Source organism: Nicotiana tomentosiformis, chromosome 1 (genome assembly GCF_000390325.3).
Source record: "Nicotiana tomentosiformis chromosome 1, ASM39032v3, whole genome shotgun sequence".
Classification (NCBI taxonomy): Eukaryota; Viridiplantae; Streptophyta; class Magnoliopsida; order Solanales; family Solanaceae; genus Nicotiana; species Nicotiana tomentosiformis.
The window spans coordinates 51,541,623-51,600,955 of record NC_090812.1 but is presented as its reverse complement, the minus strand read 5'-3'; the positions used below and the strand labels follow the sequence as shown (position 1 = coordinate 51,600,955).

At 36.1% G+C, this 59,333-nt stretch overlaps 6 protein-coding genes across 12 annotated transcripts; all 6 read left to right on the top strand.

The window, feature by feature from the left end:
• The first annotated feature begins 9,110 nt into the window (after positions 1-9,110).
• On the top strand, positions 9,111-13,106 carry LOC104103446 ((+)-neomenthol dehydrogenase-like). 2 transcript variants are annotated; one of them, XM_070182650.1, is made up of 6 exons: positions 9,111-9,268; positions 9,353-9,605; positions 9,693-9,764; positions 10,453-10,632; positions 11,515-11,897; positions 13,005-13,106. In XM_070182650.1, exons 1-5 carry the CDS (start codon positions 9,237-9,239, stop codon positions 11,893-11,895), a joined length of 918 nt encoding a protein of 305 aa, XP_070038751.1. In that variant the 5' UTR covers positions 9,111-9,236; the 3' UTR covers positions 11,896-11,897; positions 13,005-13,106. The 2 variants fall into 2 exon arrangements, with proteins under 2 accessions (XP_070038751.1, XP_070038748.1); XM_070182647.1 differs by lacking the exon at positions 13,005-13,106 and having other exon boundaries at positions 11,515-12,007.
• Positions 13,107-14,377: 1,271 nt separating this feature from the next.
• On the top strand, positions 14,378-26,904 carry LOC104097951 ((+)-neomenthol dehydrogenase-like). Of its 2 annotated transcripts, none has more exons than XR_011410566.1 (3): positions 14,378-14,463; positions 14,613-14,802; positions 15,649-15,741. XR_011410566.1 is itself a non-coding variant. In XM_070182658.1 (3 exons), exons 1-3 carry the CDS (start codon positions 14,419-14,421, stop codon positions 26,720-26,722), a joined length of 294 nt encoding a protein of 97 aa, XP_070038759.1. In that variant the 5' UTR covers positions 14,378-14,418; the 3' UTR covers positions 26,723-26,904. The 2 variants fall into 2 exon arrangements, 1 of the variants encoding a protein (XP_070038759.1); XM_070182658.1 differs by lacking the exon at positions 15,649-15,741 and adding an exon at positions 26,664-26,904.
• Positions 22,199-23,478, top strand: LOC138907255 (NAC domain-containing protein 53-like). Its single transcript, XM_070197818.1, has one exon. It carries the CDS (start codon positions 22,425-22,427, stop codon positions 23,427-23,429), a length of 1,005 nt encoding a protein of 334 aa, XP_070053919.1. The 5' UTR covers positions 22,199-22,424; the 3' UTR covers positions 23,430-23,478.
• A 1,096-nt stretch (positions 26,905-28,000) lies between the features above and the next one.
• On the top strand, positions 28,001-32,413 carry LOC138896937 (phosphomannomutase-like). 3 transcript variants are annotated; one of them, XM_070182628.1, is made up of 12 exons: positions 28,001-28,217; positions 28,390-28,475; positions 28,906-28,950; positions 29,053-29,119; positions 30,377-30,453; positions 31,034-31,069; positions 31,243-31,298; positions 31,366-31,465; positions 31,616-31,711; positions 31,806-31,895; positions 32,003-32,054; positions 32,173-32,413. In XM_070182628.1, exons 2-12 carry the CDS (start codon positions 28,407-28,409, stop codon positions 32,241-32,243), a joined length of 759 nt encoding a protein of 252 aa, XP_070038729.1. In that variant the 5' UTR covers positions 28,001-28,217; positions 28,390-28,406; the 3' UTR covers positions 32,244-32,413. The 3 variants fall into 3 exon arrangements, with proteins under 3 accessions (XP_070038729.1, XP_070038731.1, XP_070038735.1); XM_070182630.1 differs by having other exon boundaries at positions 28,076-28,217; positions 28,364-28,475; XM_070182634.1 differs by having other exon boundaries at positions 28,097-28,217; positions 28,367-28,475.
• Positions 32,414-34,734: 2,321 nt separating this feature from the next.
• On the top strand, positions 34,735-42,993 carry LOC138891364 (putative threonine aspartase). 3 transcript variants are annotated; one of them, XM_070182646.1, is made up of 11 exons: positions 34,735-34,965; positions 35,055-35,105; positions 36,593-36,713; positions 36,883-36,967; positions 37,633-37,714; positions 38,386-38,530; positions 39,674-39,840; positions 40,971-41,134; positions 41,275-41,398; positions 41,577-41,608; positions 42,590-42,993. In XM_070182646.1, the coding sequence occupies exons 1-11, from the start codon at positions 34,768-34,770 to the stop codon at positions 42,633-42,635; spliced, it is 1,215 nt and encodes a 404-aa protein (XP_070038747.1). In that variant the 5' UTR covers positions 34,735-34,767; the 3' UTR covers positions 42,636-42,993. The 3 variants fall into 3 exon arrangements, with proteins under 3 accessions (XP_070038747.1, XP_070038744.1, XP_070038746.1); XM_070182643.1 differs by having other exon boundaries at positions 34,739-34,965; positions 41,504-41,608; XM_070182645.1 differs by having other exon boundaries at positions 34,743-34,965; positions 38,404-38,530; positions 41,504-41,608.
• A 4,292-nt stretch (positions 42,994-47,285) lies between these two features.
• LOC138906480 (NAC domain-containing protein 2-like) lies at positions 47,286-48,333 on the top strand. The gene has a single exon (XM_070195349.1). The coding sequence runs from the start codon at positions 47,286-47,288 to the stop codon at positions 48,282-48,284; it is 999 nt and encodes a 332-aa protein (XP_070051450.1). The 3' UTR covers positions 48,285-48,333.
• The last annotated feature ends 11,000 nt before the right edge of the window (positions 48,334-59,333 follow it).

Below are 59,333 nucleotides of genomic sequence, written 5' to 3'. Positions count from 1 at the left end.
GTGCCTTAATTGTTATTTGACATTTAGCATAATAAATATTAAAATGCCTATTTGCTCCCTGATTTCCATAATAATTTGCTATTTGTCATTGTTTGCTTCATAATTAAACCATAATTATTGTATGCTTGTTGTTTCGTAATTTTATATTAATTGCTACATTTATTGGAAAAATTTCTTCTATAAGAATTGGTAAATGAAAATGTTGGAGGAGCGGGTTGCACGCCGCAACATGATTGATTATAATGAATATATTGGAGGATCGGGTTGCACGCCGCAACAGACTTATTAAAAGTTAATATTGGAGGATCGGGCTGCACGCCGCAACAGACTTATTAAAAGTCAATATTGGAGGATCAGGTTGCACTCCGCAACAGACTTGTTAAAAATTTAATATTGGAGGATCGGGTTGTACGCCGCAACAGACTTGATTAAAATGAATATGTTGGAGGAGCGGGTTGCACGCCGCAACAGAACTGAATGTGGATATATTGTGAGAGCGGGTTGCACGCTGCAACAGAAATAATGGAAATGATAATTGGTTATAACTGCTGAGTTGCCTTCAATTATTATAAATGAATTACTTAATTTATTCCTATTATTGTTGTTGTTACTAATATTGCGTACAGGTTATTGTAAGTGAACCGCCTTAGCCTCGTCACTACTTCGTCGAGGTTAGGCTCAGCACTTACCAGTACGTGGGATCGGTTATACTGATACTACACTCTGCATTTCTTGTGTAGATTTTGGAGTTGGTCCTAGCGGCGTACCATAGACTTGCTCGAATTTCAGCTACTCGGAGGAGACTTGAGGTATAACTGCATGGCGTCCGCAGTTCTGAAGTCCCCGTCTATTTCACTTTAGCTGTGTGTTTATTTCCAGACAACCTTACTTTATTCAGACCTTTATTTGTATTTATTCTAGAAACTCGTGCACTTGTGACACCAATTATGGGATGGTATTTAGATATCGTTATTATTATGGATTATTTCAAAATTGCTTCCGCATTTGCTTCCTTGTTATTATTAAATTTAAAAATTATTTTAAAAATAGATAATGTTATTCTAACGTTGGTTTGCCTAGCAAGTGAAATGTTAGGCACAAAATGTATGGAGAACAACCAGCCGCAAGAGAAATGTTCGCCGTCGAGGAAGCGAAACCAATATCCTCGCCTTCGCCAATAAAGGGATCGGGCTCCAAAGGGGAACGAGATACCAAATAGCAATCACAGACATCAGCTTTGACCCAACAAGATAACCAGAAGATCGAAGAAGATGATGATCAGAGGGTCCCTCAATCCTTCATGATTCCCGATGACTCCGACGCCACCAAATCAATGATTGAGGAACTGGAGCAAGTCACACTAATTGAGCACTAGCCCGAACGGAAGGTATACCTGGGAACATGGTTGAGCCCCAAACTCATTAAGAAACGTATTCAATTTCTTATCGATAACATTGATTGCTTTGCCTGGTCCCATCTAGATATAACAGGGATCCCACCGGACATAACGAATCATCGGCTAAGCTTGGACCCTAGGTTCAGACCGGTGAAGCAAAAGAGAAGACCCCAGTCTGAGGTAAAGCACGCATTCATAAAGGACGAGGTAACCAAACTTCTCAAGATAGGGTCCATTCGGGAGGTGAAATATCCCGAATGGTTAGCCAATGTAGTTGTAGTACCTAAAAAAGGGAACAAACTTAGAATGTGTGTGGACTATAAGGATTAGAACAAAGCATGCCCCAAAGATTCTTTTCTGCTGCCCAACATCGATCGTATGATTGATGCCACGACCGGCCACGAGATCCTCACTTTTCTCGATGCCTATTCCGGGTATAATCAAATTCAGATGAACCCGGAGGACCACGAAAATACTTCATTTGTCACCAAATATGGAACATATTGTTATAATGTGATACCCTTCGGGCTAAAAAATATAGGGGCTACTTACCAACGCCTAGTAAATAAAATGTTCGAAGAACAAATAGGTAAATCAATGGAATTTTATATTGATGATATGATAGTTAAGTCCCTACGCGCAGAGGACCATTTGACTCATTTGCAAAAACGTTCGAGATTTTGAGAAAATACAACATGAAACTCAACCCCGAAAAATATGCTTTCAGGGTCGGATCGGGCAAGTTCCTTGGCATCATGGTGTCAAATCGAGGGATCGAGATTAATTCCAATAAAATTAAGGTCATCGAAGACATCACCATAGTGGACGGCGTGAAAGCTGTACAAAGGCTAACGGGACGGATTGCAGCCTTAGGCCGATTCATTTCGAGATCATCAGATCGAAGTCACAAATTTTTCTCTCTACTCAAAAATAAGAACGATTTCGCTTGGACCCCGGAATGCCAATAGGCATTAGAGGAACTAAAACAATATCTATCAAGCCCACTACTACTTCACACTCCGAAAACAGACGAAAAACTTTGCTTGTACTTGGCAGTATCAGAAATCGCAGTAAGTGGTGTCCTAGTTCGGGAAGAGCAAGGTATGCAATTTCCCGTTTATTATATAAGTCGGACCTTAGGAGAAGCAGAAACTAGATATCCGCACCTAGAAAAATTGGCACTTGCACTGATAAGAGCCTCTAAATTTGGGTAGAAGAGAGATGGATAGAAGAGATAGAGGGAAAAGATAAAAATGGGGAAATGACCCGTCTCGTATAGGTCAAATTAAAGAAATTTTCGACCGAATTCGGTCGGTAATAATAATTTTTTTTGACCGTTTGACCTCAAGATTTCTAACCGAATTTGGTCAGAATGCAATTAAATATTTTCGTTTTTAAATTATTTTAATTATACCGACCGATTTCGGTCGGTTTTAGTGGCATGTATTAGATTATTGTTATCTATCTATCTATCTATCTATCTATCTATCTATCTATCTATCTATCTATCTATCTATCTATCTCTCTCTCTCTCTAGCAATATATATTATATATATCATACACTTACGCGCACAAAATACAATTTAATTCAATTATAGTAAATTTTAATCGAATATAATTGAATTTTCAATTGATCCAATTATATTGAGTTGTATCAAATTATATTAAGTTGTATCCAATTATATTAAGTTGTATTAATACAATTTAATTCAATTATAGTAAGTTTTAATCGAATATAATTGAATTTTCAATTGATCTAGTTATATTGAGTTGTATCCAATTATATTAAGTTGTATCCAATTATATTAAGTTGTATTAATACAATTTAATTCAATTATAGTAAGTTTTAATCGAAAATAATTGAATTTTTAATTGATCCAATTATATTGAGTTGTATCCAATTATATTAAGTTGTATTAATACAATTTAATTCATTTATAGTAAGTTTTAATCGAACATAATTGAATTTTCAATTGATCCAATTATATTGTATTGTATCCGATTATATTAAGTTGTATTAATACAATTTAATTCAATTGATCCACCGATCAAGCATTCGTGTGTATATATATATATGTACATAATATTTACATATCGAATATACATATACATATATGTACATATTGATTTAAGATACTAAAATTTAATATTCAATATTTAATATCGAATATAGCTTTTATATATATGTATATATATATCAAATAAGTATTAAATATTGTTTGTGACAAAAATTGATCCTCTTCGGTCGGTAATATTATTAAATTTATATTTAAATTATTTTAAAATTATTTTTCCGACGGAAGTCGGTCGGAAATATTTAATTATAATTTATTTCGATTGGTTAATTAAATATATATAATTTTTTGTTATATTAAAAACCAATTGCCTTGGGCAGGAAATAATAATTTCAAAATTTCCGACAGAATTCGGTCGGAAATTTAGAAAAATTTTAATACAAAATTATTTTTGTACATTAAATACAAGTATGACGAGGTGTTGGTCAAATATTGACCAATTTCCGACCGAAATGGGTCAAAAATTTGGAAAAATTTTAATAAAAAATTATTTTTGACCAATTTTCCTACCGAAATCAGTCGGAATTGTTATATTTTTTTGGCAGAAATATTTTTGTTGACTTTTGCGACCAATTTAGCAATTCCGACCGATTTCGATCGGTTTTGTTTCCGACCGATTTCGGTTAGTATGCTTTGGACGAAATATGCTAGTTTTCTAGTAGTGAAAATCTTGGCATTGCAGAAATAGAGATCCCACTAATTTGATGCAAGTGAATGGAAACACTTTCAACTATGAAAACTGAAAATGCCGTAATCACTTTTCGTGATTGCAAGGTTCTTCAAACATAGAGAAAGGACTTAGGAGCGTGTTCAGAATTTTATTTGGTAGTCCGTAGTTAAATTATGCTTGAAATAGCTAAAAACAAGAATTTAAGTTTGGAAGTTTGACCGAGGAGTTGACTTTTTGATACCGGAGTCGGAATCCAGTTCCGAAAATATTTATAGCCTCGTTATGTCATTTATGACTGGTGTGTAAAATTTGAGGTCAATCGGAGTTGATTTGATAGGTTTCGGCATCAAATGTAGGAGTTGAAAATTTTAAGTTTCATTAAGCTTGAATGGGAGCATAATTCGTGGTTTTAGCGTCGTTTTATGTGATTTGAGGTTTCAAATACGTTCGTATGATATTTTAGAACTTGTTGGTATATTTGGTTGATGTCCCGAGGGTCTCGGGTGAGTTTCAGATGGTTAACGGATCAAAAGTTGGACTTAAAACAGTTGCTGCAATTTTTCCTTTATGCTAGAAATTCTGGCCCAAGATCGAGGCCAAAAATCGAGCTCCCAAAAATCAAGCTCCCAAGATCGAGGCCGAGGATCGAGGCCGAGGATCGAAACCGAGGATCGAAGCCGAGGATCGAAACCGAGGATCGAGGGCTGCCTGGGCAGAATTATAAAAGAGGGCATTCGTCCCATTCGCCATTTTTAACAAATTGGAGCTTGAGCATAGGTGATTTTTGATAGATTTTCAAGGAAAAGATATTAGGGTAAGTGATTCTAACTTGGATTTGGTCTATAAATATAAATATATCATTGTTCTCATCATTTAATTAGTGTTTTGAGATTGAAATTTGGGAAATTTTTAGAAATCTCATAGAAACGAATTTTTGAGATTTCGGTATCGATTCGGAGTCGGATTTGAGTAAAACTGGTATGGTCGGACTCGTAATTTAATGGGTTATCGGATTTCGGAATTTTTATTAAAAATGTAGTATTTTCTTATAGAATTGATTCATATAATTTTTAGTGATTGTATCGAATTATTTTGGCTAGATTCGAACCAGACAGAGTTGGATAATCGTGAAAAAGGCTTTCTAGTGGATTAAATTGGAGCAAGACGAGGTAAGTATCTTGTCTAATCTTGTGAGGGAGAAATTTACCCCATAGGTGATTAAATTAAATAATTGTTGCTAATTGCGGGGGCTACGTACGCATGAGGTGACGAGAGCCCGTGCGTAGCTACTATTAATGCTAAAGTTCGGGTAGTTTAGGACTTAAAGCATGAATTACTTTTGTAAATTGTATTCTTTATTAATTAAAATATTTGATGTATATATTGTGAATTGTTATGAAAGGTAGAAAAATATGAAATTTTCATATGCTTAATTTTTGTTTAGATTAATTAATTGTTGAAATAAATTATTATCCTCTCAAATAAATTTTACAATAAATACTCATATTCTGGAGGTACATAAGAAAATGTCCTCCTTTCTTGTGGATCGGGCCGAACGCCTCGACAGGATAGATGCATCTATGGATCGTGCCGCACGTCTCTCAGCAGTGTACACGACACTCTGGATCGGACCGTACGATCTCGGCAGAAATCGTGCTTAATAATAATAATAATTACACGATACTTTGACAAATTCATTGAAATTGAATTGCAGCTTGTAAAGCTATTTGATAAATTAGAAATTCATTGAAATTGAATTGTAGCTTGTAAAGTTATTTGATAAATTGGAATTTTTATTGAAATTGAAGGAATTAATATATATATATATATATATATATATATATATATATATATATATATATATATATATATATATATATATATATTGAGAATTGTTGCATTTTGAAGGAATTTAATTATTTCTGCTGGTTAAATAAATTATTATTATATTCTGTAAATCATGCTGATTTAAATATTCTAGTTTTATTTCAATTATTATTATTGACCCATAGTGAGTGTCAAAGTCGGTCATCTCGTCTCTTCCACTTCGAGATTAGGCTTGATACTTACTGGGTACACGTTGTTTACGTACTCATACTACACTTGCTGCACTTTTTGTGCAGGATCTAAGACAGGTACTAGTGGAGGACCTATCATCACATATCCACGTCATCGCGAGGCATAGTGGTGAGCTGCCTTTCTGAGCCATTCTGCAGCTACCAATGTCTCTTCTTATATTTACATTCTGTCTATTTCATTTCAGACAGTATTTGGAGTTTTGTACAATCTACTAGATGCTCATGCACTTGTGACATCGGGTCTTGGCACACACATTTGTAGAATTTGGTATTTTATTATTTTCTTGGATTAAAAGTTTAATCAATATACGTTTGATTTATCAGTTGGCTTGTCTAGCTGTAGTGTTGGGCGCCATCACGACCTATAGGTGAAATTGGGTCGTGACAATCGCGATGAGTAAAATCTGGGCAAACAGAACTTAAGTTCTCGAAATGGGATTTCGACCTATTTTCCACCATTTTCGATTTTGAGCTCAGGTAAGACGATTTTTACGGGAAAGCATTAGGATAAGTGTTCCTTATCCTATATTGATTATATTTCATGATTCCATACTCATTTACATCATGAATTCGTGAATTTGTGGAAGAAAAATAAGATTTTTATAAAATCTTCCAAAAATGTAAAATGAAGATTTGAAAGTCAATCTGATGTCGAAATTCGATAATTTTTGTATGGTTGAACTCGTATTGGAACGGGTGTTCGGATTTCACGAGTTTTTCCGAGATTCGAGATGTGGGTCCCACTGTTGATTTTTAAAATGAATTTCGGGTTTTTATCCGAAAAATTTATAAATTCATATGGAATTAATTCCTACGATTTGTATTGAGTATATTGAATTGTTTATGACTAGATTTGAGGATTTCAGACACGAATTCGCGAGGCAAAGGTTTATTGGATTCTTGAAATTTGGTTGCAAAGCGAGGTAATTGTCGTGGTTAACCTTGACTTGAGGGAATAGAACCCCTGAATTATTTGCTATATGAATTTCATGTGCAACGATGTATAGGCAAGGTGACGAGTGCCTATACTTTGTCAATTTAATTGTTTGCTTAATTATTTAAACATCTTAAATTGTTTAAAACACAAATTAATTGTTATAATAATTGTTTCTCTCATATTTCTTGTCAAATATTAATTTTTGAATTCCTGCAATTATTGTTACATATTTATTTTATTTATGTGTCTTAATTGCTACTTGACCTTTAGCATATTAAATATTAAACTGCCTCTTTTCTCCCTGATTTTCACAATTAATTGATAATTATCATTGTTGGTTTCATAAATAAATTATAATTATTGTATGCCTTGATACTTAATAGTTTCTTATTGAACGTGGTATTTATTGGAGTATTTTTATTATATTTAATAGTTATTCATATATATCTATATGGGGGATCGGGTTGCACGCCGCAACAGATTTATTTAAAGTTTATATGGGGGAACGGGTTGCACGCCGCAACAGACTTATTTAAAAGTCTATATTCGGGGATCGGGTTGCACGCCGCAACAGACTTGTTTAAAGTTTATATTGGGGGAACGGGTTGCACGCCGCAATGGAAACAAGTTGAGGGATTGTGACTGCTGAGTTGATTTCAATCATTAATATTATTTACTGGTCTTACTAATATTTCCGTTATTATTATTGTTGTTATTACTACTATTGCGTACAGGTAATGTAAGTGACCCGCTTTAGCCTCGTCACTACTTCGTCGGGGGTTAGGCTCGACACTTACCAGTACATGAAGTCGGTTGTACTGATACTACACTCTGTACTTCTTGTGCAGATTTCAGAGTTGGTTACAGAGGCGTACTGCAGATTTGCCCGAATACAGCTACCAGTGAAGACTTGAGGTATAACTGTACAGCGTCCGCAGTTCTGAAGTCCCCTTCTATATTATCTCAGCTGTGTATTATATTTCAAACAGCTTGAATTTTATTTAGACCTTTATTTGTATTATTCTAGAAGCTCGTGCACCTATGACTCCAGTTCTGGGATGGTATTTAGATATCATGATTATTATGGAATACTCACTTTATTTCAAACTTTATTTCCACATTTATTTTCTTGTTATTAATTAATTTAAAATTTTGTTAAAAATGGCTAATTATATTTTAACGTTGGCTTGCTTAGCAAGTAAAATGTTAGGCGTCATCACGGTCCCTAAGGTGAAAAATTTTGTGCCGTGACAGAAAACAACTAAAAAATCAATTATTGTGGACCGGATGGAATATTATTTATGCTTACAACTAGAGAAGTGTCGAAAGTTGTTTTTGTTTGTTTTTTTGGTGGTGTTCTTTTACTACTATGCTTAATGGTGTAGGAAAGCATGACTCATGTGTTTATTAAGAAAACATATAGATTTGTTCATTATATATGTTTTACTATATAGATATTTTTAGCTGTTCAATGAAGCAGTTCTTTTGAATATATATTTCTTTTAATTTAATCTCTTATTACATATTGTACCTACCAAAAAAAAACTTCATAACTTCATACAACATTATCATTATGTTTTCAACTGTCAAAGTTTTTCGAGTAAGTTTACCATTCATTATTGAGCTTGTATTGTTTTCCTTTACGATTTGTTATGCGCACTCATTTTAATGTAATTTTGTGCCACTTTAAAAAGTTTGTACTTAACTTGGTATACACTAAGAACTAGTGTATATATATATGGAAAGGAGGGTCTGGGTGGGTGGGTGGGGTTATTGTTTTTCTTTTTCTTTTTTCCTCTTAAAAATAGTTTTTGTTTTTGTTTTTTCCTCATAATTCATTTTATTAATTATTATTTTGGACCCAAATACCAAATGTCATCAGTTAATTCGTCAATTTGCCACATCATTGACGAGTGTATTACACACTCTCTAGTTTTTTGCTGGTTATCAAAAAAGTGTCTAATTGGTTCAAATTTTGAGTAGATAAGGTGTCTAAAACGAAAACCCGGATAAGTTTAGGGGGTTGTGCATGATTTTAATTGGTTTGGCTTTCTTCAAACCACAACTAAAGCTATTCTAAATGACAGAAGAAATCAGAGGCCGAGCCACAAAGTACTGAATTTCTTCCTTTAGCATTTGCAAATACAATTATTTTATTTGTTTTTACTCTGTACCTATAATTAATTTATGGTGCAGGTATGCAGTAGTTACAGGGGCAAACAAAGGGATTGGATTCGCAATATGCAGGCAGCTTGCTTCCCAGGGAGTAGTTGTGGTTTTGACTGCTAGAAATGAGAAGAGAGGGGTTGAAGCTCTAGAGAAGCTCAAAGGGTTAATTGGTTTAGCTAAAGAAAATTTGGTGTTTCAACAGCTTGATGTTATGGATCCTTCCACTATTGCTTCTTTGGCTGAATTCATTAAGACTCAATTTGGCAGGCTTGATATCTTGGTAAGAAGCATAGCTATGTTCTTGATTTTAATTTCTTGTTTATGATCAAAATAATTTGCTAAGTGATAGAGCTGTGGGTATTTTCAGGTGAACAATGCAGGAATTGGTGGAGTCACTGCAGATGCTGATGCCCTTAGAGCTACACAAGAGTCCAGTGGGGTAAGTCCTTTTAACTAGACTTAATCTATCGATTAATTGTGTCTTAATACAAGACAGTTGGTTACTACATGATAAGTATCAGGTTATATATATACTGGCACACTGACAATCAGTGTAGTATAGGTTTGTTACCGTTTTTACTAGGTCATCAATTAATGTTCATTGTAGAGATTAGCTGTTAATTACTTTATAACTGTGGCCTGATTGTGTAAGTTTCGGATTGATGCTTCAAAAAGAATTACCAGTAATTACCTTATAGCATAACTTACATGTGTTTATAATTGCCGTTAGTGCATAGAAACGTAAACTCATATATGTATGTTTTATAACACGTCAGAGAATTTACAACCCCACAACCCCAGAGGATTTATCATAATTAGACAGCCCTCAAATTAACTAGTAGACCATTCTTTTATGCTAGATGCTTGATTAGAAATTATATGTGCAACTTGATTTGGATATAGAGTTAGTTAACCATGAAAATGGCTTGAGGTTTCTGCTGTAGTTAAAAAACCAGAACAAGTCCTGCTTTATCTCGAAATCTTTAGATTCGACTATCAAGTGGCACAATCAGTAGCCATAACTCTCTGTTTCTGGAAAATTCACCTTTTGACGTGTAATCAATTGAAATCCTTGGCTTTAGACTTCATCTTTTGTACTCTTTAATTTGTCATTCTCTCTGCTATAGACAGGAGGATCTCAAGTCAATTGGAATAACATATTGATTCAGACATATGAATTAGCAGAGGAATGTCTTGAAACAAACTACTATGGTGTGAAGAGAATGACTGAAGCGTTTATTCCACTGCTCCAATTATCTAACTCGCCGAGGATTGTGAATGTTTCTTCCTCTATGGGAAGGCTAAAGGTATTAACCTGGCAACTCTTCTCCTCTTGGAATGGAAGGTCTAATCTACTGAAGTATCTCTACATCCCTACTCTTATCTTTCAGAGTTTTTTGAAATTTTAATACATCAACATAGCTGCATTTTTTCCGTTTGGCGTGATTTAACTTTTAAGGTTTTTGGCCTATACATGCTTGGCCCATAGGAATGATAAATTCTGAAGTAAAACTATGATTAAAACGTTTAGAACTACACAATTCTGCCTTTAATTGTCTTTTTTAGAGAATCCAATGCATATGCCATCTATTCTTTTTAGATTGGAAAAATCATAGATTACTGAAATCTTGCCGTTAACTACACCTTTGTTCTCATCAATTTATTGATTTTCTACATTATGTTCTCCTGCCTTTAACTTAAAGACTTAATCTTTCACTCTACTAGCAACAAAAATGAAGAAAATCCGAGGAAATCCTAATAGTAGTAGTGTTAGACTGATTTTGTTGTATATAAATCATGATCTGACCTTATTCTTGTCGATTTTCCTTTTGTCTTTAAATGATAAAGGGTATCTTTGTCTGCATAATATGTTAACAAACACAAGAAACTTAATGTAATGTAAGTAAGCTAGGATATTTATGAAGCTTGATAGTTTAAAAGGGCAGCCCGGAGCACTAAGCTCCCGCTATGCGGGGGGGCCCGGGGAAGGGCCGAACCACAGGGGTCTATTGTACGCAGTCTTACCCTGCATTTCTGCAAGAGGCTGTTTCCAAGCAGCTTGTTAGTTTCAATCTTCTTTTTCATGTGGTGACAAGTTTGTCATGTTTTCCTAAGTGTCAGTACCCCGATGTTGGTAATTGGATAATCTCTATGAGTAGCTGACTGAAATTCTCTAATTGCATTTCCAGAAGTTGAAACATGAATGGGCTAAAGGAGTATTAAGTGACAGTGATAACCTCACAGAAGAGAAGATAGAAGTGGTGATAGCTCAATATCTAAAGGACTATAAAGAAGATACCCTTCAAGCCAAGGGGTGGCCTTCTTTCATGTCAGCCTATATACTCTCTAAAGCAGCCGTGAACGCTTACACGAGTGTCATGGCAAAGAAGTATCCGTCTATACAGATCAATTGTGTTTGCCCTGGTTTTGTGAAAACAGATCTCAGTTACAATCGCGGGATATTGTCAATTGAAGAAGGCGCGGAGAGTCCTGTAAGGCTAGCTCTGCAGCCGGATGATGGCCCTTCTGGTTTGTTCTTTGATCGGAAAGAAGTTTCATCATTCGAATGAGAGTATGTTGTTCATTGTATCCGTGTAGCTAATGATATACATGTTAGACTAGCATGTAATAATCTTCAGTGATATGCATTAATGTATGTTGTATGAAATACCATTTCATGTAGGCAGTTAGCATCTAAAATAATCCTTGGTTTTAAGTTTTAACAGTGAAAATATAGGGTGAATAAAAGACTCAAAGAATGAATTGCCCTTAAAATTTCTGTCTGAAATTGCCATTAGCTGTCTCTTCTCCAAATCTTGGAACTTCATAAGGCACTAGAAAACTATTGATTTTATTCAAAGAACAAATCAATATTTGAACATTATCTTTCAGTTGTTTGATGAGTTAAGTTTTCTGAAGAACCCAAAAAGAAAGCAAATTATATTTCAAATATTGTATACTATTCTGTTAAACAAATCACAATCAATTTCCTTGGGAGTCTTCTTTGTTTTATAATCATTTCTTGTCTTTTCATTGATGAAAATGTGAACAAGTAAATTTTTTCCAAATTGTCCCTTATAATTCAGTGACATCCTAAATTGTCGTACTAGTTGAATTATATACCAGAGAAATAAATATTTTATATTTACAATACACTCACTAAAAAAGAAAACAAGTGGAAACGCAGACTAACATTTTGAAATTGGTAGCTAAGCAAGTTGAATTATAGCTTGTTGAATTATAGCTAAGCAAAAAAAACATGCTTTCTTCAGTTCTTGTCCACATAATGGTTGAACCGGCACTAAACACAGGGGATAAGACTAACATATTATATAAAAAATAAAAATAAATTATAGCCTCCTTGATTTTCTCCATTACCGTATTATATAATTCCGTCTTCCCAGATTTCAATGAGCACCTTAGACTATTTCTAGCAAACGCAATACATACACTGATAGATAAGCCTGCTTAGACCCAAAAAACTGAATAGTGAATATAGCAAAAATGGCAGAAAAAACCACCAGCCACGAGAATACATGGTATTTACAAACCTTGTATGTATAAATACAAGTTTTATGCACTGATCGTAAAAATTTGTTCACTACTGTTATTAGGTAATTATAGGTAAATCTTCTTTAAGAAAAACATGGAGTAGTAATTTTATAAGTTGTATGATCAGGCATGCAGTGGTGACAGGGGGAAACAAAGGAATAGGATATGAAACATGCAGGAAACTACTAGCTGCAAAGGAAGGAGTAGTGGTAGTGTTGACAGCAAGGGATGAAAAGAGAGGAATTGAAGCTCTTGAGAAGCTCAAAGAGGAGTACGATGATCAGATTTTGTTTCATCAACTTGATGTTATGGATCCAGCTAGTATTTCTTCTCTTGTGGACTTCTCTTTTATAGATGTTTTGGTCTTTTTATTTTGGTTCAAAATAAGTAAATCAAAATAAGTGTCCCTTTTACATAACCAAGAATGAATTAATTTTAATTTTTAAAATTTACCGTTATTTACATATTATGATGTGTCAAGTTAATAATATATAAATTTTAATTAAAAATAATTTAGTTAAAATATTTTTTTTAGGTTAATATTTTTTTAAGGGGTGTGTCAAAGATTAAAAGGTCATTTATTTTAGACCGAAATGAATACTCCCTCCGTCTCATATTATCTGTCATGATTCTCTTTTATACATCCCTTAAAAAAAAATTAATTAGGATGAGATTTTGATTACTTTACTCTTATTCATGTCTTAATATTTAATCTTTTTTTATTGATATTCGAACAAAATTATTAAAATAATTATTACTAAGTGTAAAAAAAAAAAAAAAAAAAATTTATCTTAAAATTTTAAAATAACAAATAATTTGAAACAGACTATTTTTTAGTAACCACTAGTCACGACTCACGAGTGATAATACGAGATGAGGGGAGTATTCAGTACCAAAGAAAGAAAGGCTGACGAGGTGAAAAAGGTGTGGGCTCCTTGAGATCTACAAAAGTTGGTGAACAGTCACATGCAATTTAATTTATTTAGGATTAACATTTTTTTCCTACCATCACTTGTTAGGTGGCTCCTTGAGATCTACAAAAAAAGGTAACTTATGGTTGCTATAGGAATTACTTGTACTTGTTTTTATGATGATAGTGTAAATATATCAAAATATAATTACTAAACTCTCCCACAAATTAGTGAAATAAAATATAAATAAAGCGTCGTACTTAACATTGAAATTGTAATATATAGGATTAATATTTTTTTTATTTTTCTACATCTTTCTTCAGTGCTATAGATTGTCTCAGCAAGATAGTCATGATGGAAAATAATTTAGTGCTACTTAATTAGTTTTGGTTTTAATCTCTTGGTGTATAGTGTATACTAACGGAGGAGGTTGTGGTGAGATAGTTGGATCTTTCCGTCCTTAATTAGGGATCTTGATTTTGAATTTTGAATTTTTTTTTTTTTTTGTAGGAAATGCTTTAATTTATCCCTTAATTGATGAGTGTGGAATCCAAATTCGCCTGTCAGTAGATTTTGAGCAACAAATGGTTTTAAAAAAAAAACTCATGTGCATACTCCTAAAAAAAACTCATGTGCATAGAAGGAGATTTCGTAACCATTTCTGCTGAAAATGGGGTAAGATATATAGTCCAATTCTAATATGTTATCCTAAATTAATTAGAAACACAATCAATGGTGATCTCTTTGATAACTTTTTAGTCATTTTATGTTACATATACATATATTCAAAGAAATAGTAACAAATTGGAGTAATAATTATGCAGGAAGAGGGTGGTATTAAGAAATCAATTGCAGGTATTGAGCGTATTGTTACAGATTATGAGTTGACAAAACAATGCCTAGAGACAAACTTCTATGGTGCAAAAAGAATGATTGAAGCATTTATTCCCCTCCTTCAGCTCTCTAATTCCCCAAGAATTGTTAGTGTCGCTTCTTTCTTGGGGAAGTTAAAAGGTAATGAAATCATAACTGTATATATCATAATATGTGTACCCTCTAAATTATGTTGAGGTTAACTTCTATATACCGATAGTAGAACGGGCAAATGAGTTATTTGGTTTGTATTTGGGCACTGACTCATTAAATGAGTCATTGTCCAATTCTGCTTAAAGTTTACTTTGGTTAAGATGGACCGGTCACGATGGTTGTAACCCAACTCGCCCATATTGATGCAAATCTTTGCAATAACCTCAACTTTTAAATAAACATTATAAAATATTCTCACATATATAACAACAACAACAACAACAACAACAACAACAACCCAATATAATTCCACTAGTGGGGTCTGGGGAGAGTAATGTGTATGCAGACCTTACCCCTACCCTGGGGTAGAGAGGTTGTTTCCGATAGACCCTCGGCTCCCTCCCTCCAAGAACTCCCCAACCTTGCTCTTGGGGTGATTCGAACTCACAACCTCTTGGTTGGAAGTGGAGGGTACTTACCACTAGAGCAATCCACTCTTGTCCTCACATATATAACAATATTTTTTATTTATTTTTTTCGTAAATATCATTCTGCAATGGTTTATGATGATGAATTTTTTTTTCTTTTTTTCCTGTTGATTCTTGTCTTATGTTTTGAAATAAATGTCAATTCATGCCTAATAGTAAAAGTAATAAATCGTGGGCTAATTTGGGCTACTGAAAATAAATGGGCTTAGTTGGGTTGTGCCCAAACTTAGCCCATCATTAAAGTAGCTCATGCTCAACCCACTAAAACTTGACGGGTTGGACGGGTCAAATGGGTTTGGGTTACTTTTACCGCCTCTACTCCAAACTGTTTTCTGCTATTCTACAGCTATTGTGTAACGAATGGGCTATAGGAATGCTAAGTGATGCTAAAAGCCTGACAGAAGAAAGGGTGGATGAAGTGTTGAATGAATTTCTTAAAGATTTTAGAGAGAAATCAATAGAAGCCAAAGGATGGCCAATTTACTTCTCAGCTTATAAAGTCTCGAAAGCATCCCTAATTGCTTACACAAGGGTTTTAGCTACGAAATATCCGAATTTTCGGATAAATTGTGTGTGTCCTGGCTTTTGCAAAACAGATGTGAACTGCAATACTAGGAGCTTAACTGCTGAAGAAGGTGCTGAAAGCTTGGTGAAGCTTGCCTTGTTGCCAAATGATGGACCCTCTGGTCTCTTCTTTTATAGAAAGGAAGTCACCTCTTTTTGAGCATTGCCTAATCCAACTATTGGTTTGGCGGGTTCGACGAAACTTAATATTTTGGCGTCTGACTCTTATACATGTACCGAAAACATGTATAGATAAAGTTAGACATAAGTTGCAATGTTTGAATTAAAAATAATGTCCATATTTTTGTATGTACCACTACTTTTTAAATTAAAGGATGCATTCCTCCTTCCTTATTTATTATTTTGTCAATTTTTTCGCATATGGCTTTTCAGTCTTTAATCGTATGTCTTAATATACTCTACTTGTACCCCCGCATACGATCTGAACTCATAATTTTTGGTGAATTTTAATAAATATAGATTTGAACTAAAAAGTTTTAATGTACTCGTCAAGTTCTAAACTCTGATTAACCTGGGATACGCCATCAGTTTTGAGTTTTTATTTTTTTTGTATTTGGGGATTTCCATCAAATGAGTTTTGGGATGGTCCCAGTGTTCTCGTTCTCACAACGTGGGCTATAGATTCAACTAGAGATAATGCATACTTTGTTCTTTCCATAAAAGTTAAGAGCTGAGAGACTACTTTTAAGATATCTTTCATGACATGGAGTTAATTTGTTGAAATTGTCAAAAGTCCCATATCGGTGGATGACAATTTTGAATGGGAATTTTACCCTATAAAAGGAGGCCTAATGTTTAGGATTTAAACACACCTCTCATTTGCTTTTTTATCTTTTTAAGACATTTGTATCTTCTCTCTTTAGTATTATTTCACTTGTAATTTTAGAGTGGAATAAAATATTGATTGTGTCCAAGGAAGTAGGCATAATTGGCCGAACCTCGTAAATTCTGGTGTTCTTTTATTGTTGTCTTATTGTCTTGTTTATTATTTAGTGGTTGTCATAATTTTTGGTATAGTAGTTGTGACTCATTCACACTATATACATTTGGCTTCCGCAACAATTGGTATCAGAGCCAAGGTACTGTCTAAGTATGCTCTGTGGTTGCAGCATAGTCTGATCTTCCACATCAGAAAAGATCTATCTTGGTAACTGAGTCAAGGTTCTGTCTGAGTATGCTCTGTGGTTGCAGCTTAGTCTGATCTTCCACACCAGAAAGGAAATAATCTTGATTTGTGTCGTCAGCTACTAAATAATATTTGTGTCAAAATGGAAGACAATAAACAAGAAGAATCTACATCAAGTGTCAATAATACGCCATCGTTGGCATCTTCACTTATGACAAGAATTGTGTCGAATGCGAAATTTACGGTAGAAATTTTTGACGGGTCAGGACATTTTGGGATGTGGCAAGGCGAGGTTCTAGATGTTCTTTTTCAACAAGGGCTAGATCTTGCCATTGAAGAAAAGAAGCCAGATGTTATTGGAGAAGAAGATTGGAAAATTATCAATCGTGTTGCTTGCGGTACCATTCGATCCTACCTTGCTAGAGAGCAGAAATATCCATACACAAAGGAAGCTTCTGCAAGTAAATTATGGAAAGCACTGGAGGATAAATTTTTGAAGAAAAACAGTCAAAATAAATTGTACATGAAGAAGAGACTTTTTCGCTTCACCTATATTCCTGGTACGACAATGAATGAACATATCACCAGTTTCAATAAGTTGGTCACAGATTTGCAAAATATGGATGCAACTTTTGATGATGGTGACTTGGCCTTGATGTTGTTGGGGTCACTTCCTAATGAGTACGAGCACCTTGAAACTACTCTACTCCATGGAAATGACGAAATTTCTCTCAGAGAAGTTTGTTCGGCTTTGTACAGCTATGAACAAAGAAAGGGAGAAAAACAGAAGGGCGGAGAAGGAGAAGCACTAATTGTGAGGGGTCGTTTTCAAAATCAAACGAGGACTAAGAAGGGAAGATCCAAGTCGAGATCTAGACCCAGCAAAGATGAATGTGCCTTTTGTCGAGAAAATGGGCACTGGAAGAAAGACTGTCCGAAGTTGAAGAATAAGGCCAGACATAACAATGGAAAGGCCATTATGGATTCAAATGTAGCTGATTGTGATGATTCAGACTTCTCATTAGTTACAACAGAGTTATCAACATCATCAGACATATGGTTGATGGACTCGGCTTGTATCTATCATATGTGTCCCAAAGAGGACTGGTTCGTGAATTTTCAAGGAGAATATGGAGTCATCCACACAACGGATAACAGCCCTCTTACCTCATATTGCATTGGTTCAATAAGATTAAGAAGCCATGATGGAATGATCAGAACATTAACAGATGTTCGATATGTACCGGGTTTGAAGAAGAATCTCATCTTTGTGGGAGCCCTAGAATCAAAAGGGTTCAAAATCATTGCAGAAAATGGAGTGATGAGAATATGCTCCGGTACACTAGTGGTAATGAAGGCCAATCGGAAGAACAACAACATGTACCGCTATCGTGGTAGTACAGTTATTGGGATAGCAACAGTGACATCCAGTGATGACAAAGAGGCAGAAGCAACCAGGCTATGGCACATGCGCTTGGGACATGCTGGAGGGAAATCCTTGAAAGCTCTATCTAATCAAAGATTTTTAAAAGGCGTAAAGACTTGCAACTTGGAGTTTTGCGAGCATTGTGTCAAAGGGAAACAGACAAGGGTTAAATTTGGTACAGCGATCCATAATACTAAAGGCATTTTGGATTATGTACACTCTGATGTTTGGGGTTCTTCTAAAACACCTTCATTGGGTGGGAAGCACTATTTTGTAACCTTTGTTGATGATTTTTCCCGAAGAGTGTGGGTGTATACAATGAAGAGGAAAGATGAAGTGTTGGGAATTTTTCTCAAATGGAAGACGATGGTGGAGAATCAAACAGGCAGGAGGATCAAGTGTATTCGCACAGACAATGGAGGTGAATACAAAAATGATCATTTCAATAAGGTCTGTGAAAATGATGGCATCGTCCGACACTTCACTGTCAGACATACACCACAACAGAATGGAGTGGCAGAACGTATGAACCGGACTTTACTGGAGAAGGTACGGTGTATGTTGTCCAATGCTGGCTTGGGCAAAGAATTTTGGGCTGAGGCAATTACATATGCATGCCACCTAATTAATCGTCTACCATCTGCTGCTATTGATGGCAAGACACCATTTGAAAAATGGTATGGAAAACCTGCTGTAGATTATGACTTTTTGCACGTGTTTGGCTCAATTGCATACTATTATGTGAAAGAGTCAAAATTGGATCCGAGAGCAAAGAAGGCTATATTTATGGGGATTACTTCTGGAGTCAAAGGATACCGCTTATGGTGTCCAGAGACAAGGAATATTATATTCAGCAGAGATGTTACCTTTGATGAATCTGCCATAACAGATAAGGTGACAGTTGAAGATGTCAAACAAACTGGTGGTGCATCAAAGCAGGTGGAGTTTGAGGGAAAATTTATTTTTCCTACACAAGAAGCAGAGGAGGAAACTCATGAAGATTACCCTCTGGAAGAAGAGCCAGTAGAGAGGGAGATTCCAACTTAGGAATCTCGACAACAACTTGAATCAATAGCAACCAGCAGGCCAAAAAGGACAATAACAAAACCTGTTCGTCTCATAGAGACGGTTGCTTGCGCAACCTCAATTGTAGCTGATGGTATTCCTACCACTTATAAAGACGCAATCCAAAGTTCAGAAGAAGATAAGTGGAGGATTGCCATGAATGAAGAAATGCAGTCCCTTCATCAGAATCATACATGGAAATTGGCCAATCTCCCGAAGGGAAAGAAAACAATTGGGTGCAAATGGGTATTTGCAAAGAAAGAAGAATTTCCTAACCAAGAAGATGTTCGCTACAAAGCAAGATTGGTGGCCAAAGGATATGCTCAGAAGGAGGGAATTGATTACAATGAAGTATTTTTTCCAGTTTTAAAACATTCCTCCATTAGAATTATGTTGGCTTTGGTAGCACAGTTGGATTTGGAACTAGTTCAGATGGATGTAAAAACTGCATTTTTACATGGAAACTTGGAGGAGAAAATCTACATGAATCAGCCAGAAGGATTCAAAGTTGCTGGAAAAGAAAATATGGTATGCAAACTTAAAAAATCGTTGTACGGATTGAAACAATCTTCTAGACAATGGTACAAGTGATTTGACAAGTTTATATTGCGGCAAGGGTACAAGAGAAGCAAATACGATCATTGTGTGTATTTGCGCAAACTTAATGATGGTTCCTTTGTATATCTTCTCATATATATTGATGATATGTTGATAACTTCCAAGAATTCGGAAGAAATTGATAAGTTGAAGATTCAACTGAAGGAGGAGTTCGAGATGAAGGATCTGGGTGAGGCAAAGAAAATTCTTGTCATGGAGATAATAAGAGATAGACGTTCAAAGAAACTCTGTTTATCTCAGAAAGAATATTTGAAGAGAGTACTACAGCGTTTTGGCATAGATAAGAAGACTAAGCCAATTAGTACGCCACTTGCTCCCCATTTTAAGCTAAGTACTACTATGTCGCCAAAGGATGAAACTGAACAGGAGTATATGTCAAGGGTACCATACGCAAATGCTGTTGGTAGCTTGATGTATGCAATGGTTTGTACGAGATCTGACATATCACAAGCCGTTGGAGTTATTAGCAGATATATGCATAATCCAGGAAAGGAGCATTGGCAAGCTGTGAAATGGATTCTACGGTATATTCATAGTACTGTAGATGTTGGGTTAGTTTTTGAGCAGGAAGGCAATCGGTCTGTAGTTGGATATTGTGACTCAGATTTTGCGGGTGATCTGGACAAACGAAGGTCAACTACTGGTTATGTGTTTACTTTTGCAAAGGCACCAGTTAGTTAGAAGTCTACTTTACAGTCAACAGTTGCTTTGTCTACAACAGAGGCAGAGTACATGGCTATTACAGAGGCTTTAAAGGAGGCAATTTGGCTTCAGGGGTTGCTAAAGGAGCGTGGTATTGAACAAAAAATATTACAATTTTTTGTGATAGTCAAAGTGCTATTCAATTAGCGAAGAACCAAGTTTATCATGCAAGGACGAAGCACATTGATGTTCGATATCATTTCCTACGAGAAATCATAGAAGAATGTGGAGTCACGATGAAGAAAATTCATACTACGGAGAACCCTGCTGATATGCTGACAAAAGTGGTGACTGCGATCAAGTTTCAACATTGTTTGGATTTGATCAACATTATTGAACACTAAAGATTGAAGATGAAGACACAACCAAAATTTGTTATTGAGAGAAAATTGAAGATGTGGAATTTTGCCAAGGTGGAGATTTGTTGAAATTGTCAAAAGTCCCACATCAGTGGAATTTTGAATGGAAATTTCACCCTATAAAAGGAGACCTAATGTTTAGGATTTAAACACACCTCTCATTTGCATTTTTATCTTCTTAAGGCATTTGTATCTTTTCTCTTTAGTATTATTTCACTTGTAATTTTGGAGTGGAATAAAATATTGATTGTGTCCGAGGAAGTAGGCATAATTGGCTGAACCTCGTAAATTCTGGTATTCTTTTATTGTTGTCTTATTGTCTTGTTTATTATTTAGTGGTTGTCATAATTTTTGGTATAATAGTTGTGACTCATTCACACTATATACATTTGGTTTTCGCAACATAATTCATAAGAAAGTACCCACAGATGACATAATTTCTAGATTTGGAATTACAGGGCCACCTAGGTGTTGTTGCTGCAAAGTCTTAAAGTACTATTTTTGTTTTTTTTAACTTTATAATACAATTAATTTGTTCTATAAGTAAGTCCACAATGTAAATTAAAAAATTATAATATTTAAAGTAAAAAAGAAGAAGATAAAAGTTGATAATTTAGAGGGTAAAATGAGTATTTGGCAATCAAAAGTTTGAAAAATCTAGTTGAGTGATCTTTTGATTGCTATCGGCATAATTAAATGATTTTTCTGTTACAAACGAAAGAAAAATGACTTTAGTAGATAATTTCAAGTAGTTGGGTGACCATTTGAGTAATACACTCTATAATATCACATTCCAAATAAAAAAAAAAATAGTGGACGAGCCACAAAATAGATAAAGGAAATAAGAAAAGCTAGTACATTTAAGTAATTATATATGCTAGTTATAAAGAAAAAGACGGGAAAATATCATAAAGTAAGGAAAGTATATATGGGATCACGATCCTTCTCCACATATCCCATCCAATCAACAACTTCCACGTAAAACCCTAAAAGAAATAAAGAAATAAATCATGCATTGAAAAATACGCTATATATTCAATTCCACGCCCCATATAGCTATAAATATAGAGTACCTCAAAACTCACCCATCAATTCATAGCTAGTAACTGTATCCGTTGTTGATCGATCATCAGTAACAACGTACGTACTAGGGTTTTCGCCAGTCTACTATTTCTTTCTTACTCATATATTCGTCAGATAACAATATTTTAGCTTGTTTCTTCGCGTCAGTACTACTGTTAATGGAGTATTCTCAGGCTAAGTGTTTTTCTCGTTCGATGGGTCATCGCTTTCATCCGACGGGCAGGGAAGTGCTCAAGTATCTAGTAGGGTTTGTGAGAGACGAGCCACTTCCCTTTCAGAATGAACTCATGCAAGTGGCGGATCTCTACGCCGACAAGGAGCCATGGCAGATTTTCGAAGCTTATGATAGGGGAAACAACAACAACAACAACACTCGTTACTTCATAACTCCGCAAAAGAAAGAGAAACCTACGTGGAAAAGAGTTTCAAGAACTGTTGGGAAGGGCACTTGGAAGCTTCAAAACAAAGGTCGAGATGTGTTTGATGATAAAGGGAGACTCATGGGCTACGTGAAAAGTTTGAAGTACATCCCCGCTAATAAATCGTCAAACAACGTGAATGGCGAGTGGTTGATGGCTGAGTACTCTTTGTTTGATCGTTATCTCGTTGCTAGGGAGACTAAGAACAAAGGTTTCGTAATTTGTAAGATCAAGAAGAAAGGCAAACCTGGTGACAAGAAAAATGGAAACAATATTGAGGAGGTAGTTAATGATGAGAAGATGAGAGAAATTGAAGAATTTATCAAGTCCGTGCTGCAAGAAGATGTTCAAGTTGAAGACAATGGAATAAGATCGAGTGGTACTATAGCAAAGGATGATCAAGAGAATAATATTATCCAATATGTAGAGGGAGATCAAGTTAGAGACCATGTACTTGGTTTGTTGGGCTCCCCAGAGGATATTGTTAATGGCGTGGATGATGAGAATGTTCAATATTGCGTAGATCAGGGAGATGAAGGCCAAGTCCATTTACTTGAAGAATATATTGATTCCGTTATGCAATCAGAAGATGTTCAAACTGAAGACAATGGAATAATAATGTCGAATGATATTATAGCAAAGGATGATCAAGAGAATATGGAATACCAAGTCGAAGACCATCAACATGCTACTTTGTGGGCTTCCCCGGAAGATGTCGATCTCGATACTATCAATTTCTGTTAGTTAAAGGATATATTTGCTAGATAATATATGTAGTTTAATCCCAAGCTAGCTCTTAGATAAAGTTACAAACCTGTACTACAATACTATGATTTATCAATAAATAAAATTATTATTTATTTAAAATACTGATCGATTTCGGTCGGTATTTAAAAATTAAAAAAAAATTAATTAGTACCGACCGATTTCGGTCGGTAATTAAAGTTTGACAGTCAGTCAACACTTTAAATAAACCGACCGACTTTGGTCGGTACACGTTAGCGACCATTATTTTTTCGAATAATTAAAAGCGGTCGGAAATTAATCGATTTTTATCAATTTTCGATCGATTTCGGTCAGTTTTGGTAGACGAATTTACACAGTTTCATTGTTTGTTATAAGAAGCATTACAAAACATAGTCGATTTTTTTTTCCACATTTTATAGATGCAATATTGAACGATTCCATGATGTGTGTGCCTAGCTATATATAAGAAAGCACTTCCATGTGAATGTGAAATCCATGAGCAGTTCAATCAGAGTCGGAATCAAGATTTTAAGTTTATGGATTCAGAATTTTAGTGCGCTTAAGTTACTAGGTTCTAAATTAATAATCTGTGCATATTAATAAATTTTTTAAAACAAATACAATATTTGAACCAAAAAACTGAGTTCGGTCGAACACATATTCCGCATGCTAGCTCCACCCTGAGTTCAATTATGTACTTAATAAATGGCAATGTGAGGTTTGTATTCTAAGGTAAAATTATTGTCACAATATCAACCCTTTTGAATTATTTACTAATCCACATTTATTGTAAATAATCTCTTTTAATTACCTACTAAATAATATGATAAACAAAAATATGCATGGAGTTATGTATAATATCAAAGTAAACAAGAATTTTATTAGCCAATGTTTGTATTTTGCATTGTGATGACCCAAAAGGTCATCTTATGTTTTAGAACTCGAATCTATGATCTTAAGCCTTAAAAATCTTATTTTTACCCTCCTCGATTTGCGTGCGCAGTCCGGGCAGGTTTCTAGAAAGCTTTTATGTTGAAAATTAATGAAAATAAGAATTTTTGCCTTAAAAATTAATTTTAGTTGACTTCGGTTAATATATTTGGTAAACGGGCCCGTATCCATATTTTGATAGTCCCAGTAGGTCCGTATCGAATTATGGGACCTGAGCGTATGTCCGAAATTGAATTCGGAGGTCCCTAGCTTGAGTTATGAATTTTTGATGAAACTTAAAAACCTGAAAATTATTTGTTTTTAAAATTAATTTATATTTGTCAATGTTAGTATCGGGTCTGTATTTTGATTTCGGAGCCCGGTACAGGTTAATTATGATATTTAAGACTTGTCTGTGAAATATGGTGAGAAACGGAGTTGATTTGACGTGATTCGGACGTCCAGTTGAGAAAATAGAAATTTAATAGTGTTCTTAAGAATTTCATTTGATTTGGTACTAAATTCGTAGTTCTAGGTATTATTTTGGCTATTTGATCGCGCGAGCAAGTTCGTATGATGCTTTTTGACTTGCGTGCATGTTTGGTTTGGAGCCCCGAGGGCTCGGGTGAGTTTTGTATAGGTTACAGAGTGATTTGGACTTAGAAAAAAATAGCTAGTGTGCTTCAGCTGTGTTGTAGGCCTCAGACCTCGCAAATGCGAGGTCATGGTTGGCATTTGCGATCATTGTTGAGGTCGCATTTGCAAACTTCTCATCGCAAATGCGAAGAGAAGCTGGGCCAGCCTGTGTTCGCAATTGCGAACTTTTCTTCGCATTTGCGAAGGGAGTCTGGGAGGGGTATAGATCGCAAATGCGATATTTTGTCCACATTTGCGAGGTCAGTGATCGCAATTGCGATACTTTCCTCGCATTTGCGAAGGGTAGTGGGATTGTGAAGGCTTCGCAATTGCAATAGTCCCTTCGCAATCGCGAGCTTCGCATTTGCGAAGCTCAGGTCGCAAATGCGACGTCTGCAGCTGAACAAAATGATTTTTGGACGGGAATTTTCATTCACTTCCTAAATTTTCAAGACCTAAAACACAAGAGGCGATTTTTCAAAGACCATCTCTTCCCCAAATCTTAGGTAAGTGATTCTAAACTGGTTTCTTTCAATCTTTCACTACATTTTACAAGATTTCAACCAAAAATCTAAGGTTTTCACGGTAGAATTAGGGGTTTTGGGTAGAGAGTAGGGATTTCGGAAATTTGGGGATTTAGACCTCAATTTGAGGTCGGATTCCAAAATTAATTATATATTCGGGCTCGGGGGTGAATGGGTAAATGGAATTTGGTCCGAACCTCGGTTTTGACCAAGCGAGCCCGGGGTCGATTTTTGACTTTTTGGAGAAAAATTTAGAAAATCTAAATTTATGCAATGTAATTGATTCCTTTAGCAAAATTTGATATTATTGAGTCATTTTTGAATAGATACGAGTGGTTTGGAGGTGAATTTCAAAGGAAAAGCTGTGATTGAGAATTAAGTGGCCTTCAGAGCAAAGTAAGTGTTGTGTCTAACTCTGACTTGAGGGAATTAGGAACCTTAGATTATTTGCTAAGTGAAATTCATGTGAGCGGCGTATATGTGAGGTGACGAGTACTTATGCGCCGCCAATTTTCTTGTTTTTCATGTTTCTCTGTTTTTCTTATATTGTCTTATTCCTATGCCAAATTGCTAAGTGTTATACTGGTGCTGTTCAAATTATCGTTCTTATCATGTTTACGGAATTTTCTGGTAATAATTGAGTTTTTATTTCAAAGTTGAGATTGATATTATGGAACTAAATGTTGAAGTAAGGTTTGTACTTATTATTCTATCTCCATGTTGTTATTTATGCATTGCATTATGGTAAGGGAGAGTGTTAATGCACGAAGGGTGATGCCGTGCCATATTGTGAGTGCTAATGCACGAAGGGTGATGTCGTGCCATATTGTGAGTGTTAATGCACGAAGGGTGATGCCGTGCCATGATATGAGAGTAAAAGCACGAAGGGTGATGCCGTGCCGTTTCTATTAATTTTATGGTGAGATTGAGAGTAAAAGCACAAAGGGAAATGCCGTGCATTTTTCTTTACTGTATTCATTATTCCTATTGATTCATGGTATATTGACTGCTCCGGTGATCATTCTGTTGTAGTTCTTTATCTGTATTCCCCTTAGTATGTCTCCCCTCCCGACATTTCATATTTAGTTCTTCATTCTTGTTATTTGCGTATACACTGTTAAATTGTATATGTTGATTGTAGGTGCTACTTCGTCGAGGTTAGGCTCGACACTTACCAGTACATGGGGTCGGTTGTACTGATGCTGCACTCTGCACTTTATGTGCAGATTTTGATACCGGCTCAGGTTGATCGAGATTTGCTATTGACCCATTGTCCGGAGACTCAAGGTAGATCTGTCGGCGTTCACATACCTTAAAGTCTCTGTCTATCTTTTTATGTCCTACTGTTTTCTTTCATTTAGACAGTTGTATTTTTTTCAGACTATTACTTGTAGTAAATTCTAGAATGCTCGTGAATTGTGACTCCAGATCCGGGTGGTAGTAATTAATACAATTTTATGATATTCCGCACTTAATATATTTCATCTTAGTTAATTAATATTAATTACTGAATGGTAATAAAAAATTAGTTAATGATTCTCTAACGTTGGCTTGTCTAGCAAAGTGAAATGTTATGCGCCTTCACGGTCCCGTCGGTGGAAAATTTCGGGTGGTGACATGCACTCTACATTTTTTATTTATTACAATTTATAAATAAATTATTTATTTAAATAAATTTATTATTTATTAAAAATCCCGACCGAAATCGATCGGTAATTGAAGTTTGACAGTTAGTCAACACTTTGAATAAACCGACCTACTTCGGTCGGTACACGTTAGCGACCATTATTTTTTCGATTAATTACAAGCGGTCAAAAATTGGTCGATTTTTATCAATTTTCGACCGATTTCGGTCGGTTTTGGTGGACGAATTTACATAGTTTCTTTGTTTGTTATAAGAAGCATTACAAAACATAGTCGATTTTTTTTTCACATTTTATAGATACAATATTGAACGATTCCATGATGTGCGTGCCTAGCTATATATAAGAAAGCAATTCCATGTGAATGTGAAATCCATAAGCAGTTCAATCAGAGTCGGAATCAAGATTTAAAGTTTATGGATTTAGAATTTTAGTGCGCTTAAGTTACTAGGTTCTAAATTAATAATTTGTACATATTAATAAATTTTTTAAAACAAATACAATATTTGAACCAAGAGTTCGGTCGAACACGTATTTCGCATGCTAGCTCCACCCTTAGTTCAATTATGTACTTAATAAATGGCAACGTGAGGTTTGTATTCTAGGGTAAAATTATTGTCACAATATCGACCCTTTTGAATTATTTACTAATCCACATTTATTGTAAATAATCTCTTTTAATTACCTACTAAATAAGATGACAAACAAAAATATGCATGGAGTTATGTATAATATCAAAGTAAACAAGAATTTTATTAGCCAATGTTTGTATTTTGCACACTACATTTTTTATTTACCCATTATCCTTATATTTTGTTATTTACCCTTAAACCTTAATCTATTCATTTATTTGCAAATAGCACAACAACCAGTGACTATTCAGCTCACCTATAAACTACTTTCTGCTTCCGCTCAACTTCCCAAGTTGTCAGTCACCGTTGCCGCCTAAGCGCTATAAAATCCTCGCCGGAGCCACTCCGTTTTCTTACCGGATTTCAATTTTCCGGTGAGGATAGAGAGAGCGAAAGAGATCGAGTGCTGAATTTTCTAAGGTAAGCCAAAAAGATTGATTCATTATACATTGCGATTTTGCATTTGCCAACTGTGATATACATATCTCTTACCGCATGGTTTGTATTGTTTCATTCATCTTTAGATCTTTTCGTTTTCCTTGTGTTTTTTTATTTGGAAAATGAAGTAGAAAAGTGAGATCTTTGGATGCAGTGAGAGTTGTAGACTAAATGGCTGTAAGGAAGGCTGGCTTAATTGCTTTGTTTGATGTGGATGGAACTCTTACAGCACCTCGCAAGGTATCATTGGCTCTTTGTAGTTTTCTCTTAAATTGTTCATTTGCAAGTAAAACTGTATGAGATGATACTGAATAGAGTAAGATGGATATGGAGGATCCATATAACTGATTCCATCCTATAGAGTAGAATGGATGTGGAGGATTCATATAACTGACCCCAAGTAATAGTGTAGTAGTAGTAGTAGTTGTTGTTGTTTTGTAACTTAAACTATGTTCTAATGTTTGCTTATCGTGATTGGAGATGAGATTTCTTGCTTGCATGTACAAATATTGTCTAGAATTCATTAGTGTTTCAGATGTCCCCCTCTCATGATGTTTCAGATGTGCTCCTTCTTTTTCTTTCTTTTTAAACCAATTTACTTCCTAGTCAAGTTTATCATCCCTTTAAAGATTTTGAATTTTCTTCTTTCGAATTTCCCTCACACTTTCAGGTAGTTACTCCAGAAATGTTGGAGTTCATGCGGGAACTCAGAAAGGTAGATGATCTTTGTAATATATTCCTTATTTTCCTCCTTGTGGAGAAGTCTTATTCTTTGTAGTTGTTATTTTAAAAAAATCCTTCCAGTTTGTCTTTACAGGTTGTCACTGTTGGAGTTGTTGGAGGTTCAGACCTTGTCAAGATATCAGAACAGCTTGGAAAGACAGGTTAGTTTAGCCAGATTTCAGTGAGAGATTTATAGTTAATGATTCACGGTTGATGACCTGAAAATTTGTGGATAGGATTGTAGTTGATGTGCTGCATCAGTTCAACTAGAGCTCATGTGTGTAGCTCTGAACCTAAAGTTCCTCCTAGCATTAGTGCAAGAGTAGAACCATGGTTGCATCAGCCTAAAGGCTAATGGAAGAACATTGAACGAATTTAGATTTGGAGATTTTGTTTTACTAGGTACCCTTTTTGTTATGGCTCCATCTAAGCTGATGAAATTGTTTTATCCTCCTAAATTTGGTTCCGTCCTTTGAGGTCCTTGTGTGTTCACATGAGAACTATCCCATGGAAGTGTAGATATGTCATATGTAGTAAGTTGCTACCCCTTCATCCCCCAAATGACCAGAAAAGAAAGGAGAAACAGTCATGATGTGATCACCTCATCCTCTGGTTGTATAGTATCTTTCTTTCTCCAGAGGAAAATTTGAGCCTAAATACAAGGAAAGCAATCCATCTTTGACACACTTGGAACTGTTGGCACTCTGTGTATCTTACATGATTCAAACAGTCAAAATAAATCAAATGGCTAGCCACTGAAAAGAATGTGCCTGTCTCTTTGAGGGTGTCTTTGAGGACTCTCATGAAGGTCACCTGAAAGTTTAATATACATGGACCTTCAAATTGGAAAAAAAAGAAGAAGAAGAGAATAAAGAAAGAAATACACTCTTTGTGAAACCTTAGTTGTTGACGTTAAGCATTTTAGGTGTGCCATTAATCATAAAGCCCCTGCGCTCTCCAGCTTCTTTCCTTCCCCATTGCCCAAGTCTCTTTTGCTTACTCGTTCCATCCTAAAAGACTTCTCCCTCCCATTTATGTCATCCCAATATGCTGTCCATTTTCATTTAGATGTCATCTGTTCCTGTCAATACTTTATGCAGTTTTTAGTTTTATACTTCTTAAAATGCATTCCACTTTCAACCTAGTAAAAATCTCAAATATTTAGAAAGAGTATCCATTAAACTCATTTTTGTACCCACTTCTATGGTAAATATGCATATATTCGACGCTGTACCCTTAAGCTATATGTCCAATTAATCTAGGAAAATGACAACAGGAAAATGGGTGTTTATTGTGCCTTTTAACTTCTTCTCATGATTATCTTGGATAACAAATATTGGAAAATACGGCTCTTGGATTGATGTGGTAGTTACCTACTTCTTCTGTGTATTGACTTCTCTTATACATTTTGTATGCAGTTACAAAAGATTATGATTATTGTTTCTCTGAAAATGGCCTTGTAGCACATAAGGATGGGAAGCTTATTGGAACACAGGTAATGGGAAAGATTTGGATTTAAACTTATAATTTTGCTTTCGATTGTGGTTTTGGTTAAAGTCGAAAGATATCTTTGGATACTATGACTTCTTTTTCTCTACGCCTGCACCATAGAAGCTTTAATGAGGAAGGGGACACTGATACCTATGCAGGTTATGTATATCATGTCATGTTTTGCCTTTGTTCGATACTTAAACTGAGATTTCATTTGCTCTTGGGAGTATTTGGCCTCAAATTTTAACCAAATCCTTTTGTGTCCAAACATAAGCTTGTTATTGAAACTTTTTAACATGAGAATAAAATGTAGTTGCAATTTGTCACTCAAGCCCAGTTTGCAACTTTTCACCCAAGTTATAGTTTAGTCCTGAACTGTTAGTTCCAGTTTGTATGTTTCTTCATAGAAATGAAAACTTTGTCTACCAACTGCCATTTACGTAGATAATAATATCAAGAGTTGAGGAATGACTTCAAGATATGTCCCTATGTTCCCATTTTGGAACACATTGCTATATTCTTTCTTTTAATTGCTCATTTGTGAAGCGATTTCTTCTTAAAGTGATGTGAACCCCTTTATGCAGAGCTTGAAGTCATTTCTTGGCGATGAGAAGCTCAAAGTAAGTGATTGCTTCTTCCGCTTAATGATTTCTCCATAAGAACCAAGTATTAAAGAGGTCAATGTACGTTATTGTGTAAAGTCGGGAGGGAATTTTACAGTCTTACCTGCCTAAACTAATGATAGCATATGTGGAAGACCAAGATGTGTTGATGAACTGAAAATGATGTGCAGGAATTTATTAACTTTACACTCCACTACATTGCTGACTTGGATATTCCAATAAAGAGGTGAGCATAATGAAAGATTTAGTGAGCTTGTTTCTGGCAAAAATCTTAGTCGCTGTCTCTTTTGCAGAGGAACATTCATCGAGTTTCGAAGTGGCATGCTAAATGTATCACCCATTGGGAGGAATTGTAGTCAGGAAGAAAGGGATGAGTTTGAAAAGTATGACAAGGTATAAACACTTATTCTAGTTTATCACAGAAAAAGAAAAAGTATAATCGCTTCCTGCGGTACTGCAAATCGTGATTGCAGCTATTTTACTAAGATGTGCTTCTTCCTTTTTGATTGTTCTTAAAGTAATGGCTTAACAAAATATATCCAGGTTCAAAAGATACGTGAAACAATGGTAACAGTGCTCCGCCAAAAATTTGCACACCTTAATCTCACCTTTTCTATTGGAGGCCAAATCAGTTTTGATGTGAGCAGCTCAAGTCTTTGCTTGCGCTAAGTAGTCTTTTAGTTCATAACAGTAGCTTCTCAAGGGATAACTTGGAAAATTTTGCTTGTGTTAGGTTTTCCCTCAAGGCTGGGATAAGACATATTGCTTGAGATACCTCGATGAATTTAACGAAATTCACTTCTTCGGGGACAAGACATACAAGGTACTATGTCCTTATATACTTGAAGCTCTTTTCTTTAGTAGTTACATGGTCCTAGAATCTCTGGATAGTTTGGTTGAGAGTGAGTGTCTTTCTTTATAACTGAACAGGGAGGAAATGACTACGAAATTTTTGAATCCGAAAGAACTGTTGGTCACACAGGTCAGCATAATTCTTCAATTCATTCTTGTCATATTTGGATTATTCCTAAGAACCACATTACAAATTTATTGCGGTTCTTCTTTAAATATATTTTTTACTTTTCTGTTGCTTACTTCAGTTACTAGCCCGGAGGATACCGTAGAGCAGTGTTCTATTCTTTTCCTTGGCAAGGATAACGGAAGTTCTTGAGCATGCCGCAATTTTCCTCTATGCGGTTGTATGCCAGTATTTGGAAGATGCTTGTAATTGAGTTTACTCATCAAAATCTGCATTATCTAAATGTACATTTCATTCTTAAAGTTATTATCATTTGCAAATATATTTTTAATATAATTATGGAGAGTAAGCATTTGGTACAAGTACAGGGAGTATTTTAGCCAATATTTAGACTTTATTGCATTTCTAAGAATGCAAATTCGAAATTAACATACACATGCTATCTCGTTCGTCACGAAATTAACAGGGAGTATGATAGCTTCTGCAGTTTACAGAAAAATAAAATTCTAAGCTAGTAAACATCAAATGTTAGATCACAATTAACGATGAAAAGAGTGCAACAATAGTGTTATATTTCAAACACAAGTCTGTAAAATCTTTACGAGTGCAAAATATTGTACCCTCTAGAACAGCAAGGCTATCACATGTTTCTCACCTAACTAGAGTAAGAAATAATCTCGATGGAGATCGAGATCCTCTTTCCCTATTTTATATTTTTTCTCCAATTTCAACACTAGTCTAAAACAGAGTGTTTCAAATTTTCTTTTCCAAATTAAATTCACGTGCGGACATAGTTTCTTTTGGCAATGCAGTTTTCTGAAATTTCCCCTAAAATGTGCACTTTTGGTTCAATAATTCTAGTGGTATATTGTTTTTAAGAGAATACCATAAATATGTAAGCATTTGTAGAATGCGACTTAGATAAATCATAACAGAAAGAATAGAGGCTAGTCATTATTATACATGCCATAGATTCCATATGCCGAATTCGATTTATAGGAAGTATTGATAAGTGTGATTTATAAGTCTTATTTGATTCATAAGTCAAATTTGACAAAATGCAGTTCATGAGTCGCAAATGCAATCTATAAATTATAGGCCAAATAGGTGTACGACCTCTTAAACTTGGCTCCAGTTTCCATTTTGATACTTTAACTTAGCGTTTTTCCTATTGAACACTTTAATATTATATAAAGTGATATATTGAACACTTTACTCATAACCAGTAAAAACAATAAGGTGCATGTAATTCACACATGAATGACTTAGCAAAATGACAAATAAGAGGGAGACACGTGGCATTTGGGTCCAAATAGTCAAAAAGAAGTTTTGAAAACAAAAAAAGATTTATTTTAAACACCCCCTCCCACCGTCACCTTCTTCCCAACCACCCCCTTTCTTTTTTCATTCTATGGAATCCCACCAGCCCCTTTCATAGAAACCCACCTCTGCCTTCCCCAATCTCCTTGGCTCTTCAACCACCAGAAAACTACCGTTTTCATCTGCCAAAAGGAAAAAACACATATACCGTTTTTGGATTTTCAGATTTGGGGAAGGGAGAAATTTATGTCAATTTTTTTCTTTCTTTTTTGGGTTGAAAATCCCTTCTTTTAGCTAACTGGAGAAGAAAAAATCCAAGTTGAGAAAAAAAGGGAAGAAACAAAAAAGAATCCGACGATTCTAGCAACCACCGGCCATTGCTCATTTCCTTTCCTCCTTCATCTCTATTATTCTGTTTCGTTGTTGTTTTAACTGATAAAAGAGCAGAACTGAAAGAAGTAATCGGACATTTAATATTTCGGGGGCTACCATTAAAATCGGCGACATTTATCACCATTTCTGGTCTTCCATCGTTGTGGTATCGGAGATTCATTCGTGTTCTGTCTATTACTGATTTCGTGGTTGATGTGTAAATGTTAAAACCTTGATAACATATTACTGTTGCTTGTAGCCTCTTTAGACCTGGCCGGAATTCTGACTTTTCCGGCGATCTCCATTAATTCCGGATAAAATTTATTGTCGTTCTTCTTCTGCTTTCGTTATTCGTCGGGGATCAAGTGGTTATGGGTGGCCTTTAGAAAAAAAAGTCAATTTTGATTTTTTTTTAAAAAAAACATGATCTCAAACCCATTAAATTCACGCGCGTAAGAGGGGGGTAAAATACAACTCTCTTGCCATGTCAGTTTTTGTGTTTAATAGGCATACATTGATTTGGGTTGAAGTGTTCAATAGGTAATGGGCTTAGTTAAGGTGTCAAAATAGAAACTGGAGCCAAGTTTAAGGGGTTGTACACCTATTTGGCCTAAATTATATTTACTGAATGCAATTTATGTTTCGCATACCTTATTTTTTTTTTCCTTTATCGATTCTTGGTGGTGTACTTATTCGTTTCATATAATTTTTTTTTTTAAAATTTTGCTCTTCATTTATAGTTCTTCGATAGAGAATGACTTTAGAAAAAGAATAAGAGAAATTTCTCCTACACATAATAGTGAGCAATGTAGCATATCACATATTTACTAAAAGCTTAAAAAAATCAACTAATAAGCACTTTTAATTACACACATATACATTAGTAAATTTCTATATTTATCAAAGAAATTGACAAATATTAATTATGTGTAACTAAAAAGGGGCAACCGGCAAGAGATCATAAATAGCAGAAAAGAAATTGCATTAGAAAAAGACTTATAAATAGCGGTTTTTTGTGCGACTTATGGTTAGTTCTTTTTCCCTTTCTTCTTCTGTATATAGCGGAAGTAGAGGGGAAATGGCTGCCGAAGTTGCTGACGAGACTTCAACATTCTTCGTGGCCGTACACGTCGGCGCCGGATATCACGCGCCGTCGAATGAGAAAGCTCTTCGTTCCGCCATGAAACGGGCCTGCCTCGCCGCTGATTCTGTTCTCCGAAAGGTTCCTCTTCTTCCCCCACCCCAAGAACAACAAACCTTCGCCAGAAAATTAGTATTTCATGAAAATTCAATTGGTTTTTTGCTATTCAGGGTCCAGGTGGATGTATAGACGCTGTATCGGCCGCGATTCAAGTCTTAGAGGTACGCATGTCTTTTAAATGCTTAATGAATGGATTTAAGTTATATACGTGATTTTTTTGTTACACTAGCAATGAATTTTATTCTGTGATAGCAGGTAAGTTACCAGTCTAACAGATTAACAGTTGTGCTTATTAAGAGAACTACCTGTAATTACGGAATAAATGACCTAATTGTATAAATATTTTTTGCTCTATCAATGCATTGAATTTAAATTCTGAATGGAATGGTTTGGCATAGAGCGGAATAGATATAGAAGATTCTTATAGTAGAATGCAACTGGTTTGGGTTTAAGATGTAGGTAGATTGACTTCATAAAAAAAATATGTAGGTAGATTGATGAAATTTGAGTATATATTTTTTGATAACCCAAATGTTATCTTCTTGAAAACTTGGTGGGGGCAATTCCTCCATAAATTTTGAAATCTTCGAAAAAGGTTTGGTGTTTTAGGGTAGAAGGATAAGTTATCATTCAAAAGATGATCAGTAGAATGCAAAAAGTTAGTATCCTTACGTGAGATGACTCCACTGTGTTCAAATTATGTCGAATTTTTTTGTAAAGTCGTGGAGTTTTGATTTTTCAGAAAAAGAAAAAAAAAAATTCGTTCAAAAGATGATCAGCAGAATGCAAAAAGGTAGTGTTTTTGCGTGCCATATACCTGAGTTAAAGTGTCTGGACGTTGATTATAAAGTCAGCGTAACTCACTTGTCACTTGAGATTTCCTGGAGCAGTGTTGTAAAGAGCGTGAAGCGAGAAAAAGCGACAAGCTCCTTTTCGCTTAAAGCGAGAAGCGAGAAGCGAAGCGCTCGCTTTTTTGAAGTGAAGCGTAATTTTTAAAAAAAATATTAAAATAAATATTGAAAGAAAAAAAAGGCAGTAAGAACTAAGAAGAACTGAAACAAAAAAGAAGGCAGTAAGTAAGAAAAAAATTGGGCAGCATTTCGCTGCAATTTAAGACTGAAACAGTGAAAATAGAAGAAGAAGAAGAAGAAGAAGAAGAAGAAGAAGAAGAAGAAGGAAGAAGAAAAAAAATTGGCAGCATTTCGCTGCTATTTTGAGGCTGAAACAGTGAAAGAAAAAAAAGAAGAAGAAGGAGGAGGAGGAGGAGAAATCACATACCCGGGCTTGAACTTAATGAAATTGAACTTGAAAAGTGCTGAAAATGGAACCCTAGTCGCTGTTTTTCTCTGCTGCTAGATGATGTTTTGAAAAAAGACAGTTTTTTTTTATTTAATTAACGTTGGCAGCCACTTAATATAGTGAAGCGCTCGCTACTGTCGCTTCTCGCTTTTTTGGCAGAAGCTCACGCTTCATATCACCTGTTACGCTTCACAGCACAGAAGCGACCATGTGCCCGCCTCGCTTCGCTTTGGAATGTTTTAGCCTTTCAAGGATTGGTATAATTTTGACGTTTAATGGAGGGAACAAAAGAATACTTGTAACTTCAATGTTTACTGAAAACATGATGCCGTTGTTATATTCTTTGCAGGATGATCCTAACACAAACGCTGGTCGAGGTTCAAATTTGACTGAAGATGGTCATGTTGAGTGTGATGCCAGCATCATGGATGGTGATTCTGGCACATTTGGTGCTGTAGGTGCAGTGCCAGGTATTCTTAGAGCAGATGCATGCACTTTTTGCTCGAACAAATCATCCATTCACTACTTCTTTTTGGGGTTTACTTGTTATTTTCTCCTTTCGTATTCATACCCCTAGTTAATTGTTGCTTCTGTTTTGGTTTACTCTTGCTTTATCTTCTGTGAAGTTAATGTTACCAGGTGTGAGAAATTCCATTCAGATTGCAGCTTTGTTGGTCAAGGAACAGATGTCTGGTTCGCCACTTCTGGGACGAATATCTCCAATGTATGATTACTGGTGATATATAGATATGTTTTTTTTCTCTAACAGTAATTTAAAAGAAGATCAATTAACTTTCTCCGTCTATCACATCCTATGTGACGAGATTTGTCTAGAAACGAAGTTTAACGAACAAAGAAGAACATATACACAAGCTAAATATATGCAAAGTACCAAAATTGTTCTTAAAGCCAACAAGTAAATGTGAGGAGGTGAGAGTTTCACATGTCCTTTATTATTTCTATCCTAATAAAAATGTGAATTTTTTATCAAGTGGGTTTCAACAGGTCATGTCATTAAGAGTTAAAGACTAAAAGGAAAAATGCGCCACATAAAATGGGACCGGAGAGAGTATCTTTTTCTATTGCGCACAGTTCCGTCCCAGAAAGATTGGCACCTCTTTGAATATGTACATTCTCATTTTACCCTTTAGTGAGATGCTCTTGGAAGTGACATAATTTGTTGTGGGCTCTTGGAAAAGTGTGACATGATTTCTTAAACTCTGTGTCCAGTCAAATGGTGCCAAACAAATTGAGTGAAGCTTTTATTTTTTGATTGATCTTTTTGCATTTTACTTTAACTGTTTTTTCGTCCTACTGTCATTTTCTGATGTAGCTTTTCTCCCTCCCCACCTCATCCTCCACCCCTCAAAAATTACCTTTCTTATTCAGGTTTTTGGTTGGTGAAGGTGCTCGTACATGGGCAATGTCCAGAGGCATTGTTTCTCCATCAACTGTGTCAGAGGCTGAAGAGGTAGTATTTGCTTGTTTCATGATAGGTTTTTATTTGCACTGAAACCATTCATAAACACTATTTCTAAGCTTGTAGTTAATTGAATTCGTGCTACTTCCCGCTAATTTGGAAAATGACATGGACATTTTTGTCTGATATGAAACCTGGAGAACGCTGAAATTGAATCAAAATCGTGAAAATGCTGGCAGTTTGTTTCGGATTTCATTTCGGGTAGTTTGCAGAACTTTTGCTGCTTCTGTGTAGCTTCTTGTGTGTGTCTTTTGAGTGTTGACCTTTTGCTTGCATCTACTAGCGCCATATATTGTGCCTCATTCCCATGTCAACACCTAATAATTTGTCTCTTCTTCCTTCCCAACTTTTGTTTGTTCGCATAATTTGCTGAGCCTTCCCCTTCTTCCTGGTTAAGTTTCCATAGTTGCAACAACCACCCTTTTTTCCCCTAGGCCTAGAGATAGATGTATTGCGAGGCAAAAACTGGTATAGACATATTGTTTGCTGATGTTTCTCTGAACTAAGGGCATCAATGATGGTTATTTAACAGCATTGGAGGTCTATATTTAGTTAGAAGGGTGGTCTCTGTCCATTTTAAACTATCTGGATAGGTCCTTGTGTACACTCTTCTGTTCAGAAAAGTTAAATTTGCTCTAAATATGGAATGTGGAATAATGTAGCTTGTTTTGTGGAGACAGTGGCTTGTGACTGAGAGGGCCAGAACCCAATGGGAAAGGTACAAAGGGATGCTTGATGACGCCAAGGATGTTAATGACGTTTCTGCCGCTAAGATGGCACACCCTAAGGATTCTGGTACAGTATCAGGTATTTCACCACTGTCCATGCCCTTTTCAATTTATAAGCTGTTAAATACATAATTATGCAACAATTTAAGCTTTTAGATAATGTGGTCACACATTTTCAAAATGAGGCTACAATATTCTCTGATTTCTTTACAATCATTGGTTATCATACTGCAAGGAAGACTAATAATTGATACCATTAGTACCCCCCACCCCCACCCCCCAAAAAAAGGGGAAGGAAATCTTAATAATTTTTATGTTTAGAATCTTTGCATGCATAATGTTGCATATTCTAGTTTAAGAAGCCTTACATCAATATACACTTTATAGGCTGTGACAGAGGTTGTCCATTGCATCATTTACATTTTTCTTGTGCTTTAGGGTGCTAGACAACTACACAACATTTGAACTTTATCCTTAAAATATGATGTAGCTTAGAAAAGATTGTACTATCTTTATTTTTATCTATTAGTTAGAAATAAAGTTGTATCTAGTATAGGAGCCGGAATATTTTTTGTAAGCTCAAATGCCAAATCATGTACTTCTTGCATCTTCTTGGTGCCATCTATTGAAATCACTTACTTTATCAAAAAAAATAAAAATTAAAGTTTTATCTATCAAATAATAATCATATCTTTTAGCTAGAGATAGGGTTCTAACTTGTTTAGAACTCCCTATTTTATAAATAGGATGATAGGTTCTAAGGTAATTTATTAGAAACTTGCATAATTAAAATTTAGTATTAAAATCCCTCTCCTTTTTCCGTCTGTCTCTTTCTGTAATTCCCTTCTCTCTTTCTCTCTCTCTCTCTCTCTCAATCTTCTCTTCTTATATTTGTATTCTTTTTCTTGTTTCTCTCTTTGATCTCCTTTCCTTGTCCCTTCCTCATTTATTCACCTTCCCTTTTCCCCTCCACCCTTCTTGGTAATACATCATCGTATAAGTTCATATTTTCAAAAAAAGAAATTGTCAAATGGAATGAGTTCTATCCCTCTGGGGTAGGGGTAAGGTCTGCGTACACTCTACCCTCCCCAGACCCCATTAGTGGGATTCTACTGGGTTGTTATTGTTGTTGTCAAATGGAATGAGTTGTCCAGAAGACATCTCTTTTTGATTGAGCATTTATATCTAATCAATGACTGTTAATTTTCTTGAAAACTTTCAGATACTCCAGAAGTGGATAACCAATCAAGAGGAAATGGAGCGAGAAATCCGATCTCAATGCTTGGTGCATTAGACGAAGACTTTATTTCTGACACAGTTGGAGTTATCTGTGTCGATACAGAAGGACATATAGCTTGTGGGTCCTCAAGTGGTGGTATAGCTTTGAAGGTGATATTCTGAAAATGCTCGAACATTTTCAATTATACATGTGAGCAATTCACGCTCTTATCCCAAACCATCTTTTGATCAGGTGGTCAACTCTCTGTCTGTGTGGCTTGGTGGAGGGGGTGTAGGATCTTATGATTGATCTTGTCATCTTGCTGTATCGGTAGTAGTTTCTTCATCTGGGGACAGTGTTCAGAATTTGTTTTACTTTTTGTGAAAGGGAGAAGTGTGAATACTGTCACTATGCAGTTGAAAGGTTGTAATTGAATACAATGATATTTCTGGAATAGAATGGTTAGGTTAAAAATTGTATTGGCCCGTGTAATAGATAAATTTGCTCACGAAGTATTTGTCTCAACAAGATAAATATTTTCAACATCCGGGGCAACTTCTTTCTTTCTCCTTGTCCATCTCATTCCGCCTCTCCGTAGCTTTTATATGAGCTGCTGGGAACTCTTTTATAATTTAAAACGGACAACTAGTACTTGCACTGTTTAGCAAGGGCCAAACATTCATATAGGACTTGAGTAGTGTGTGCAGGAACAGCCGTTTGTTCCTCAAGATCCTTTGCTGTTTATCTATGTTTTCTCCTCTTCAAGGGGTGTATCTCTATAGCAACAGATGGTGATGGCGCGCACCAGCCATGGGATTTAGTTGGATAGTTGAAAAGCATTGTGTAGCTCAGTGTTTTGGTGGTTTTGAATATGTTCCTTATGATTTAAATCGAACAATTCATTCCCGTCATGCTTTACCTTTTTTATGCTTGGAAATGATTGTCATCCTACTACTTTCCCCTCCTCTATAATTCCTAAGTTCCTTTTTTTTCTTAACTTTTTACTTTGTTTCTGATTAACTGATTTGGAAGGCTTATTAGGGAAGTATTTTTTTAAGCAACCACCATGCTTGCAAAAGTGTCTTAACATTGTAGTATATTTTCGAACAGCTAACAGGAATATCTCCGTCTTCTTTGACTGTTGGATCTTATTTTCTTCAGTTTTTATTACCAAAGTTTTCATTTAATTCAAGTTTTTTTGTATGTCCAAGGCCAGTAGCCCATTTTGTTCCTACTCTGAAATTCTGTGGCAGATAAATTCATTGGATTACTGTTCTTACTTCCCTGGAGCTTATAACAGGTTGGTGGACGTGTGGGTCTAGCGGCAATGTATGGTTCTGGTTGTTGGGCGTCTTCAAAGGGACCTTTCGGCGCTCCTTTTATAGTTGGATGTTGTGTCAGTGGTTCTGGAGAGCACCTAATGAGAGGATTTGCTGCTCGGGAATGCTGTGTTTCGTCAGCACTGTGTGTTTGACACTGCTACTTCTGTTTTTCTCTATCTATTTCCCCTACTGAGAGCGATCCAGCAATAAGTTTGAGTTATGTTTTTTCCAGAAACCATTAAAGAATTATTAACCTGAAATCCGATCTGATTTATTGCGCAGGTCTCAAGCTGGGCCATCTTCTGCCTGTAAAAAAGTTTTACACTCTGTTGTTCAGGAGAATAGTCAGTGTGGCACTGAAAGTAGTGCTGGCTTCCTGCTAGTTCAAGCAGAATCTCCTAGAATGGTAACACCATTCTCAAGATTTTGTTATCTTTTTTTTTTTCTGTTCTACCCTTGTTAAATCTAGGAACCTATCATTCCAATACCCTTAGCTATTAATTTTCCATAGATTGCGGGTGGTTTGGCTAAGATGGATGCTGTTGAGATTGCAGCTGTTTATTCATCGTCTTCTTTTGGAATAGGTTATTTTGGCAGCTCAATGGAGAGGCCCAAGGTATATTTTCATATTTTGTGTATTATATTTGGTGGTACTTATTTACTATTGAAACTAATGGTCAAGAATCAGTAGTTGAACATTTTGTGTTCTCTCTTCTTGTTCCTCTTCTTATTTTTCTTTGTTCAACTATAGAGAAATAAGTTAATTATGGTTTTAGAAGAGTGTGATTACCCTAAATATAGTTTGGCGTTCTTCTTCTTCTTTGTTCATCTCTAAAAGTTAGACGCATGTGTAAAAGACCAACTAAGAAATTTGTACCCAAGTTTAGGACAGAAAACTGTAGTACACAACAACAACATACCCAGTATTATCCCACACCGTGGGGTCTGGGGAGGGTAGTGTGTACGCAGACCTTACCCCTACCTTATGAGAATAGAAGAGAGGCTGTTTCCAATAGACTCTCGGCAACATAATTAAAAATATTTGAACAGCATATTTCTACTTTTATAAGTCAAGATTTGTAATTGATTCAAGGTAAGCTACTTTCTAAAGAGAAGAAAACAAATATGTTCATTATCCACCGAGTTTCGAAGGCTGCGGTTGGTCCAAAGGATCGGCCCCAGACGGATTTCTCGGTCATCAAAAAAAAAAAACAAAAAACAAATATGTTACCATTTCAAAAAGAAAAAAGAGAAGAAAACAAATAGAAGTTGATATGGAACATACCCTGTCTAGTTTCAACACTTCCTGGAGTCATGGTAGCTTTTGCTTTGTCAAAGTGCAGTAGTATCAAGTTTAGCAGCTAACATTTGAGCCTGATCAACAGGACAGATAGACTTATGCGTTCTAAAGAATTGGTACAATTTGTTTACTAAAGGGGCCATATTCCATGCTTATGACTAACTAAAATTCATCTGATGAAGAGAACCTTTCATTTATATGTATCTCATGTACTTCCAAGCATCACTCAGCGAACTTAGAGGAATCTTCGATGGTACATTGGTGTCCTTTTCATTTTGATTAAACCATGTTGTACAGGTTTCAGTGCTTAGGAGTACAAAGAAGCATGGTAAAACAGCAATAGGTGAGTTTGCAGCACGAGTCAGTCTTGCAGCCAAGAAAATGTAGGGTTGCAGCCGGAAAACAGTAAATGGCGACCTTCCTCTTCAATGGCATCATCATGTGGACATGCTATCGTATAATCTGAATCGCGAGGAGGACTAAAGTGCATTTTCCTTAATGTTGGGGAATTTCTTTCATCTGGAGTTTTTTTGCATAAAATGTCGGGGAATTTGATTTGTATACTCTCAAAACCACATTTTAGACAGATAACCAAAGATGTAATTTACTTAAATTGCACTAGCTAGCTCCCTGAAATCCATTTATATGGATCTAATACACTTCTAAGCATCATTGAAGTTCGAGGAATCTTTGATTGTAAAGGTGTCCTTTTCATTTTGATTAAAACATGTTGTAAAGGTTTCAGTGCTCAGGAGTACAAAGCAGCATGGTAAAAGGGATAATAATATAATCGTATCATCACCAAAAAAGAATAACTTATTTTTGATATTAATATTACAAAACCATATTTTGCGAACTGACGTCGCCGTATTATTTAGACTTGTGAACTGTTGTTCTTTTCCTAGGAATTACTAGGGGTGTACAAAGAAAATCGATAAACTGCATCAAACCAATAATTCGAGTCAAACCGGAAAAAAAATCCGATGTGATTTGGTTTGGTATTGAAAAATAAAACTCGACCATAATTGGTTTGGTTTGGTTTTAATTAAAAAAAGTCAAATCGAAACCAAACCAACCCGATAACACATTTATATAATTTTTAAAAATATTTTATACATATAAATATTTATTATAATGTAATTTATAAATATTTCTTAAACTTTTTCATAGTTTTATCTTTTAACGTATTATTTCAAGTTTAGACTTAACATTCTTGAATGGTAAATAAATTTTATAGCCCATAAATATAGTAACTCAAACAAAGTTCAAATCAATACTAATGCTAACAAAAGAAATTCAATTAAATACTAGGAATGACGATAGTGTTGGATAATTATTTTAGTTTTACATTGGTTTATAATGAAAATGCATAACTTAGTTTATCTTTTTCTTTAGTGCTTAGTGATGTAATTAATATTAGTACTTATTAGGTATACTTATTTTAGCATGACCTATATAGTATTTTAGATTATGTTAATTTTTATTATGGCTTATTAATTAGCAATATTTATTTTATGTAATTTTATTATTTTATCTTTGTTGTTGAATATTTTTGTATAATGCTATGACTTATCTCATATTATTGTGTTAGTTTTTTGGAAAACATATTATATAGTTGTATTTTAGTAAGGACTTAAGAAATATTTGGAGCACAACTTACATATTTTATGCTATGAAGACTTTACTGGAAAAAAATTCGAAAACCCGAAAAATCCGAGAAAAATCGAGATTGAAAAACCCGACTTTGTTGGTTTGGTTTGGTTTATAAATTTAAAAATCCGACACCATTGGTTTGGTTTGATAATTGAAAAATTCGAATCAAACCGACCTATGTCCACCCCTAGGAATTTCTCATACGTAACATAGCTAATTCACCTCCTTTCCGAATAACTATAATCACCTCCAATCCCAATTATTTCTATATCATATATTATAAATACAAACTTCTTTCTAGTCACTTTGTATTTATTCCCCAATAGTCACTCTGTACATAAGGTGGTCGCTAAGTTTGTTGGTCTTTCTTTTAGGCTCAGAATCAAAACCAAGTCTTTATTAATTTATAAGTAAAAATTGCATGGGGCGCACTATTTGGTTGCCCCTTTTAAACTTATACTCGTTTTATTTTTCCGTTTGCATCCGTACACATTTTTTTTGTTAAAAGCGTTTTAAAAAGACGATTTTGCCCTTCTTTAATAAAAGACTATTGACAAAACTGTAGACTGCAAGGCAAAACTTCAGCATGTTTTGGTATGAAATTTTAGCAAATGAACTAAATAACTTCAACATGCATTAGAAAAACACTAATTAGAAAATTACATACTGCAAGACAAAAACTTAAGCATGTTTAGTTTGAAGTTTTAGCAAATGAACTAAAAAACTTCAGCTTGTTTAGACTGAAATTTCGGATAAAACTCATGATAAAACTGTAGATTGCATGACAAAATTTCAGCATATTTTGGTATGAAGTTTTAGCAAATGAACTAAATAACTTCAGTATGGATTAGCAAAAACTCATTAGAAAATTATATACTGCAAGACAAAAATTTAAGCATGTTTAGTCTGAAATTTTAGCAAATGAACTAAATAACTTAAGCATGTTTATTCTAAAGTTTTAGCAAAATGAATTAAAAAACTTAAGCATGTTTAGTCTGAAGTTTTAGCAAATGAACTAAATAACTTCAGCATGCATTAGCAAAAACTCATTAGAAAATTACATACCGCAAGACAAAAAGTTAAGTACGTTTAGTCTGAAGTTTTAACAAATGAACTAAATAACTTAAGCATGTTTAGTCTGAAGTTTTAGCAAATGAACTAAAAAAATTAAGCATGTTTAGTCTGAAGTTTTAGTAAATGAACTAAATAACTTAAGCATGTTTAGTCTGAAGTTTTAGCAAATGAACTAAAAAACTTAAGCATGTTTAGTCTGAAGTTTTAGCAAATGAACTAAATAACTTCAGCATGTTTAGACTGAAGTTTCGGATAAAACTCATGACAAAACTGTAGACTGCAGGATAAATAATTTCAGCATGCATTAGCATGAAATTTTAGCTTCAATGTGAAACAACTTCATGCTATATTAGTATGATGTTTTAGCTTCAACATGAAATAATTTTATGCTACATTAGCATGGAGTTTTAGCTTTAAGGTGAGAGGAGAGGAGGAGATCTCACGCGATTAATGCGTGATGCAGGTTTTATATCTTTTGTCAGAGGTTTAATTGCCATATCACTACTAGAAATTCAGCAAAAACCGACCAAGGTCGACCGACCAACTTTGGTCGGTCAAAAAACCGACCAAAAAACTGATCAAAGTTGGTCGGTTTTTCAAAATATTTTATTTTTTAATTTTTTTTTACGAAACCGACCAACTTTGGTCGGTTTTCTTTGGCGCAAAAATGCGGGAAACTATTTTTGAGTCCCGCGAAATTTATTTTTCAACAAACCGACCAACTTTGGTCGGTAATTTTACTATTTAATAAAACCAACCAACTTTGGTCGGTTATTTTCATGCGAAAATACAATTAAAGAGTATAAATGAAATAAAAGACAGTCTTAAAATAAAATGCACCAATGATCTAGTGGTAGAATAGTATCTTGCCATAGTACAGACCCTGATTCGATTCTCAGATGTTGAATCTTTTGATTACATAATTAAAATACCGACCAACTTTGGTCGGAAAAAACCAACCAACTTTGATCTTTTTTTTTTTTGCAATTCACTTATAGAAACATAAGTAAGCACTTTTCAAAATTTCGCACATAGCGGGAGTTTAGTATACGGTACTACCTTGTTTTGTTTAAATCCATGCTCCTCCTTCCAATTCACAGAGTGATAATGTCTTAAATGTGCAATTAAGATTCTTTCAGAAAGTTGATTCGTATTTGGTGGTTCATTTGGCAATATTTAAAGCAAGAAAGAACGAAATATGAATATTCTTATTCAGTTTAAGCGTCCCAGCTAATGACGTGATGAATTTTAGACATAGAAGTTTCTTTTTACTTCCTTAGTATTTTTCTTTTTTGTAAAATAAAATAGAAATGAACAAGATTTCTTTTAGGAAACGTTTCTGAACTCGTAGTCCAATGAAGAGGAAAATTATATAGATGGGATTAAAATCTAATTCTCCATATATAGAAAAAGCAAAATAATTTTCATTTATTAAAAAATTTAATATATAAGCTTAAAGAGCGAAGCTTGCTTACGCCTCAAGAAAGTATTCCCTCGTTGCTTAACCTATACCTTGAAAATACTACCTTTTCGAAGTGACCCTACTAATAAACATTCCAATAAACTTACATACTAACAGAAAAAAGTTAGGAAACTAATGGACGAATCAGAAAATAAATAAGAAAAGCTACATTTTAAATTCCTAATTAAGCATGCTAAAAGAAAAGAAAAAACTGAAAATATGCCCTAAAGAATGGGGTTAATTTCACACGTCACCACTAAAATTTACAAGTTGTAATAAAGTCATGAAACTATTTTTTGAACTTTATTGTTTGTATTAGTAATATAAGTTACAAATTACATAATTATTTTTTTGTATGATTAAAGTAAACAATTGAACTATGCGTTAATTTCTTAAAAATTAGTCACCTTTTCATTTAAGAAAACTAAAACTTGAAAAAAGTTCTTTCTTTGGTACGTGAATCTCAAGCAATAAAATATGAAAATGAAAAACCCTAACAACCTTTCATGAAGAGGAAAATATAGGAAATGAATTAAGGAAACAAAAGAAATGGAAGAAAGCAAGCCAATTATTAGTAGGAATGGGATTTCCATCAGCTTGATCTATAAATACCTACTAAAACCCTATTAGCAAATTAGAAACAACTCATCAGTATCACCATTTTAGGGTTTAACAACTATAGTTCTTCATCACATAACAACTAAAGTTTTCAGCTATTTTGCTTCCGTTCTCTCTCAGTTTCTTTCTTTTTCTGTTTCATATCATATCCATCGTCCGATCCGTCAATATTTGATCAGCAGCACAATGGCAGAAAACTCTTCTTCTCATCGTTCGATGGGTCATCGCTTTCATCCGACGGGCAGGGAAGTGCTCAAGTATCTAGTAGGGTTTGTGAGAGACGAGCCACTTCCCTTTCAGAATGAACTCATGCAAGTGGCGGATCTCTACGCCGACAAGGAGCCATGGCAGATTTTCGAAGCTTATGATAGGGGAAACAACAACAACAACAACACTCGTTACTTCATAACTCCGCAAAAGAAAGAGAAACCTACGTGGAAAAGAGTTTCAAGAACTGTTGGGAAGGGCACTTGGAAGCTTCAAAACAAAGGTCGAGATGTGTTTGATGATAAAGGGAGACTCATGGGCTACGTGAAAAGTTTGAAGTATATCCCCGCTAATAAATCGTCAAACAACGTGAATGGCGAGTGGTTGATGACTGAGTACTCTTTGTTTGATCGTTATCTCGTTGCTAGGGAGACTAAGAACAAAGGTTTCGTAATTTGTAAGATCAAGAAGAAAGGCAAACCTGGTGACAAGAAAAATGGAAACAATATTGAGGAGGTAGTTAATGATGAGAAGATGAGAGAAATTGAAGAATTTATCAAGTCCGTGCTGCAAGAAGATGTTCAAGTTGAAGACAATGGAATAAGATCGAGTGGTACTATAGCAAAGGATGATCAAGAGAATAATATTATCCAATACGTAGAGGGAGATCAAGTTAGAGACCATGTACTTGGTTTGTTGGGCTCCCCAGAGGATATTGTTAATGGCGTGGATGATGAGAATGTTCAATATTGCGTAGATCAGGGAGATGAAGGCCAAGTCCATTTACTTGAAGAATATATTGATTCCGTTATGCAATCAGAAGATGTTCAAGCTGAAGACAATGGAATAATAATGTCGAATGATATTATAGCAAAGGATGATCAAGAGAATATGGAATACCAAGTCGAAGACCATCAACATGCTACTTTGTGGGCTTCCCCGGAAGATGTCGATCTCGATACTATCAATTTCTGTTAGTTAAAGGATATATTTGCTAGATAATATATGTAGTTTAATCCCAAGCTAGCTCTTAGATAAAGTTACAAACCTGTACTACAATACTATGATTTATCAATATATTTTGAATTTTTCTTATGTTTATGTAATACTTTTTACTAGCTAGGGATATATGGTCGAACATATTAAAGATGGCCGTTGATAGTTTATGTAGTACTCCTAAAAATTAATACTACTGAAAGTTCTGCCAAAATTTTGGGCGTTCCTGTTTTTCGCTTATTATATTTTTGCGTCGATTCCCTGTTGAAGCTGCCTAGTTGGAGTGTTTAGTTTTCGAGATTATGTGGTAGCTCATTTTTGGAAGTAGTACTAGCTAGTATTAATTGTAATTAAGTATGCCCTAGCTCTTAATTAATTAGTTGGTGTTACTGTTACTACTTGTTAATGCTCTGCCTTACATTAAAGTCAGATTTTTTCCCAAGTTTTTCTGAATAGTGGTAACCAATACTCCTACTAGTGTGGAATAACAAACAACAGCAAGATTCAGGGAGTTAGCTGCAGAAAGAGTGTTTCTTTTCTCATAGTCATGAATCATGATATATGTGTATAAGTGGAAAATCCACCACCAAACATTGTGGATAGATGTCATCCTAACCAGATGTCTTGAGTGTTTTGAGTATGAGAAACTTTTGGTAGGTTGAGCTCATGGGCCGAGTTAGAATGGGGAAAGGGCACACCCTCTTCGCGAAAATTACATTATGAATATATGTAAGGTTAAATTTGATGTAAATAGTTTTTATGTTTTTCGCATTTATCAATGTACTACTCTTTGAAGATACAAATACAAGATTCGGATATCAGATTTTGCTACAGAGAAATGTATAGAATTTCTTTTGGAAAGTTATTAATGTAAACATTTTAATTCAGAACTATTTGATGGTCATGTACCTGCAGGGGATGCTTATTTAATAATATATATATATATATATATATATATATATATATATATATATATATATAGAGAGAGAGAGAGAGAGAGAGAGAGAGAGAGAGAGAGAGAGAGTACATAGATCGAAGAGAATTTGGATGGGGATGATGAGTCAGAATGCATTTTGGGTCTGTACAAGCAGTACTAATTAGTACTAGTAATTTACAATAGGTTGCTGTTTTATGAAGGTGAGTTGGAAGTATATAGCAAAGCTTCTCTGATATGAAACTACATACTACTCAATAATCAAATTTAATTCAACCACATATGCATCTGAGGAAGCGGATCTTTGGTTGGAACTTCCTCTGTTGGATATGATGATGTTGAACCAGATGATGAAAATGATTATTTGGCAGGTCCAATTGAATACGAAGAAGTTAGAAGAAGAAACAGAAGATGTGTTAAGATTTGAACTCAATTGGACTCTTCAGTGAGCAATAATAAAAGATAACAAGTTGGTTTCGGTAGAATTAACACAAAATAGAAATGAAAACAAATTAAGATGAATCGTTACTATATTCTCGTGTCTCAATATTGTAGTTAAGTTGAATATATATAGGAAATCAATGAAAATAGAATAGAGGATTGTCTCATTACTTCACCTGTTAGAAGTTTTCATTGAATCTTAGGGGCTTCGTTAAATTGATACACTTTTTACTTAATTGTGTTTTCAAATCCAATACCAATAATAACAACATGCATATGAATCCTCAATATCAATTTCACAATATTTGAATCCATTTCATTTTGATATTCAATAATTTGGAATATGATCCCAACCCTAAAGATTGTTTACATAATTCTACATTTCTACTGATAAAAAAGTTTCTAGATGCGCAAAAAAGACTCCTTTAGAAAATGGACTAACTGGGAGTTTCATCTTTTTCAGACATAGATGTACTAACTACGAAAACCTAGTTTTCAAGTCTCATCAAATATATGAGCACAAACCATGCACTTCTCTTTTGCAATTTATTAAATTTTCTTTTGACTAGTAGTAGTATATATAAGTGAGTTGTGAGAGGACTGACATTGGGCATTCGGAGACTATGCTGTTTATCCATTGTACAATTTGCTTGGTTTTGTGGGACACGTCAATAACATTAAAAATATGGGTCGCCTTTTCAATAAATTCCATTCGCATTTCATAACAAATGACTAAATTTCACGAGCGTCCATCTCTAACTTTGTTTTTATTACACAAAAGTCACAATTCTTTATTTTGTTACTTAAAAGTTATTTTATTTTGCTCTACTTATCACAAAAATAACTTTTGCGGATTTTTATAAAAAAAATACGCCTGAAATGTGAGAGAAAATAACAAAAATAATTCTTATAATTGGGGGTAAGTTTAATTAAAACGGGCCTTAAATATACTCCTTAGCAGTTTTGATCCCATACGGCTGTCATAAGCGAGTACTTTTGATTTTCGTTGAGCATAGTGTATACGGTCGAAATAGATTTCGGCCTTCGTACGTCTGATCGAGTTCGAAAGATAATCGATTGAAGTGAGACGTCGAGATGGGTTTCGAAGATGTTACAAATAAGCTTTGAACCCGAGGGGCCGACCAATGTCGAGTTCGATATCATTATTAAGCTCGAATCCAAATCGAACTATGATGCAAAGTAAAGCTATCAAGCTTATGATCCAGAGACCGACCAACATTGACCCCGAATCAATTTAAGGGTCCCAGTCAGAATCGAGCTTTAGCCAAGATCGAGAGCTCGAGTCAAGATCGAGCTCACAGACAAAAGCCGTTGCAATCCCACTAGAGGAGAGAATCTTGGCAGGAATTGTGAAAAAGCTAATTTATCATGGATCTCCCACTGAGTATTTTTAATTATATTTAAAGTAAGATCCCTCTACTATAAAGGGAGGGTTATCATTTCTGTAAGGGCAGTTTTTTGGAGCTCACATTGTAGTTCAAGCACCATATCCTCTTATATTTAAGAGTCACTCTTTTAAGCCTCATAAACTGATTCATCTTGCTTAGTCCTAAAAATCGTCTTCTTTACAACTTTGTTTATTTTGCATTCTTTGCGGTCCATATTTGATATTTTCTTTTATCCTTACGATTTGTATTAAGCTATATCACATATCCTTATAACTACGAATAAATTCAACTATATTCATTTTTCGGGTAAACAGTATGGCGCTCACCGTGGGGCTAAGGATAACAGTGCTTATTTGATACGAATCTGAAAAAATACGCCATTGTGTTTTGCGCTTGTTTCCAAAAATATCTTGAATTTCGGATTAGCTACGACTAATCATTAATCAAATGGCTTCACCAATCGACAACGGGGCCAGTCTTCAAGACGAAAACAACAACTTGACACCCATTACTGAAAGACCACTTGTAAACGCCGTTGGAGTTCGAATCGGAGTGCCAATAGATATCAATTCGCATGTAGCCATTGAAGCGAACCTACATGCTGAACCCGAGAATAGCATCCATGTTGGCACTCGGTCTGTAGCTCGAGATACCCATAACGTCGAGGAAAACGGTGTTAACTTGCGTATGATTTTCGAAATGTTGCAAGCCCAACAGGCAGCAATAGCTCAGTTGCAGAGCCAAACCCAGCTACAAAGCAGGCCAGAGCCCAATCCACCTCGAGAAATCACCCACAGAACGGAGTCAGCCATAGTGAAGTCAAATGAGCAAGAATCGGGGACTGCTCCCGAAATTGCTAAATTGCTCGAGGAACTCACAAAGCGAGTCGAAGCCAACGATAAAAAAGTAAAAACTTATAACTCTAGGGTCGATCAGATCCCGGGTGCTCCACCAATGATAAAAGGGTTGGATTCGAAAAAATTTGTGCAAAAACTTTTTCCCTCGAGCGCAGCCCCGAAACCAATCCCCAGAATATTCCGTATGCCCAAAATTCCCAAATATAACGGAACGACCGATCCCAACGAGCACGTCACTTCTTACACATGTGCCATCAAGGGCAATGATTTAGAAGACAATGAAATCGAATCTGTGTTGTTAAAAAAAATTCGGAGAGACCCTCTCGAAGGGGGCAATGATTTGGTATCACAACCTACCACCAAATTCCATCGACTCATTCGCCGTGTTAGCAGATTCTTTTGTGAAAGCACATGCTGGCGCCATAAAAGTCAAAACAAGGAAATCGGACCTCTTCAAGGTAAGACAAAAGGATAACGAGATGTTGAGGGAGTTCGTATCTCGTTTTCAAATGGAACGAATGGACTTGCCACCAGTCACAGATGATTGGGTTGTTCAGGCTTTCACTCAAGGTTTGAACGAATGAAGTTCGACGGCTTAACAACAATTAAAGCATAACCTGATCGAATACCTAGCCATCACGTGGGCCGACATGCACAATCGGTACCAATAAAAAATTAGGGTCGAAGATGATCAATTGGGGTCTGAACCCGCTGTTCGAAGGGATACTAATCGAGTACGAGGTCCGATCGGGGATCGATACCAATCGTACAACGGAAGCCACAGAGTCAGTGAATCGAGACATAACCTCAGGCAAAATAACAAAAGAAGTGATCGAGGTCAAGGATCCCGGGGGCTGATGAACAGAAGCAGGTTCGATAGGTATGCCGGATCTAAGGAAGCACCTCGGTTATCGGAATATAACTTCAGCATTGATGCATCCGACATCGTTTCGGCTATCGAACGCATCAAAGACACTAAATGGCCTCGACCCATGTAGACCGATCCTGCCCCAGAGGAATCCCAATCAAATGTGCTAATATCATGGCACCCATGGCTACAGAACGGAAGATTGCAGGCAACTAAGAGAGGACGTAGCCCAGTTATTCAACAAAGGGCACCTTCGAGAATTTTTTAGCGATAGGGCGAAGAACCATTTTAAAAATAGGAATTTCGGCAAGGAAAACAAATAAGAAGAACCACAGCATGTCATTCACATGATCATCAGCGGCGCCGATACCCCTCAGGGACCAGTGCTTAAACGCACTAAAACATCGATTGTGAGAGAAAAACGATCTCGAACTCAAGATTACACACCCATAGAAACTTTGTTCTTCAATGATGAAGATTCAGAAGGAGTCATACAACCTCATAATGATGCACTAGTAATATCCGTACTCATGAATAAAATTAAAGTTAAGCGTGTGTTGATTGATCCAGGTAGCTCGGCCAATATCATCAGATTGAAGGTCGTAGAACAGCTTGGCCTGTAGGACCAGATCGTACCTGCAACCCTGGTTCTAAATGGATTCAATATGGCATGTGAAACCACAAAATGTGAGATAATTCTACCAATAAACATGGCCGGAACCATCCAGGAAATGAAGTTCCATGTGATCGAAGGCGACATGAGATATAACGCCCTTTTCGGAAGGCCATGGATCCACAACATGAGAGTTGTACCTTCGACCCTACACCAGGTCCTCAAATTCCCAACATCGAAAGGAGTCAAAATAGTGTACGGAGAACAACCAGCCGCAAGAGAAATGTTCGCCATCGAGGAAGCGAAACCAATATCCTCGCCTTCGCCAGTAAAGGGATCGGGCTCAGAAGGGGAACGATATACCAAATAGCAATCACAGACATCGGCTTTGACCTAACCAGATAACCAGAAGATCGAAGAAGATGATGATCAGAGGATCCCTCGATCCTTCATGATTCACGATGACTCCGACGCCACCAAATCAACGATTGAGGAACTGGATAAAGTCACACTAATCGAGCACTGGCTCGAAAAGAAGGTATACCTGGGAACGGGGTTGAGCCCCGAACTCAGGAAGAAACTTATTCAATTTCTTATCGATAACATTGATTGATTTGCCTGGTTCCATTTAGATATAACAAGGATCCCACCTGACATAACGACGTATCGGCTAAGCTTGGACCCTAGGTTCAGACCGGTGAAGCAAAAGAGAATACCCCAGTCCGAGGTAAAGCATGCATTCATAAAGGACGAGGTAACCAAACTTCTCAAGATAGGGTCCATTCGGAAGGTGAAATATCCTGAATGGTTAGCCAATGTAGTTGTAGTTCCTAAAAAAGGGGAACAAACTTAGAGTGTGTGTAGATTATAAGAATTTGAACGAAGCATGCCCCAAAGATTCTTTTTCGCTGCCCAACATCGATCGCATGATCGATGCCATGGCCGGCTATGAGATTCTCACTTTTCTCGATGCCTATTCCGGGTATAATCAAATCCAGATGAACCCGGAGGACCAGGAAAAGACTTTATTTGTCACCAAATATGGAACATATTGTTATAATGTCATGCCCTTCGGGAAATGCAGGGGCTACTTACCAACGCCTAGTAAATAAAATATTCGAAGAACAAATAGGTAAATCAATGAAAGTTTATATTGATGACATGCTAGTTAAGTCCCTGCGCTCAGAGGACCATTTGACCCATTTACAGGAAACGTTCGAGATTTTGAGGAAATATAACATGAAGCTCAACCCCGAAAAATGTCCTTTCGGGATCAGTTCGGGCAAGTTCCTCGGCTTCATGGTGTCAAATCGGGGAATTGACATTAATCCCTATAAAATCAAGGACATCAAAGACATCACCATCGTGGACAGCGTGAAAGTTGTACAAAGGCTAATGGGATGGATAGCAGCCTTAGGCCGATTTATTTCGAGATCATCAGATCGAAGTCACAAATTTTTCTCTCTACTCAAAAAGAAGAACGATTTCGCTTGGACCCCGGAATGCCAATAGGCGTTAGAGGAACTAAAACGATATCTATCGAGCCCACCACTTCTTCACACTCCAAAAATAGACGAAAAACTTTGCTTGTACTTGGCAGTATCGGAAATCACAGTAAGCGGTGTCCTAGTTTGGGAAGAGCAAGGTACGCAATTTTCTGTTTATTATATAAGTCAGACCTTAGGAGAAGCATAAACTAGATATCCGCACCTAGAAAATTGGCACTTGCACTGATAAGCGCCTCTAGAAAGTTAAGACCGTACTTTCAATGTCACCCCATATGCGTATTAACCACTTACCCGCTTCGTAATATTTTGCACAAGCCCGAACTATCAGGCCGATTGGCCAAATGGGCCGTCGAACTCAGTGGGTACGATATCGAATATCAATCCCGTACGACCATCAAGTATCAAATTTTAGCAGACTTCGGGGCCGATTTCACGCCAACCCTCGTACCCGAAGTCGAAAAAGAACTCCTGTTGAAATCGGGTACGTCATCGGGGTATGGACCCTTTTTACGGACGGGGCTTCGAACGTGAAGGGGTCCGGGCTAGGCATAGTTTTAACGTCACGCACGAGTAACACTATTAGGCAATCTATTAAAACTACCAGGTTGACTAACAACGAAGCCGAGTATGAGGCCATAATTACAGGTCTCGAGCTAGCTAAAAACTTGGGAGCAGAAGTCATTGAAGCCAAATGTGACTCTTTACTGGTGGTAAGTCAAGTAAACAAAACCTTCAAAGTTCGAGAAGATAGAATGCAAAGGTATTTGGACAAACTACATGTCACTTTGCACCATTTCAAAGAATGGACTTTACAGCATGTTCCACGAGAGCAAAACAGTGAGGCTGATGCACTTGCGAATTTGGGATCATCGGTCGAGGAAGGTGACTTGAGCTCGGGGACTGTCGTTCAACTCTCGAGATCTGTGATCGAAGAAGGTCACGCCGAGATAAATTTTACGAGCTTAACTTGGGATTGGAGAAATAAGTATATTGAATACTTAAAGAACGGAAAGTTCTCATCGGACCCTAAAGATTCAAGGGCCCTACGGACTAAAGCTGCTTGATTCACGTTGGCTTCAGATGGAACGCTATACCGAAGGACATTTGATAGACCATTGGCAGTATGCTTGGGTCCAGGAGATACCGATTACATCCTACATGAGGTGCACAAGGGCACTTGTGGGAATCACTCCGGTGCCTATCCATTAGTCCGAACAATAATCAGGGCAGGGTATTATTGGATCGATATGGGCAAAGATGCGAAGGAATTTGTTCGAAAGTGTGACAAATGTCAAAGGTTTGCAGCAATGATCCATCAACCCGGAGAGCAACTTCACTCAGAACTATCCCCATGGCCATTCATGAAATGGGGAATGGATATCGTGGGCCCTCTGCCATTGACCACAGGTAAAGCTAAATTTATTTTATTTATGACTGACTATTTCTGTAAATGGGTTGAAGCACAGGCATTCGAGAAAGTAAGAGAGAGAGAGAGAGAGAAGTTATAGACTTTATTTGGGATCATATCGTATGTCGATTCGGGATACCCGCCGAAATAGTATGTGACAATGGGAAATAATTTGTTGGCAGCAAAGTGATGAAATTCTTCAAAGATTACAAAATAAGAAGGATATTATCAACACCGTTTCACCCCAGTGGGAACGGACAGGCCGAATCAACGAACAAAACTATCATTCAAAACCTAAAGAAGAGGCTGAACTACGCTAAAGGAAAGTGGAGAGAAATCCTACCTGAAGTCCTTTGGGCATATCGAACAATGTCAAAATCTAGTACGGGGGCAACCCCGTTCTCCTTAGTATATGGGTCCGAAGCCTTGATACCAGTCGAAGTCAGCGAACCCAGTGCCAGATTTTGATATACAACAGAAGAATCAAATAACTAGGCTATGAACACTAGCCTCGAATTATCGGACGAAAAATGAGAAGTTGCTCTCATCCAATTGGCCGCCCAAAAGCAACGGATCGAAAGATACTATAATCGAAGAACCAAGCTCCGCCATTTTAAGCTCGGGGACTTAGTGCTAAGGAAAGTCACCCTCAATACCCGAAATCCGAATGAAAGAAAACTAGGACCGAACTGGGAAGGACTATATTAGGTTCTCGAGAACGTCGGAAAGGGGTCATACAAGCTCGGCATTATAAACGGCAAACAACTATCAAGCAATTGGAATGTGTCACATCTAAAATGATACTACTGCTAAGGTACGACCCTACCATATTCATTTACATTTCAAAACTAACCCCTGCAGAAGTCCGATCAGGAGCTAAGATGGATCCTTCAATACGAAGCCTTAGATTTGAAAGCATGCGTTGTACTCTTTTTCCCTTAGACCGGTTTTATCCCAAATGGGTTTTTCGGCAAGGTTTTTAATGAGGCAACCAATGATCGTACTACACTTACAACAGTATCCGAGGCCTCTTTACAATCGACCTCGAATACTGGGGAGGCATTAGCCCTCAAATATATCAAGTTCTGATGCAAGAAAGTAATTTCGCAACAACGGGGTTCCAATAAGAAAAGTTGTAAGAGCCAAATGGGCAAAACGAACTATGCTCATGTAGTTGACCCGAACCCGGACGAGAAACATGAACACATGTATAATGACTTGCAAAGAAAGTTCTCCTCTTTACTGACATCTTATATCCAAGAAAAATTCCTCTATTTGGAGATTTATTACGCAAACAGAATTAAGATAAACTCGACTACTAAGCCTACGGGCTACTTTTATTTCGAGTTCGAGCAAGCACTCACTCGACCGTCATGCCTACGGGCTACATTACTTCGAGTTCGAATCATTCACTCGACAACTAAGCCTATGGGCTACTTTTATTTCGAGTTCGAGCAAGCACTCACTCGACCATTACGCCTACGGGCTACATTACTTTGAGTTCGAATCATTCACTAGATTACTAAGCCTACATGCTACTTTTATTTCGAGTTCGAGCAAACACTCACTCGACCATTACGCCTACGGGCTACATTACTTCGAGTTCAAATCATTCACTCGACTACTAAGCCTACGGGCTACTTTTATTTCGAGTTCGAGCAAACACTCACTCGACCATTACGCCTACGGGCTACATTACTTCGAGTTCAAATCATTCACTCGACTACTAAGCCTACGGGCTACTTTTATTTTGAGTTCGAGCAAACACTCACTCAACCATTATGCCTACGGGCTACATTACTTCGAGCTCGAATCATTCACTCGACTACTTAGCCTACAAACTACTTTTATTTCGAGTTCGAGCAAACACTCACTCGACCATTACTCCTACGGGCTACATTACTTTGAGTTCGAATCATTCACTCGATGACTAAGCCTACGGGCTACTTTTATTTCGAGTTCGAGCAAGCACTCGCTCGACCATTACGCCTTACGGGCTACATTGCTTCGAGTTTGAATCATTCACTCGACTACTAAGCCTACAGGCTACTTTTATTTCGAGTTCAAGCAAGCACTCACTCGACCATTATGCCTACGGGCTATATTTCTTCGGGCTCGAATCATTGACTCAACTAATAAGCCTAAAGGCTACATCACTTCAAGTTTGAATAAGCGCTCGCTCGATTATAGAGGCTATGAAGTCCAAATTTTATTAAGTTGTTTAAATCCTTGTGAAAACATTCATAAGGCGTGAATAAAGTCTACACAAGACTGGAAACAAAACAAAAGCAAGTCGGTAAAAAAGGGGATATTCCTATATACAAAATTGTTTATATGATTGATTACAACGTAAAAATTAAGGACTAAGCTTCCTGGTCATCTCTAGGAGCGGTCTCTTCTCTATCGGGCTCCCCCCATTCTCGGATCCGCTCTTACTCCCATCGTTATCATCATTGTCATCATGGGAAACCAAGGCTTCAGCATCGGCTTCGAGTTCTTTGGCCCTTTTTATCTCTTCAGCGAAGTCGAAACCACGAGCATGGATCTCCTTGAGGGTTTCCCTCCGAGATCGACACTTAGCAAGTTCAGCGATCCAATGTGCTCGAGTATCGGCGGTCTCGGCTGCCTCTCTTGGTTGGACCTGGGCAGCTTCAGCATCGGCCCGATAGACGGCCACGAGTGCATCCGCATCGGCCTTTGCCTTTTCGGCATCAGATTCGGCCTTGGCAAGTACAGAGGCCAACCGAGCCTCGAGCTCCTCTATTCTTCTTGCTTGAACCAGGCCTTTTTCCTTCATTCTATGAAGTTGGGTTTCGGCCGATGATAACTGGGCTCGAGCAGTTTCTTTCTCTGCAGCAAAGCGGTCCATACCTTTTTTCCACTGCAAAGACTCCGCTTTTATCACGTCGACCTCCTCACGAAGCTTCCCGGTCATCTCATTTTTTTGCTGCAACTGTGAGACCAAAAAATTAGCCATCGTTCCGGTATCAAGC

Coding starts and splice junctions, on each gene's coding strand:
- LOC138906480 (XM_070195349.1), top strand. CDS start 47,286: ATGGCAGAAAACTCTTCTTCTCATCGTTCGATGGGTCATCGCTTTCAT.
- LOC138896937 (XM_070182628.1), top strand. CDS start 28,407: ATGGCTGTAAGGAAGGCTGGCTTAATTGCTTTGTTTGATGTGGATGGA. Junction 30,454..31,033: donor GGAAGCTTATTGGAACACAG/GTAATGGGAAAG, acceptor CCCTTTATGCAG/AGCTTGAAGTCATTTCTTGG. Junction 31,712..31,805: donor GAGGCCAAATCAGTTTTGAT/GTGAGCAGCTCA, acceptor TGCTTGTGTTAG/GTTTTCCCTCAAGGCTGGGA.
- LOC104097951 (XM_070182658.1), top strand. CDS start 14,419: ATGTGCATAGAAGGAGATTTCGTAACCATTTCTGCTGAAAATGGG. Junction 14,464..14,612: donor CCATTTCTGCTGAAAATGGG/GTAAGATATATA, acceptor ATAATTATGCAG/GAAGAGGGTGGTATTAAGAA. Junction 14,803..26,663: donor TTTCTTGGGGAAGTTAAAAG/GTAATGAAATCA, acceptor TGTTGATTGTAG/GTGCTACTTCGTCGAGGTTA.
- LOC138907255 (XM_070197818.1), top strand. CDS start 22,425: ATGGAGTATTCTCAGGCTAAGTGTTTTTCTCGTTCGATGGGTCATCGC.
- LOC104103446 (XM_070182650.1), top strand. CDS start 9,237: ATGACAGAAGAAATCAGAGGCCGAGCCACAAA. Junction 9,269..9,352: donor ATCAGAGGCCGAGCCACAAA/GTACTGAATTTC, acceptor TTTATGGTGCAG/GTATGCAGTAGTTACAGGGG. Junction 10,633..11,514: donor CCTCTATGGGAAGGCTAAAG/GTATTAACCTGG, acceptor TTGCATTTCCAG/AAGTTGAAACATGAATGGGC.
- LOC138891364 (XM_070182643.1), top strand. CDS start 34,768: ATGGTTAGTTCTTTTTCCCTTTCTTCTTCTGTATATAGCGGAAGTAGA. Junction 36,714..36,882: donor TGCTGTAGGTGCAGTGCCAG/GTATTCTTAGAG, acceptor TAATGTTACCAG/GTGTGAGAAATTCCATTCAG. Junction 41,399..41,503: donor AAGCAGAATCTCCTAGAATG/GTAACACCATTC, acceptor AATTTTCCATAG/ATTGCGGGTGGTTTGGCTAA.